The following is a 60,342-nucleotide window of genomic DNA, read 5'->3' on the forward strand; positions in this document are numbered from 1 at the left end:
ATACAGAGGTATCCCACTGAGGTCAGTGAGACGTGGAGTTGACAAGGGTCCCTGCAGTAATGGGCCATTGTTCATGTTTGATCCCCAAAGCAGGGAAGTCCATCAATGTAATGATTAGTCTACTCTGAGTATTAGCTGGGGCCATGTTAAAAACATGACCATAGTAAATGTTTGTAATAATGTGCCTAAAAGTAATGTGGAAAAAGTAATGGATAAACTAAAAAGTAGTTTATCTATTCTTCAGGACCACTTACGAGGTGAGATGGTTCTGATTTGGATGGGAGACTTCAATTGTACTATCTGTCCGTATGGTTCGTCTGACATGTGTGGTCTAGCCGAACATAAAGAGGACACTCCCACCCATTTTATTCATTCCAAATTTGGAAATGTTCTTAATAGTATGCTATTCCATTTTAATTTGTCTTATAAATGAATTATGTACCCCAATTATTCCGTTTTGTCCAACCTTTAACGGCAGGGGATGTAATTCAACGATTGATTTTACATTGCTAACAACTCCCCATGCGGCCTTGATTTCCTCATGGGAAACTCTTCCGCTTATTTTTAGTGACCACTACGCCATTTCTTTTTATTTAAAACTCAGAGGACAAAATAAGACTCTGAAAGAGAAATCTTTATACCAGCCGGTAATTAAACTGGCAACTAGTAACGGATATACGATTAAATGGGATAAGGTGAAGCCAGTTGATTTCCTCAAAAATTTGGAATCGGCCTGTCGCGAAGATTTACTTGTCTGTCTATCTCACAAAGAGGAGACATCTAAAGTTGTGAGCTCATTTATAAAAATTCAAAGTGAGATGAAGAAGTTATTAACCAAGGAACACCGACCAAACTCTAACAAACCATATGGCTGGTTTGATAAAAGCTGCACAAAAGCACATACTATCCTGAAAAGGGCTTTCACGCATCACCCAGATCCTCGCTTGTGACCCGGCAAGCCAGAAAACAATATAAAATGGCCGTTAAGACTAGGAAAAATCAGCTGAAAAAGGAGGCCTGGTCAGCTTAATGTGACGCTTCCAAAAGCAAGGATAATACCGCTTTTTGGAAAATTGTAAATACCCCTTATTTAACGAACAGAGACGCAGATATTATAGACCAAGCCATTGATGGAGAAACATGGGTTAATCACTTTACGCACCTTTACGATAAAGTGACCCCCTCAGACTATGTGAATCTTGGAACGCGGTTGCTGAATACACACTCTGATATCCTCCCACCTAGCGTATTTACGTTAGATATTATTTTTAACTGTGGGGAGGTCCTAAAGGCCATTAGCGATAGTCCTTCAGGTAAAGCTCCGGGCCCCGATGGAGTCCCAATAGACGTTTATAAAAACGAAATTGATCTGTGGGCTCCACTACTAACAAATGTTTTAAATAAAGCAAACCAACAGGGGCTTATACCCTCTTGGACGAAAGCTATAGTGGTCCCAATTTTTAAAAAAGGCAATCGCAATGACCCCACCTGCTACCGTCCAATTTCATTGCTTGATGCCCTAATGAAGGTAGCAGGTCGGATAGTTTTACACAGGATTCATTCATGGGCTGAGGAAAATGACATTATATCAAACTTACAATATGGATTCAGAACGGGGAAAGGAACAATAGAGCAGGGATTAAACCTTGCATTGACAATATCGAAATATACTCAGGCCAAGAAGGGAAACTTTGTTATTGCCTTTGTTGACCTAAGTTCTGCTTTCAATTGCGTTAACCACAATTTTTTTATGGGCAAAATTAACAGACTTGGGTTTGGACAGCCAAATTCTCCAGTTTATTAAAGAACTCTGTAGGGGAGCAGGCGCCAGGGTTCGTTATGGCAGACTGGGTGAGTGCTCAGGCAAGTTCCCCATCAATAGGTTCACCCTACTACAAAAGAACAAATAACAGTGCTGTAGTACTCAGATAGGACAGGAGCGACATCAGCAAAGAAGGCACAGATGCAGCTCAATCACTAAGCATATTGAAAAAGATCAAACAAGACTTTAATTACTTCTAACAAAATTGATTATATAACAAAAACCTTTATTGACAGCCACACATGTCTGAGGAGGGTCATCCGATAGCAACTTTAGATGTAAAAACTGTAATTGGTGACATTCTCGAAAGAAACAAAAGAAGAAAAAACACAAATCTATCTCCCTAACAAATACTTTTAATGAAACACATTTTGTTCCTGCTTAATGTGTGAGTATGACTGATATGGGAGTTGGTTGTATCCAGGGGTCATATTTCCTTGATGAATTTTGATCTTTTGATGATGTTTTCTTCTTTCTTTTTTCTCATTTTGTATTGTATATTTTATATGCTGAATTTTCTACTTGTGTAAATTATGATTCAACTGCTCAATGAAATGTAAAGCAATATAATTTCTTTGAATACAGACACAAGATAAAATGAATTATTTCGAAACAAAAGCATGAATCACTTATAAAAGTAAAAAAGGAAAAAAAGTTATTTTTATAAAAAAAGTAAATAAAAAGTTCATATCTTGTGTAAAGAATAAAAAATATAAATTAACATTTTGTGGTTATCGTTGATGTACTGTCTAAATGGATTATAAATAGGAAACAGAAGTATATCTTTGTGGAGCTATTACGGTCTTTTAGGGAAGCTAGTTCTTTCTGTGCTGGACCAAACTCATCATATAACATCAGTCTACTTGCCACACAAGCAAATACGATGGTGCATTCACAGTGTTGGTTCACCCTACTACAACAGAACAAATAGCAGTGCTGTAGTACACAGATAGGACAGGAGCGACATCAGCAAAGAGGGCACATATGCAGATCAATCACCAAGCATATTGAAGCAGCACAAATAAGACTTTAATTACTTCTAACAAAATTGATTATATAAAGAAAACCTATATTGTCAGCCAAACATGTCTAAGGAGGGCTATCCGATAGCAACTTTAGATGTAAAAACTGTGATTGGTGACATTCTAAAAAAAAAACAAAAGAAAAAAAAAACACAAAACTATCTCCCTAACAAATACTTTCAATGAAACAAATCTGCTTAGTAACCAGAAAGAAATGCTCTCTAGGTATTTTAGCAATCTCCATCTTGGGTGGAAATGCCTTAGGTTTTCTTCGAATGGTTTACCTATGAAATATATCAGGGCATTAATGAGGTAACTTACAACAACAATAAATGTCACAATGCTGCTAGAAGCCCTCAGCTGAGAAGAGCTTTTAGGATGTATTTACTCAAGAGGTGTGCATTACATCAGCTCACAAACTCAGATTTGCAGAAGGGCTCTCTCAGGAGCACACCAATCACAGTGAGGGTCATCAGTTTTTTTACCCTGTGGGCGGCTCAGGTAGCCTTGACCCCACCCCTTCTGCAGTATAAAAAGCCCTGTCCTCAGCAGTGGCTGTGTACAAGACAAGCTCAGCTGCTCCAGCCCACACTCTGCCACCCAACCTACTCCAGTGCACCATGAGGACTCTCCTCACAGCTGCGGTCCTGCTCTGCGCACTCATTGCTGGAGGTAAGAGGGCTCATTCATCCATTCATGTCCCCCACAGTCGCCCAGGAGCTCCACAGGGACAAAGTAATGATTCAGTGCTGTCTGAGAACCTCTTGAGACAGCCAGAAAGGTAGGGTTTCCCTCTCTCCCCTTTAGGAACCTTTAAACTTGTATCTCTCATTTATACCCTACTTCAAGGTAATGGTGAGTCCTGTCTTTGGCATCCAAAAGGCTCTTTTCAACCATAAAGCCCCATCCTTTATATTATGTGAGGGGAGATTCTTTACTCTTGATATGTGCTATGGATGAGCTCCCACTGAGTCAAACTAGTCTAGCTGCTAGAAGTGAACTGACTTCAGTGAAGCGTCCCAGCTCACTCTTGTTACTCTGGATTTATCAAGCCCCCTAGGATCACACACGTTGGCCATGCATGGCTTGATAAATCACATTTCAAGGGTTGAAAAAGCAACACATCCCTTGATAAATATGTGCCCTGACTCTTAATTCCAGGATACCGTCTCTGGAGACCCCCCAGCACTGCATTGACTTGCATGTCCCTTCCTTGTCCACCAGGGAGGGTCATTCCTGGATGGCACCTCTGACGGATCTGATTCTGGGTCAGTGGTGTCTAGTTAACATTCAGTTTCCCGCTTGGAGTAGTTCCCCCTTCATGTGCGCGCCTCAGAAGTTGCCTGACATGCAGGTGTTGTAGTTTGTTTTTGTTGGTGATTTATAGTTGGTAGAAGCTCAGTTCAACTGTTAAAAGTTAATAGTCAGAAAATCTTAGTGTAGGATCTATTAGGACTCTCTGACTTATGCTAGGTGACCGGTTATGTATATTGTTCGATACCCTTCGGTAGCATCTGTGGACTGCTGACCAGATGTTCACCCATCACCCTCTTTTCTCTTCCACTCAGACACAATATTTACCCCCTGCCTCTTTGCTATCTATTCCATGCTGCCCAATTCCATTCTCACTTGTGAGGTTTGGTGGGTAGAATCAATATTTAAAGTGTAAACATCTGCATGCTTTGAAATCTTTTCAGACTTCTCTTCCCCATATATATTTGGACAGGCCTAACCTGCCAGAATCTATCTGGGGAAATAGTGCGGGTGCAGTAATTATCGCACAATTCGTTATTCAAGATAAAAATGTACAACCTCGTTTGTAATTAGTGCCACAGGCAGTGTGCTATTTATCTCTGCTTAAATAATTCAGGGCTGCAGGGGTCTAATGTACAGCACCTTCAAAAATCTGTTCCTAACAATGGGCAAAAAAATGCAGAATTCGATGCATTAAGCACCAAAATCCCTATATCCGGGTATTTCTCATTCATTTTCCACCTGTCATATTTCGGCAGGTTTGCGGTGCTGAATTACAGTGGAGTGAGTGGGGTTTGAAAGTCAGGGCCAGCTCTAGGACGGTGCGACTGATGCAACCGCACCTGTCGCTGATTTCAGGTGGAGGCAATGTGGGCAACATTTACTAATTATTGGCATAGAGCAGCGATGCAAGCCTTCCTGCTCCGCTGCCCTACGTCTAAAGAAAAGGGCAGGAATGCACTGTATCTATTAGAAATGGCGTATTTGTGTCCTCTTTTTCTCCGCAGATGGATAAATGGCTGTCTAGCAACAACGGAGGCACCCTGGCACAATGGTGCCAGGGTGCCCGCATTGAAATCAGGTTGATTTTATGCGGAAGGGACACCATCCTTCACAAAGACAATGATCCCAAACTCATGATGGGGCGACCAGGGCTGACCAAGCTCGGAGCTTTTTTCATTCTAATAGGTCTGGCCTCTTTCGATAATTTTAAAGAATGGTTTGAGCTGGATCAGAGGGATTTTTACAAATACCTCCAAATAAGAGATTTTTTATATAAGAAAGGTGGGGCCAATCGGATTTGCTAATAATGATATAATTAATAAATTGAGAAGGAATAGAGTCCTATCTATACAGGTAGTTTATCATCTTTTTAACTCACGAATTAAAGATGATATGGGGGAGTCGAAACTGGAGTCTCAGAAAATCTATTTTTCCGCTCAGTCGAATTAGCACAGAATATTTTATTCCCGGTCGGACTCCAGGCTCAATACTACAAAACATGCTTCTCGCTTACATACACCCCTAAAAGAATTGCCAAATGGGGGACGGGGAGAGGAACCTTTCTCCGGTGTGCCTTATTTCAGGCAGATCTGATTCCCATCTTTGCCTCCTGCGATGCCCTTAGTAAACTCAAATAAGAGATTACCACTTTTTTTAAGGTGTCGAATGCGTCCTCTCTCCAACCTTGATAGGACTTGGGGTAGCCCAGAACACTCAGGGAAAGCTTGGAGAAGAACTGGTGTTCATCGGCATGGCAATCCTCCATTTATGTCTCGCATAACCCGGGTTCCAGCAATGTCTCTATCTTTTATTAGCAAACTATAATCTGGAAAAAGCCAAGAAGGGGATTATGCTCCCTAATAAAGGGCGATATGTACGTAAATACAATTTACCAATTCTAAAATACTGAATTTGACCGATTGGGTATTTCAGAATCGGTAAATGGTATGTAGGTATTGATTCAGTAATTTTTACCGAATCGGTAAAATTCGGTAAATACCGATTCGGTATTTACCGATTCAGTATTCCCCATTCATTCCTATGGGCCTGCAGGCCCATAGGAATGAATGGGAATTACTGATTCGGTAAATACCGAATTGGTAATAGGGGGAATACCTTCAAGGGTGGCAGGGTGTATAATTGACACCTTGTTGCACCCCTGAATAGTGCATGGGTTCACATGTGGCACACATACATGCCATAAGGGCATGTATGTCTGCCACACGGCACTTTTGGAAAAGCAAAATGTGCTTTTTCATAGGTTTTTGATATTTACCACCAACTTGTAGTTGGTGGTAAATAATGAATCCTTAAATGACAAATGCACTCACTTGAGAGCTCCCTCCATTACGGATTTGGTAATTTACCGAACCGGTATTTAAGAATCCTGTAATTTACAGATTCCTTAAATTACCGATTCTGTAAATTACAGAATCCTTAAATTAGGCCTACATCTCAAATGCCTAATACCGGTCGGTAACCCCCCAAATTCGGTAAATTCGGCCATTACCGACCGATGTTGGGCTACCTACATATGGCCCAAGGGGCCTAAACATCTGGGCACCATTGACCAGACAGATTGAGAAGAATGGGTCAATTATTACATGGAAAACAAGCAAGGATCCAAACTAAGAATAACAGATCGAGGCCAACTCCCTCTGGGGTTTTTTGGTGAGGGAGGGCTCAATCAGAAAGGGTTACAAGTGGGGGGGAAATAATGCATAATTATGATTTTCCTTGTGCTTTTTCTTTTCGGCTTCCCTCTGACTATGAATCTTAATTGTTCTGTATATTATCATTTACATTTCATTCTTAAAAAATAAAATAAATAAGAAATCTAGAAAATAAGGACTATTTTTCATTTCAGTGAATTGCCTACTTTGTGAGAAGTGTTTCTCTGTAGGCACTGCCACCTGCTCCGGTGTTTACAGTCCTTGCCCCGCTGATGTCACTCACTGCGTTCAAGGTCTCGAGAACTCTACAATAGGTAAGTGTCAAGAGCCAAAGAGTGGGTTTGTGAAATGTAGATGCTGGGGCACCCTTAATGCCGTGCACGGCTCTGCCGCAAGCTCCGGTGTGATCTTCAGCATGCTCTGCTGCTTATCCACGTCACCCCTGATGGTGATTGGTTAATATGCACTCTGTGGTTGAAATCTCTCCTTTACAGCCCACAGTTCTCGCATTACCTCAGGGTGAGGTATTTACCGCACATGGTAAATCTCTCCTATGCCTGGTTTTCAAGAAAAAAAGAAGGCATACCATCAGTAGTCCTCAACAAGCCACCATCCCTGTGATGGCTGCCATTCCTAATAGGTCTTGAATTGTGACCTACCACATTAATATTCATGCAAAAGGTCTCTTTGTGACCCATTAGATATCACTAATTAAAAAATACATGGTTCATACATTAGGAATCGCGATTACCCAATATCCATTTGGAAAAAAAAAACACCATTTGGAAAATATTGTTCTTAATGTTCCTGCATCTGGCCCTTAAGAGTCTTTCCTTGCTGCAGTTCCACTACTCCTCCACCAGGACAGATGCAGCTCTGTCAATGCATCTCATCCCTTCCTTACAGCACCTGCTCTATTCCACCACAGGGACACACACAGCTCTGTCAACGCATCTCATCCCTTCCCTACAGCTACAGCTCTGCTACTCCTCCACCAGGACACACGCAGCTCTGTCCATGCATCTCATCCCTTCCTTACAGCACCTGCTCTATTCCACCACTGGGACACACACAGCTCTGTCAACGCATCTCATCCCTTCCCTACAGCAGCAGCTCTGCTACTCCTCCGCCAGGACACACGCAGCTCTGTTCATGCATCTCATCCCTTCCCTACTGCAGCAGCTCTGCTGCTCCTCCACGGGACACACGCAGCTCTGTCCATGCATCTCCTCCCTGCATTGCAGCTGCTGCTCTGCTGCTCCATCACTGGGACACACGCAGCTCTGTCAACGCATCTAATCCCTTCCCTACAGCAGCAGCTCTACTGCTTCACTACTGGGACACACACAGCTCTGTCAACGCATCACATCCCTTCCTTACAGCACCTGCGCTATTCCACCAATGGGACACATGCAGCTCTGTCGAAGCATCTCGCCCCTTCCTTACAACACCTCTGCTATTCTACCACTGGGACACACGCAGCTCAGTCAATGCATCTCATCCCTTCCTTACAGCACATGTTCTATTCCATCACTCGGACGCACACAGCTCTGTCAATGCATCTCATCCCTTCCCTATAGCTGCAGCTCTGTTACTCCACTACTGGGACACACGTAGCTATATCCATGAATCTCATCCCTTCCTTGCAGCACCTGTGGTATTCCACCACTGGGACACACACAGCTCTGCCAATGCATCTCATCCCTTTCCAAAAGCTGCAGCTCTGCTGCTCCTCCGCCAGGACACACGCAGCTCTGTCCATGCATCTCATCCCCTCCCCACATCTGCAGCTCTGCTACTCCTCCACTGGGATACACGCAGCTCTATCAATGCATCTCATCCCTTCCCCACAGCTGCAGCTCTGCTACTCCTCCACTGGGATACACGCAGCTCTATCAATGCATATCATCCCTGCCCTAGCAACTGCAGCTCTGCTCCTCCACCACTGGGACAACACAGCTCTGTGGATGCATCTCATCAATTCCCCACAGCTGCAGCACTGCTACTCTTCCACTGAGACACACATAGCTCTGCCAATACATCTCATCCCTGCCTTGCAGCTGCAGCTCTGCTACTCTTCCACCGGGACACACACAGGTCTGCCAATGCATCTCCTCCCTGCTTTGCAGCTATGCTAATCCACCACTGGGACACATACAGCTCACTCCATGCATCTCCTCCCTGACATGCAGCTGCAGCTGTGCTGCTCCAACACCAGGACACACACAGCTCTGTCCATGCATCTCCTCCCTGCCTTGCAGCTGCAGCTCTGCTGCTCCATCACTCGGACACACGCAGATCTGCTGATGCATATCACTGCAGTGCCCCAACTGGAACACACTCTCCTTGTGCCCAATGACACCAGAATCATAACTTGCACTGTCCCTATTATTCCAAGGATGGGAAACATGCAGGTCCCCTCTTCCAGAGCATCTGACCCCTTTGCTGCCTGGAACTCCTCCTATCCCAGAAGTGGGGCATCTGAACACACTGAGCTATTGGGGCACATATTGGGCACTATTTCAGGAAAGACTCAGTGTTGGACCCGGCCTCATGGCGTGGTCCTACCCCTCCCGCATGGCGGGCCCAGGACGACATCAGCCCTCCTCCGGACCTCGGGCGGCCCCTTCTGCCCGACCCTGCACGCCCCAACACCACAGGTCCGGATACCATCCCGGATCCCCATCATCGGCCTGACCCCAGCGTAGGCCCATCACGACCGAAGCACGAGGCCGTGCCCGACTCCATCTTGGGCCCACCACGTCACGACCACGTGGCCTCGGCCCCAGCCTCGGCCCCAGCCTCGGCCCCAGCGAAGCCCAGACATCGAGGCACCAAGCTCCACCCAGGTGGTCGAGTGGCCACTCGACAGATCCCGGAGGGAGAGGAGTTTCGATGGCCCTCCAGCCGTCCTCGGACGCCTGGTATCGATCGCCCTCCGGCCTCCCTGGGCGCTGGCTCCACCCCCCTGCTGGGTGTCTGGACACCATCATCCCGGCCCCTCTGGCCCCCAGGCGCGAGGGTCCAGACATCAAAGGACCTCCGTCCTATATCTGGGCCAGCCCCGGAGTAGGACGCCAGTTGTATCCTGGACTGGAAGCCCTGCTGATGCTGTCACGGCCGACACCAGACGAACTCATCCTTCCTGTAACCTGAAGCCATCTGAGAGCCTGCTGGCGCTGCCGCGGCCTACCTTACTGAACCATCCGAGAGCCTGCTGGCGCTGCCGCGGCCTACCTTGCTGAACCATCCGAGAGCCTGCTGGCGCTGCCGCGGCCTACCTTGCTGAACCATCCGAGAGCCTGCTGGCGCTGCCGCGGCCTACCTTGCTGAACCATCTGAGAGCCTGCTGGCGCTGCCGCGGCCTACCTTGCTGAACCATCTGAGAGCCTGCTGGCGCTGCCGCGGCCTACCTTGCTGAACCATCTGAGAGCCTGCTGGCGCTGCCGCGGCCTACCTTGCTGAACTACCTTGCAAGCCTGCTGGTGCCGCCGCGGCTCGAACCTCTCGGAACCCCCCAGCTCGAGGATTGAGAGCTGTGCGTAGGGTATCCCTTCCTCCGCCCAGAGTAAGACTGTCCCGCTACCTTACCCTCCTTGTCCGAGACTTTACGGATCCCTCGATCCAGCTGTATATACTGCCAAGAACCCGCAACCGTTATTACTTATAAAAGCTTGAGAACTTGACCTCCTGTGTGGTGTCCGTTTGTAGTGCTGTGATTACTCTGCTGTACGATCCTAGGAGAGGGCCCTCATTCAGGAGGCCTCTCGATAACGCTCGGCTACTTCTCAACGGAGGGGTGGACCTAGGGGTGGTCAGTCAGACATCTTCTGCCTCCCCCGGGGTCGCCTTTCTAACACTCAGGGGTTCTGTATGCTAGCCCCCTTAGTAACCCAGGAATAGGCAGATTAGGTTGTCGGGTGCACAGTGGTCCTGAGTCCTCAAGATGAGTCTGGGCATGAACTGTTGCTGCAGGGTAAGCGAAATCCATTTCAAAGAGTCAGTTTAAAGCATTGCAATATAATGTTTATGAGGGTCGTTTGATCCATTTTGAAATTGAAATTTGTCCAATTATTAAGAGGTTGTTTGTCATGAGTGTAGTTACCCCTCATCTCTATCTTCTTCTCCCAATCATAACCTCACCAGGCAGCTGTGACTCCTGACATGGACATTTTCCTCCCTTAAGGTGTTTTCTTTAAATCCTACAAAGGTTTCCAGTCGGTTACCAGCCTGTGTGCTGGAGTGGGGCGGGGCGTGTTATCAGGTCAATCTAGAGCTGCCTTTCTGTGTCGGCATCTGGGATTGGTCCCAATGCGCATCGATAGATATGTGGAGCAGGGGGCAGCTGGGTAAATGTTGTGTCCAAGATCCCATGTATAGCGAGGTCAAGTCTCTTAGCAACATTTATAAGCAGGAACTATGCTGCTTTAGTGCTTCTGCTAGCTGAGTTTCTACTGTGGACTGTCCTAGGGCCACACAGAAGCAGCATAATCAGTCTGAGCTGTGGAAAGTGAGGAGCTCCTGAACATCTCAAGGCCTGATTGGAAAATCCTGGACTTGGAGACTGTAGACTCTGTGTTGTCAGAGCCTAGACACAAGTACCTGAAAGAGGCAGAGGATGAACCTGAGAGAGTTCAAAGGGGGAAATATGTCCAGGGGTCACAGTTCCATGACCATATCAGAGACTCCCTTGGTTTTGAGCATATAAGCCAGCAAGAAGAGGGATTTTGTTCCCAATATTGTTAATATTTTTAAATGCAGATGAGGTTCCCCACATTCCAATTATCAAAACATATTACTGAAAGAATGGGAAGATCCGGATTCATCAACCATTCCTCATTTTCTCAACAAGAGGTGCCTCTTCCCAGAATTTGATTTGAAATGTCCTCATACTCCAAAGTTTAATACCATCCTACCTTCTGTGACATCTACCTCAAACCTTGCATCTGAAGAGGCAATACTTTACGGATGTAGCAGATAACAAAGTTAAATCCTTCTTTAAGAGGTCATCTGATGTGTCTCAATTGTGATTTGAGAAAATGCATGTGCTGCTTAACCACGCTAGTCATTCTGAAGTATTTCCAACTCTTGTGATTGTAGTCAAAATGTTGGCAAATATGGAAGGGAAACATCCTTTACAACGCAACTTTTACCACGCAGTGCTTTTACATCGCAACTTTTACAACGCAAACCATTACAACGCATTGCGCTCGGGGCGCTCTAGGATAGGGAATAGATTTAATTTACTATCCAACACCTTCCCTAGTGTCCACGGGGACTGGAGTTGGAATAGTAAATTAAACGATTCACTATCCAGCACCCCAAAGCGCTATGCGTTGTAAAGGTTTGCGTTGTAATACTTGCGTTGTAACAGCATGCGTGGTAAAAGCATGCGTTGTAACGTCATACATCCATATGGAATTGTGTCTAAATTCCTTTTAGATGTCTCTTTCGATAGTCTCTGGGTTTCAAAAGGTTCAGCAGGAGCTGCATTTTCAAGGACATCCACTCCTGTTGTTTCATTTCCTCATTTATCTGGTGTCTCTCGTTTGCCTTATCTTGGTGACTGGTTGATGCCTGCTTCCTTTTTCGATAAGGCTCGGGAGGATGTCCTACTGTTTTTGATGGTCCTTCAAAAACAAGACTTATTGGTGAATTCCCAAAAGACCAAGCTTCAACCAACACAAGAGAACAACTTAATCAGAGCCTACTTCAATACCCAACTTGCTTCTGCTTTTTTACCTCCATAGAGGATTGTTGTTCCTCAGGACTTACTCAAGAACCTCCTTTCTCAGCCGATGGTTTCAGCAAGAACATGGCTCAGAGTGCACAAAGTGCAAGGACTGATGGCGGCACCAATGGCAGTGGTTCTTTGGGCATGTTTCCACCTCAAACTGGTGATGAATCATGTCCACAATTGTTGATTCCCTAACACATGCAATTGAAAGATGTTGAAATAGGTCACTCTTCAAATTTGCAGACCCTACAAAGGGGGCTAGTGTGGGTCTATTTGGAAAGGGTGTATGTTGGGTCCTGATTGTAGCATACTTTGTAGGATCCTGCTATCTGAATGGAATAGAATGTGGTTGCAGGATATGGTATAAAAGGAAAAGGCAGTTGCTTGCCGGTAACACATACATAAAAATAAAAATTATGATGGACGGAATTCTGAAATTGTCAAACACTCACCCACAGTCACAGATCTGGGTTAAATCCATTGTTTGTTTTGCTCCCCATCCCACTGCTGTTTGGACCCAGGCGTGTGCAATTCAGTCTTGACTCTGCTCCCCATGAGTACAGTCCAGCCAGACAGCCAGGCCAGGTTCATCTAGACCGGAAACAAGCATCCTGGGACTGGTATCAAGGGTGTCACCCTTCATCAACTAGGTTAATTTAAATCAAGTGGCATAGAGAAGATGGAATCCATGTCTGGACATACCCTTCCCACCCAGGGTGATTATAGAAACACAAGAATATAATAGATAGAATTTTGAACATTGTCAAACATTCACCCCAAGGCACAGATCTGGGTTAAACCCAGCCATATGCAAATCATTCTTGACACTGCTGCCCGTGGAAATAGCATAGACCAAACTGCCATGCCTGGTCTTCCCTGGACCTGAAACAAGCTTCCTGGAACTGATTTTGGGGTACCACCCCATATCTGCCAGTATAGCTTGAATCCAATGAACATGAGACCACGGTTGGCAAATCTTTCCCACTTAGGGCATCTATAGCAACACAAACAACACAAACAATACAGCCCTGCCAGTAGTACCTAGAACATCAGGAATTACCAAGATTGGCTTTCCTGTGATCTTTCCAGACTTTTCATTTGTGACGAGCTGGGCTACAGTCCCATTGTGGCTTTGATCTGCAGTAGCAGGTAGGGGAGGCTAATACCAGCTGGTCAGTTCCTGCCCACAGAATGACAAGAGCTTCTTCTCTAGGCACTGCAACCTCGAGTACAAATCAGGATCCTCCACAGGAATTTCCAGATATGTGCATAGAGCAAGCGAGTCCCGGTGCCAGTGCTTTCCCTATAAAATGTGATGTGAGGAGATTAACACCACACTGCAGGCAGCGCCATCTTGGATTGGGAGCTGACATGTTTCAAAGTCAGTGCACAATGGGCCAATTTGCATCACACGCAGTTGAGCGGACGCCGAGCACAGTTGTGCGCCATCTGGATCAGGCATTCTGCTCTATAAGGACGAAAGTTTAGAGCTCCTTCTTTGATTGGGTGCTCACCGTCATCAAGAGCCATCTTTTATTGGGTTTCCACTTTATACATCTGGACATCAGGTGCCACTATTGGGCGTCGGGGCGCGCGTAGCACTGTTTTGAGGGAGCATTGATACATTAGGCCACTGTGAGCACATCCTTTGGTGATCTGGGCAATCATCTCGTCACGGCTCAGAAATGGACACAATGACAAAGCTTTGAGGTGACAAATATCTCTTTGGGTGAGTCTGATGAACTTCACTGGAAGTGAGAACTCTACATCACCGGTGGTTTACACACCTAAGGTGAACTCTACTACAACAGTGAAGACCTGGGGTTTCTTGTGAGTCACAGATACAAGCAGTGGTGTGGCACCCATTTGCTTACATACTGTTTTGAGTCTTCCCCTGGGAGGACATTTACACTTTCACCATGTGTTGGTAGCAATCTGTTAGGCTAATTTCCTTTGTACTTTGCCATTGTGGTATTTGCACATCTAGTAGGAGTATGTGTATTCCAGTTTAACCCTCTTATTGGAAATGTAGTAGTGCCAAACAAGATGCAATTCAGTTTAGTTTCTCCTCCTATTTCCTTGTCCTCCCCCTATAATCCCCTTGTAGAATGGGAACCCTGGTTTGAAGGATTTGAAGCATATCTAGAAGCCATTGAACAAGTATTTACACAGAAATGAAGCTCGCTTTATTGCGCCATTCCTTGGGTACTGAAGAGAGGAAAGTAGAAAAACATTTACCATTACAAAAGTGATGGGTGAAGGTGATGCAGTAAGTGAATATGCCTCTGCCATTAGGATGACGGACAGGCGGTTTAGGAGAACATGGAATGTCATAATAGAGAGGCATAAGATTTACATAGGAAAACATTTACCTCGTGTACTGGTGGAGAGTTTCATAAGTGATCTCAGGGTGCTAGTTGCAATGTGATCAAAAAATGCGTGAGGATGAGATGATACTGAATCAATTGGAGAAAAAAGAAAAATAATTGGAAAATTCAGGAGAAATTGTTAACTATTGATATTTTACCTTTTGAGAAAGCTGTGGAAATAGCCAGGAGTGAAGAGACAACAGCAGTATACAGGAAACAAATAGCCTTAGAAGCACAAGTGCATGCTGTGGTGATTGAGAATGTGTTGAAAAAAAATGGTGTGGAAGGATTTCAAGAGGTGATTAGAGAGAAACTTGGTAGGGTAAATGGCTTTTCCTGATGTTTTGTCTGGAATTTTGATGCATGTGTGGTTGTGCATAAACCTAGACGTGTACTCCTCCTTATCAAGCCCATCGACGGTTCGTAATGGCCATTGCCTGTGATGTTAACTAGGAAAAGCAATGAGATTCTGAGGAATGAGAGAATATGGGTGGATAGACAATCCCTGCCCAATATCACTGAGATGTTGAGTTCCTTGAAGGGAGCTAGGATTTTTGCGTTAAATTTGTCTTCGGCATATCCCCAGATTACATAGTGAGAGTCCCCATTTGACGTCCTTTGTTACCCGTGGTGGAGCAGATAGATGTAAAAATTTGGTTTGACATCTGCGATTTTCCAGAGAGCTGTTGAGCTGATGATCAAGAGTGTTTCCCACGTAAAGTGTTTTTAGCACTATACTTTGTTCTTTTGAAGAGTTGAAGAGTTACGTGACAAAACGTTGGGAGTAGTTTTGACCATTTTGAAAAAGAGTGGTTACTCTGAGGGCTAGTAAGTGTAGGTAACCAAAGTAATCAGTGGATTATCTTGGTTATAAGCGGTCGACCTAAGGTATGGAACCAAAGGAGAATTATGTTAAAGCAATTAGGGAGTTTCCTGTACCAGAGACCCAAGATTAATTGCATTTGATATTTAGAATGCTATAATTCTATGCATATTTCATTCCCAACTGTAGTGAGATAAACATCTTATGAGGTCTTGTTGACTGAGAACTTAAATTTGGAATTTGATTCCATCAAAAAGGAGTTGGTGAATACGATTCCCCTTAAACAGTTTGAAACACATGAACTGTCAGGTGTGTTGACCAATACCAGTTAGCATGGTTTGGAGGTAGTTTTCTTGCAGGTAAGGAAAGAAAGAGAACTGGGGTTAGCTTTTGCTTTGTGTGCCATCTGAGGTTATGAGTCAACCTACTCTGTAGTAGAACGTGAGATATTGGCTAGCTGGCGGGGCTTGGAACACTTTTGAAAGTACTTGCAAGGAACAGATTTTACCTTTCGCATGGTTCATAAACAGTTGATTTGCTAGTTTACAATTGAGGGGGCCAGCAAAGCAACTTCGTGCATTGCCAAAAGGCATTATAGGCGGCAAGAATTTCAGTTCCATTTGGAATACATACAAGATGTGAAGAATATTTTCATAGGTTGTCAATTAAGGAGGAAGGGGAGGTGAAGGATATGCTGCCACTTCACCCATCACACATACAGGAGTCGCAGAGAGCAATGATATTGAAGAAATTTCCTCAAAACATTTTTTTATCCATATGCATGGATTTGCGGATCCACTGCGGCGCTCATCACAGCTCCCTTGTGATTTGGCAATGGATTTTCAAATCCTGCCTTAATGAAAAAAACACCCAGTCACACACCCAGACACAGTACTGCCAGTGGACAATATCCTGCGCCAGGACTTGCCCTCCCGCCACCTGACAGTACACTGCTAGGATATCCTGGGCCAGGACCCCGGACATTGAAACAGTTATATCTCCTCCTCGCCACGATCCACCAAAGGACTATTCACCTGCCGATACTGCCACTTCTCCTGAGACAAATAACCCTCCGGCCCACAAGACCAAGACTACCCTGTATCCTGCTCAACTCCCGCTCACCATCACCACTCGCTCCATGGTTGTTGACTTCATCACTGAAACACAGCTCAACCCCTCCTCGAAACCTGACATCACCACCGCCACTCCCGAAGGCTACAGGATGATACACCATGACTGCACCAACAAAAGAGGCAGAGTCATCCCCGTCATCTTCAAGAAAACCATCAGATGCACCATCACCAATAATGTCTCCACACATCTCATGGAACACCTCAACTTCCTACTACCAACTGACATGAAGATCACGATAAGAGGCACACTATCCTACAGACCCCAAGAACTAAGAGCACTTTCTGCTACGCCATCCCAAATCTCATCACCTCCCCTCCAAGCAATTGACTTACATCACCAACTCCTACTCGGCAACTCAACTTCCACATTGACGAACCCAACAGCGCCAACTCCATCGCCCGCCTGGAGAACCTGAACAGCATCTGCCTCAACCAACGGGTCACTGAACCCATGCACAAAGCTGAACACACACTCAACACTGTCTTCACGTCCAGCAACAGATTTGAATTAAGCCACACGACAGAACTCACCTGAACTGTCCACACCTTTGTACACCTCACCCTCCCGGACGCCTAATCGCCTGTAAACCTGGGGCCTCAACAGTCTTTGACCAGGCTGTGCAGAACTTTGCCCCCTGGATCATCGACTGTACCGACAGAGTCACCCAGCTGAAACCTACAAAAACAAATAAAAGCCCAAAACATGCCAGCTAGTTCATTTCAAATCTCAGGACCTCGCTGACAGAGCTGCACACTAAACAATCCCCCAGCAACTATCACGGGCACATCAATGAAGCCACGAAAGCAGCCATCACCACCCACATCAACTCTTCTTGCAACCATACAAAGAAACTCTTCAAAATAGTCAAATATTTCTCCAACCTGACAGCCATGGAAAATGACACCCTCTCATACTACTTCCACAGCAAGATCACCAACATTTACAACAATTTCAACATCCAACCCGCCACCATCAACCTAGATGAGCTCATCTAACCAGCAAAGACCAGCCAAACCATCACCAACTTGTCAACGTTCACCGCACTGACGACTTCCGCCATCATGTTTTTACACCCACTCCGGGATGACCACCAACCCCTGCACCCACCACCTCTACAACCTCACAATAAACCGAATCAGCGCAAAACTTACCAGCATCCTAAACACCTCCATCTCTACAGCAACCTCCCTGGTCAGATGGAAGCATGCAGACGTCAGATCCCTCTGAAGGAAATCCTCCAGTTATCCCAACAATCTCAAAAATGATCTTCCAATCTCCCTGCTCCCCTTCCTGGCCAAAGTTTTTGAGAAAGTCATCAACCAGCACCTCACCAAATTCCTGGAACAAAACCACTTACTAGACGCCTCTAAATCAGGATATTGTGATAACCACAGCAGTAAGAATGAACTGATTGCTGCCTCAGATGACAGCAGAACACTCCTCAGCGGAAGAGCAATGGTGGACCTGATCCTCATTGACCTCTTTGCTGCATTTTACATAGTCTCTCCCAGCATCATCAACGACAAATTCCAAAATATAGGCATACACCAAGACTCCCTCAAGTGGATCACCTTCTTCTTTCCATGACGCACACTGATTACCTGACTGCCTCCCTTCACCTCCGCATTCAAAGACATCATATGTGGCATACCACAAGGATCATCCCACAGCCCCACCCCAACATCTACAGGACCACCTTGCCGATCTCGTCAGATCCCACAGACTCAAAATAATCTCCTACGCAGACAACACTCAACTGATCCTCTCGCCCACCAAAGATGCCATCAATACCAAAACCAACTTACGCAAAACGCCAAGACCAACAAAGCCTAATGGATGAGAGCCAAGTGCCTCCAACTTAACTCAGACAAAACTGAAGTTCTGATCTTCAGGAAGGACACTTCTACATGGGACTACAGCCAGTGGAGTGCAGAACTTGGACCCACACCGATGACTACGCATGCAACCTCTGCATCATCCACAACAGCCAACTGACTATGAAATGACAAGTTAGTGTGCAGTTGGATCCTCCTGCTACCACGCTCTTAGCATGCTCTGCAAAAGCTCCAAATGGAACCCAACCAACACCAAAAAGACTGTCACTCATGCCTTGTAACCAGCCATACTGGCTTCGGCAATACCCTCTACAATGGCATCTCTTTCAAACTCCTCAGAAAACATCAGACCATACAGGCCACAGTGACCAGAGTTATCCAGGACCTCCCCAAACTAGCTCACATTGTCCCCCACTTGAGAGACCTCCACTTGCTCCCCACCTAGAAAATATGCTAGTTTAAGATCCACATGCACACCTACAAAGCCCTCCATGACATTGGACCAGCCATCGATGAAACTTGCAGCAACCTACCAGACGCCTACGCTTCTCTACAATCACCCTCACAGTCACACAACCTCTCCATCTGCCACATCCACAGTGATGGCTGTTTCTTCTCCTACATCACAGCCAAGACCGTGAACAATCTTCCCCTCCAGCTCCGTATGCTCCCCTTTGCTGACAGAATTCAGACCTGGCTCTTCGACTGAGGTACAGAGCCGAGATACCACTAGGGTGACAGTGTTGCGCTTTAACAATGCTGACTGATTGAATGTTTTATTTATTTTGATTCTATGTGTAGCATAAAGTTTGTGTGCTTTAAAGTGCTTTTGAAGAAATAACTTTAAACATAAAAACAATGAGTAGATAAATATGTATTGAGTTATATTCTGTGTATTATTGATTTTTGAGTTTCCGACCCATGTCACCTTCTAGAACGAGCCTTGGACTGTTCTCAGAGTGAGGAAGGGCAGTGCTTGCTTTTTGATTTGGGGCAAAAATAGCACAAGGAACTCTCCAAGGACGTCTTGAAGCCACTGGATTAATATCCCCAGGCCAAAGAGATACTCCCCATGGTCAAGTAACATTCTGAGAGAATAAACAAATGTTATACCCTAAAAATTAGATTAATTGAAAATCTTAATAATGTGCATCAGTGTTTGTACTTTGAAAATAAGCATATAAGAAACCTGCATGAAATTCTAAAATACTGGTAACATCAGATCAGCCATGCATGTCCAGATCGCATCCGGCAGATTACATCTTTTTGCTAATTGAAAAATATATGCTTTCTTACAGGGAGCAAGAGCACTCTAACTGCATTTAAGGATTGTGGTACTCCCTCCAGCAGAACTGCCTGTGGTAAAACCCTCTCCTTCAGGACATCCATGACTGGTGTTCGGATAAGTAGAACATGCTGTGACTCTGACTACTGCAACCGTGGAGATATACAGGGTACGTACAGGCTGAGGCTTCGACTACCATAACACTGCAAATATACAGGGTACGTATAGGCTGAGACTCCGATTATCAATATGCTGCAGACATACAGGGTATGTACAGGCTGAGGCTCCTATTACTATAACATTGCAAATATACAGGGTACATACAAACTGAGACTCCGACTATCATAATACTGCAGACATACAGGGTACCTGCAGTCTTAGACTCTACCTACCATAATGCTGCATACATCATGGTACGTACAGGCCGAGACTCCAACTAACATAACACTGTGCACATACAGGGTATGTACAGGCTGATATGCTGAATGGTTTGGATCAGTAGACCATGCTACAACTCTGACTAATCTAATGGTGGATATAAATACGGTACGTACAGGCTAAGACTCTGACTACCATAGCGCTGCAGACATACATGGTACATACAGGCTGAGACTTTGACAACCATAACACTGCAGATATACAGGGTACATACAGGCTGAGACTCTGTCTACCATAAAACTGTGGACATACAAGCTATGTACCGACTGAGAATCTGAATACCATAATACTGTGGACACACAGGGTATGTAGAGGCTGAGACTCACACTACTATAATATTGTAGACATTCAAGGTACGCACAGTATAAGAATCTGAGTGCCATAATGCTGGTGACATACAGGGTATGTACCGGCTGTGACTGCGAGCACCATAACTCTGCAGATGTACAGGGTGCATACAGGCTGAGACTCTGGCTACCATAACACTGCAGACATGCAGACTATGTTCAGTGAATCCTACAAAACCCAACAAGAGCTCCAAACATGCAACCTGGTATACCCCAGAACGCAGGACCATAAAGTGCAACTGCCATCAATTGGCGAAACGATGGCGTGGCGCCAAGAGCCCTGTTGACAGAGTAGCTCACAAAACAGTACTCGGCAACTATCACCAGCACATCAAAGAAGCCAAGACAGCAGCCATCACCACCTGCATCAACTCCGCTGCCAACCACACAAAGAAACTGTTCAAAATAGCCATAGAGAACACCTTCCTCCCCTCCCAAAAACTCTGCAACATCCTCTCAAACTGCTCCCAAAGCAAGGTCAACAACATCTCCAATATTTTCAACATTCAACTCACCACACTCAACCCAGATGACCACAATTAACCAGTGAACACCAGCCAAACCATCACCGCATGGTCACCACACTCCGCCCTTACCATCACAGCCAATATGTCTACCATTAACTCCAGAGCTCCCACCGACCACTGCCCCCACCACCTCTACAACCTTGCAATGACCCTAATCAGCACCCAACTCACCAGCATACTAAATACCTTCACCTCCACAGCAACCTATCTGAACAGATGGAAACACGCAGATGTCAGAACCCTCCTAAAGAAAGCCTCCGCTGACCCCAACAACATCAAACATTATTGTCCGATCTCCCTGTGCCCTTACCCATCCAAAGGTCTCAAAAAGCCATTAACCAGTCATCAACCAGCAGTTCACTAAAATCCTGGACTAACCCACCAACTGAATGCCATTTTATCAAGATTCCATGCCAACCACAGCACTGAGACCAAGTTGAATGCCTCCACAGATAACGTCAGAACACTCCTCGACCATGGAGAAACTGTGGACCTGAATCTAATCAGCCTCTCCATGGCATTCAACACAGTCTCCCACAACACACTCATCAACAGACTCTACAACGTGGGCATACAGCAAAACTCCCTCAAGTGGATCCCCACCTTCCTTACAGAACGTACACAGAGCATCTGACTGCTCTCCTTTATCTCCACACCCAAAGACATAATTTGTGTCATACTGTAAGGATCATCCCTCTGCCCCACCCTGTTCAACATCTACATGACCCCTGGACTCAACATAATCTCCTACGCAGACAACATTCAATTGAGTGTCTCACTCACTGAGGACTCCTCCAAAGCCAAAACCAACTTCTACAACATCAAGATCAATGTAAACACATGGATGAGAGACAACTGCCTCCAAATAAACTCTGACAAAACTGAAGTAATGATTATCAGGAAGAACACCTCCACATGGGACCACAGCTGATGGCATTCAGAACTCGGACCTGCGGCCACACTGACCGACCATCCATGCAGCCTCAGCATCATCCTCGACAGCCAACTGATCATCAAATGACAAGTCAATGCAGTTGTCTCCTCCTGCTTCCACACACTACGTTTGCTCCACAGAATTCTCAGATGAATCCCAACCAAAATCAGAGAGCTCATCACTCTGACCCTCATCAACAGACACCTCGACTACAGCTATGCCCTCTACGCAGGCATCTCCACCCAGCTCCTCACAAGACTCAAGACCATACAGAACGTTGCAGCCAGACTCATCCGGAACCTCCCCAAGTGAACTTGCATCTCCTCCCACCTGTGAGACCTTCACAGGCCCTCATCTATAAAAAGGACAATTTCAATATCCTCACACACACCTACAATGCCCTCAATGACCTAGGACCGGCCCACCTCAACCATTGACTGAACTTCCAACAAACCGATAGACACCTGCGCTCCTCTTCGCATACACATTCATGCCTCCCGCATCCATCGCAGCCGCAGCGTTGACTGCTTCTTCTACATTGTTGCCAAGAGTTGTAACAGCCTCCCCTTCCCCCAGCTCCATACAGCCCCCTTACTGGCAGACTTCAAAATGAGACCCAATACCTGGCTCTTTGACAGAAACACAAAGCCCAAATTCCACAAATGCGCTCTACAAATTAAGTTTAGCTGATTGATTGACTTTATAGATTTTTAAGAGGTATAACCTGCACAGTGCTTGTCTTCTCATTTGTTCCACTCTCTGTTGTTTTAGCACCCGCTGTCGATGAACGCCCCAATGGATATAAATGTAGAGAGTGTTTCAATTATCATTCTGCAGATGCCTGCACAACCGAAAAGGAGATTCTGTGCACTGGGCAGGAGAAGGCATGTGGCTTCTTCTCTGGAAAAGCGGCCTTGCCAGGTGACTTATACCGTTTTCTTGCAATTTTGAGTTTTTCAAAGCCACTAAATGTCCAAACTAAGTAACATTTTGTACAATTGAAAGTCTTCTCCAATTCTCACAATTATGGATAGTAGCTGGTTTTCAAGAAGAATATATTCCTTCTGGATGTCTGGATAAAGCCAGCTAGGTTATTTGTTCTCATAAATACTGGTTGAACATTGCAAAATAAGTAGGGATGGGCCCAACTTGTGTATTTCAATGTATCGTAATAATGCAGAAAATACCACATAATCAATTACTGTTGAGAAGAGTAATTCTCTGATTGGCGCTATTTCTTAGCACAAATATGCCCCCTCGCATCCAAAATGGGTGTGAGAAATAACGCTTAGGGACCGATTCCGAGTCTGTCCGCCATCGGTTGAAAACTGGAAGTCAATGATCTCTTGTCATCAGTTCCATCCCAGCAAGTAGGATGCAAAAAAAATGTCTATACTTTACAATGGGAGCATGCATTCCAGATGGAATGCCTGCTCTCAATGTAAAGAGCAGGGGTGCAGTTCATCCCTGCACCCCGTGTCAGGTACCTCTTGGTGCCTGCCACCGGGGGCAGGGATCAACCGGAGGGCACCATAAGTGCTTTCTAGTCTACCATTCAGCGCCTTGCAACCAAGGGGGCCTTGCTGGAGGCTCCCAAAGACAGATTCCCAAAGCCTTTCTGTGTCAGAAAGGATTTGCTTGTTTTTATTGTGTAAATACTTTTCTGCTAAGTTTGAGTGTGTGTAAAATATTTATAATTTATTAATAATTTGCTTTTAAGATACATTTTAGGTGCAGGTTGTCAGTTTTGTGGGTAGTAACTAAATTAAATTCATGTAAGAATTCTTTTTTATATAACTCATTTCGAAATTAAAATATTTATTTGTACGAAAATTATGTTTGTATTTTATTTAAAATAATATGTTTAGTTAATTGTGATACGTATTTAACATTGTAATATGTTTTTAATTTTTTAATATTAAAATATTAAATATATTTGTAATTTTTTGTTCATATTTATATTTTTCTTTATTTTTATATAATTGTAGGTAAGTGGTTTTTAATGCTGCTCTGAATAGTAAATGTTACCCCTCCGCAATAAAACACTTCCTTTACAGTTGTAATGACTGGAGTGGGAATAGCAAATGTTACCCCTCCCCTATCCAACACTTTCCCTCCTATTGCACTGACTGGAGTGGGAATAGTAAATCTTACCCCTCAACTATCTGAAACTTTCTCTACTGGTCCTTTTAATGGAGGGAGATTTGTACATTTTCCCCAGTTTTAATATTTTTGTGTTGCATGAAGTAGGAATAGTAAATATTTTTTATATTTACAATATTCATTTTTAGTTGTTTTGCATACATTGTAGTGGGAACCATATATGTATTAAATTGTATATTTTATAATTGATTAGATATTGTTATTAATTATATTATCATATTTTTGTTTATTTGAAATTAATATATGTATAATTATTAATGGTTTTAAGGTGTAAACAATATCATTAAATTTAAAGTTGTTAACTTTTTTTATTTAACTAGCATGTTTTGTTTTTGAAAGATTTTATTTTATTGGGATATATATCTATACATTTTATTCGTTAAAAATGTTGAAATTATAATAGAAATTATAATTATTCATTTAATAATTGTTTTTTTCAGTATAGATACGTAACTATATATATTCATTAATATATATGTGTGTTTAATTTTTTTAATTAGGTGTATTATTTATAGTAGTTATAATATATATTAAATCTATTGTATTTTTTTTAATTAATGTTACAATTTAATATATTTAAAATGTGTTTTTTCATTTTATATACATTAAAAAAAAGATATTTAATACCATGATATTAACGACATCAGTATTTTTTTCCAATATTTTTGTCCTTGCCATTATAAGTATAGGATGACGATATTTTTGACATTAATATTTTGGTCACAAATATTTGGTATGGGGATATTTTGGGGTCGATATTCTGTCAGAGAAACGGGTCTCAATCTAGTTTCAAATGTGTGAAGTATGATCCTTAAGGCGACCGCAGACTGTGGCTCTGAATCTGAGTATCTAGAATCAGGAATACAAACAAGCAGGCATGTTCTGACTCATATTTAGGAGAGGAGATGTATTTAGGGGAGTAAATGTGGCAAAGTGGCCACAGCTGCCAAACTTGGAACTGGGAAACTAGGTTTGTGTCCAGGGGTCGGCTCCACATCCGGTAACTCTACACAAATACTTAGGACCTGATTTAGATCTTGGCGGATGGGTTACTCCATCACAATGGTGTCAGATATCCCGTCTACTGAAATATAAATCCCAAAGTATATAATGGGATTCATATTTCTGCGGATGGAATCTACGCCACTCTTGTGATGGAGTAGCCCAACTGCCAAGATCTAAATAAAGCCCTTAATCCTCCAGTGATGGAGTTACTAACTTTTTACACCAGGTTTGTGTCAGGAAAGTGACAAAAACAGTTCAAAATGTTAATTTTTAATGTTCTTGATTAAGCAAAGTTTGTTTGGTTCTGGAAAGGTACCGGAGAGTAACACAAAGCAGCACTTTGCAATATCTTGCATCAGTTTGGATCAAGGGCAATCCACGAGTGGTGCATGAGAGTTCGCAATTCCAGATAGACAAATAGTTAAAACAGGCACCAGCATATGTGCCCCATTCCTTTTAGGGGCCCACGACAACAGATCAAAATAATATTGACTTGATCTTGAGAAACAATTACAATCAAGCTTTCTTAAATATTGTTTCCAAAAGGTAGAAACAAATTAATCAAGTCAAAGAAACACAAACTTTACATTTACAGTCTCTATAGATGAAATACTGTATTGATCTAATGTACCTATTAACAATTTAAAGTACATACACCAGAGGCAGCAGATTCACATAACAGGTGTCTGTTGAATACTCATCTTCTTGCAGCTGTCAGTTTGTAAACAAATCTGGTGCACTGGGTATTAGGAGATCATTTGTGAGGGGGGGGGGGGGGCAAAATGTTGACCTCCTAGCAGCCTCCACTATGTTTAACCCGGCACAGAGAGTTCCCAAGCAACGACCCATGGTTTCTGACATAAAGACCTAGGTCTTAACAATAGTTGACAAGGCTTTGTGCTCAAAAGTACACTTCTATGAAGCTGCCATTAAAAAGAAGAAATGCTTTTATTTCCTCTAACGTTTCCTACTTTGCATGTGTGTTCTACAGTACAGCAGTGGAAGCATTATATTTTATACTGAAATGGTACCTTTCCTGCACAAAACCAATTCTAGACATTAACTAGATACTTTTGCACCATGCTGTAAAGGTTTGTTCACGGTGCTAGGGAAAGGTTTGTGTATCAGTGCTACTGAGAGAGCAGGACAGTGTCATATCCTAGGAAACATCGTGCTTTCCTGCTTGCTCCCTCTAGAGCAACTCATTGACCAAACTTTTTATGCTGCAGTGCGTTCCAAGATATTTCATCTGGAGCTCTCTAATGCCCTTTGGTCAAGTTATTAAGAGATCTGGGTGACCCAATAAACCCTTGTAGGCTTGGGCAGTCAATAATGTAAAGTAAAGGTTGTCTACAAGGGATTTTGTTTGTTAATCAATTTTGTAATTATTTTGGTCTGAATCAAGGTGTTTGTCATGTGATCAAACAGCAAAGTGTCCACAGGACTACAGCAATACATGTAAATGATGGGTCCAAGTAATAGAAAGAATAAGCACACTGAAAATCCTATTTATATGAAAATATAAGTTTGTTGCCTGGTCTATGCTATCCATAAAATTAATAAAATGATCTAAAAGGTGCTGGAGACTCTATGCCGTGAATGCAATTAAAACTGTGTTATCTGCGTCTAGAAAAGCAGAGAGGTGTCACCCACCTCCAGGACATCTCACCCATGCTCACATAAAACCTGTTCCAAACGATTAATATAAACAAAAAGAAAAAGAGTCAGGATACAGCCTTAGTGCACAGCTCTATTTAATTTCAAACTGCTATGTGCATTCTTCAGAGGGTACATACCTTACGTATGTTAATAGACAAGCGTGTAGATCTCTCAGAAGACCAAGAAGTTCACCATGTTTGACCTTACTTCCAGGAGAAGGTCACAACTCCTGCCTTGAGAGATCCTTTGTGTTCTTTCCTGAGAATCGTTCACATCTTCCCCAGTAGAGCAGAAGGCTATCTGGAGGCCAGCTTGTGTGCAACCTTAAAAGGCCACTGGAAAACTTTAGGCATTTGTACAAAAGTTGCATTAAGGCGAAGGATTTTGAGATAGGATTGGATATAGTACAACAAGCGAGGCTTGTCAGCTGAGGAACCAGCTCCATCTACCCCACGCACCCCGGAGACCTTTTCCAAATGACATCGGAGTCTTGAGTGGCAATGGGCAGACCGAGGGGATTATGTCAGTGAAGAGCCGGAGAGCATCAGGAGCCTGCACTGATAGGAGCTGGCTGGGCCGCTCTACCGACAAGTGCTTGGAGTCCAGCCGCTACAGCTTGTTGGATACTGGGGGGCCTGATGAGATGACTCTCTTTCACAAGAGATGTCGGGACTGCCCAAGGGCGACACTGACTGGAGAGGGCCCCCTGAGTTGCCCGCATCAGAGGTAGGCCACAATCTCACCGGGGCCATGTGTGTATTCTCTTACTATTGTTGGAGTTGCTCTAGAGCAACAAGAGGGTAACATCAGCATTTTCCATTTTGTGGGGGACACTCTGTCCCATAGTTCACATTTCTTGCTCTGGCCAGGAGATGGGGCCAACACCACAATCCATTTGAAAGCACTTGCTAAGACCCAAGGCATGCGCGAGGACTGCCAGAAGGAGGCTGGGCTGGGTCACTCCCTTTGGCCCTACATTGCATCTTAAGAAGTTCGGTGATTCTCAAATACCCTATGCTGCCTTTGTTGTGCATTTGCTAACACTACTGAATGCCAAAAATACATGCCATTGAGAAATCAACTTTGAAACAACTTGTGTGTCTTGTTCCACCCTGAAGTGGCTTCCCATTAGAGAGCGTAGTAGATGGGAAGCTTAGAAGTAGGAGGTTCATTAGAGATAAAGCTGACACCCCACTACCGGCGTGATTAATCCTTCAATTCACATCACTCTGAATATGGAAGATGCAATTGAAGAGTGTAGCATTCCCATGTTATGCTGTAATGTTCCCTTTCACCTTGTTCCTAGCTGCTCAGCCAGTGTGAGTGTTCCTTGTAGAATGTTGGTGTGATTGACATATGTAGAATGTGTGGGTGCCTGGTGTGAGTGTTGTCAGTTGGAAGATGGGCTGAGCAGCTAGCAGGCTTAACCTGGATGGGCTTGCTGTAAATACTTCTTAAGGACTTAATAAACTACATGAAATACATCTTGGCTATGCCTACTATGTCTCCTGAACATGTGGTTCTGGAAAAACTCCTACAACCACTGCAGTAAGTTGGTGAGCGCGAATGAGAAAATCGAATGCTAGACCACCTCCTGCCGATATTTCTCCAATTAGACGATTGTCGCAGGTTGCTACCACTCACAGTTATAACGTTGCAGCTCGCATTGAGAATGCCACTCAAGTAGATGAAATACTCGAGTGACAGAAGGAAGCAGCACCCTCTGGCGCACTGTGTGGTATCAATTGCACTGATTTTACCGTGGGAGAGAAGCTTCCTGCACTAAAAAGCAGCACAAGCAGCATGTTGTACAAAACCTCTGCCGCTCGCGGAACTCCACAAAACCTCTCAGAGTTTTTGGTTAATTCCACAGTACACCTCAGAGAGAAACTCTGCAAGGGTAACCCACCCCTACAAAGAAGCTAACAACAGATGCTTGTATCCGGTGAGTCTAGTGATCTCAGGTCTTGATTCTGGGATGAAGAGGTGTTTAGGGTTTGTTCCAGGTAGCTCAGAGAGTGTATGAGGAGCTTAGGGTTTCCAGCCAGAGTGCCCGAGGACGTCAGAGCTTGCATATGGTGAGTTTAGTGATTTTAGGTCTCCCTAGACTAACCATATACAAGCTCTCTGGCCCTCAGGCTGGAAATCCTAAACTTCTCAGACACTGCATTTCAGCAACAATGTCCCTGTTCTGTCATTGCCCAAAGAAGACTCTCTCAGCTTCCCAGGCTCCACATATAAGCCAAGAACTCCCCATGAAAATGAAGAACATGTTGGTTCACCCCAAAAGAACCCCTCAGCTCCTAAGTCATCTCAGAAAGACACTTGGGCCTCCAGTTGTCCTAGGAGAGGGTTTGCATATCTAGGTGCAGTGTTTTTAAAATTTATACTGTAGTTCCACAAGTTTGGTCGCTGTAGGAATCTCTAATATTTAAAGTATAATGCTTTTCTTGGAAGAAAGTATAATCTTGCTGATGTATTACAGCTTACATCAACAGTTTAATACATTGAGTGTACATGTCATGTAAAGAGCAACATCCTTGTCCATTCTTTATGTGTTCATCTTTATCGCAGCATTAGCAATCACTAGATACATAAACATACTTATGAATTGAATATGCTTTTCAGGATGTTTCTTTGTTTTGTTAAACTCATGAGCAAAGAGGGGATGTGGGAGTCAAAATCTGGGCTTAAAAACAATAATTCTGCTCTCCGTCACATGTTGCTTCTCTCTATTGGCTCTTGCAGTGATTACCTCTTCTCTGGTTATGTTATGTGTATTTGTAAAGCACATTCTCATTTGCGAGGGTTATACTGGCGCTGAGCATGCATGTGTGCCTAGTTCTGCCAATGGTTTACACACAATCTTCCCCATTTCTCCTGGTTCTGAGATTTTCCATTCCTTCCTTCAAGTTTATGAACCCGTTGTATAAGAGATATTATAATACATGGGATCCCTTTATAAATGCCAGTCTCTAATTTATTGATAATCATCAACTTGTGACGCACCCAGGTGCCGATTTTAAAGGAAAGCTGTCAGAACTCATCTGTATTACAGTTGAGTTCTGACGTCACAATGCCTGCTGCCAGAGCCAGCAGCCAAGGTGAAAGGCAGGTCAGGTGACAAAGCAGCTGTTTAAAGCAATGAAAATGAAATGTTGCTTTTCTTTCTTCTGCTATATTTTTCACTCAATCAATCAATCATTTGTAAAGCACACTACATACCCGCGAGAGTCTCAATGCGCTGGGGGGGGGCACTACTGATCGAACAGCCAGGTCTTGAGTATCCTCCTGAAGGTCAGCAGGTCTTGGGTCTGTCGTAGGCTCAGTGGGAGGGTGTTCCATGTTAGGGCGGCAAGATGGGAGAAGGACTTACCGCCGGAGGTTGTTCTTCGGATGCGCGGGACGGTGGCGAGTGACAGGTCAGTAGAGCGTAGCTGGTGGTTGGGGATGTAGAAGGAGAGCCGTCTGTTGAGGTAGGCTCGGCCGGTCTTGTGGAGGGCTTTGTGTTCATGGATGAGGAGCTTGAAGGATATCCTCTTGTTGACGGGGAGCCAGTGCAGGTTTCTCAAGTGGGGGGTGATATGACCATGTCAAGGTACTGCGAGGATCAGTAGTGCTGAGGCATTTTGGAAGCATTGTAGTCGTTTGATGAGCTTGGTCGGGGCTCCCGCATAGAGGGCGTTTCTGTAGTCGAGTTTTCTGCTGACGAGGGCCTGGGTCACTATCTTTCTTGTATCTGTCGGGATCCATCTGTAGATCTTGCGGAGCATGCAGAGGAGACGGCGTTGACTTGCTTGGTCATTGAGAGCGTTGAGTCAAGGATGATTCCCAGGTTGTGTGCACAGTCGGTGGGTGTCGGGAATGCTCTCAGTGCCGTCGGCCACCAGGAGTCATCCTAAGCTGAAGGGTTGGAGCCGAGGATGAGGCCCTACGTCTTGTCCGAGTTCAGCTTCAGACGGCTGATCTTCATCCAGTCGGCGATGGCCTTCATTCTGTCATGGTGGTTGGCTTTGGCGATGATGGGGTCCTTGGAGAGGGAGTGGATCATTTGAGTGTCGTCGGAGTAGGAGATTATATTGAGGTCTTGCTGTAGGGCGAGGTGTGCGAGCGGGCCACGTAAATGCTGAACAGTGTCGGGCTGAGGGAGGATCCCTGGGGTACGCCACAGATGATCTCGGAGGCTTTGGAACGGAATGATTGGAGGTGGATGCTCTGAGTTCTGTCGGAGTGGAAGGAGGTGGTCTATTCCAGAGCCTTGTCTCAGATCCCTGCGTCGTGGAGGCATACAGTGGCAGACGGTATCGAAGGCGGCGGGGATGTCTAGGAGGATGACAGTGACAAGCAGAAAGAACATATTTTTTTGTTGCACTCCCGGGATAATTATAGTAAAGTTAGAATCTTGCTGCATGTTTTTACACATTCCAAGCTATTGCAGATTTCTTTTTTAACTGACCTGTATTGCACTAATATATATTTGCAACAAATATTTAATAATTTTTTGATGTGTTTAATTTTGCACTAGAGGCACTATTTTTATTCTTCATGTTTGCAACCATTTTACTCTCTTTCATAAGAAATAGCCATCCACCAAGGTAAATGGTTTGTGGAAAAGATGATGGTGAGCCCATGTATAATATGGAATAAAGTAGCCCCTTGTGTATGTGATACGAATTGTGTGAGTCACCTCGGAGTTCCAGAACCTTATAAAGGAACTCCACCTTCAGCCTCTTTTCTCTATATGGGTATGGAACTCTTTGGTGATTTGCAGTTTCCCTATAATGTGTGGCAGGGGGTAAGATATCCCTTATATTGCAGCATTTGTCAAAAAGGCAGATGTTCTGCCCACCCTCCCCTGAAATATATTTCCTTATCTGAGGGTTGAAGATGGTAATACCAGCTCTGCCATTGGTTACTCCTTTGTGGTAGATTGAGCATAACCGTCACCAGTGTTCCTGCTGTGCAAGGCTGCCACAATTGCCATGTAGAACTCAACAAAGGAAACAGGAAACTCCGTCCATGAGGTGGGTTGAATGTGGGTTCGGGAAACTTAACCAGAGTTTAGGGGAGCATGCCCTGGACCAGCATTTGTGATAGCATTTCATCCATGCTACTAAGGCCTGTGCTGCTGACTTTTCCCCTAAAGTTTGTCCGCCATGTACCAGACTAGCAACATATTGCAGATTTGTCAGCCTGTTCATTGCATGTCTGGTGGAGGGGAGGCCACCACCACACAGGCATATTAGAGTGACCCCTCAAATGTTACATTCATCAGCCCCTCCAACCCTCTGGCAGTTTTCTGCTTGTGTCCCATCCCTCTTCTCATCATTGCTCATCTCTTTTTCTGTCCAAACTTACCCTCTTCTTCCTACATCTGGTGTTCACTTACCTCTTTCTTGTCTCAAGCTATCACCATCTCACTCAAGTTCTTCTTCATTCTCAGAGTCATAGCGATGGCCCAATTCAGGCCACTCCTGCCCTCTCTAATCCATTGAAGCCCCGCCTCTTTCCATTATTCCTTCATCCTGTGTTCACTTATCTCTTTCTACATTCCATCTTGTCTCAAGCTATCCCAATCTCCCTCAAGATCTTCTCCATTCTCTGAGGCACTGCAGTGGGCCCATTCAAGCCCCATCTGCCATGTCTACTCCATTGATTCCCTGACACCTTTCCATTCTTCATTCCTCTTCTTTGCACCCCCCCCCCAGCGGACTTCAAATGCAACCCCATTTGATGATGTTACTTTCATGGACTGCTCATTTACCACTCCCCCATGTGCTCGCCCACATATGTTATCAGACTCCCTCCTATTCACGGCCACTGGTGACTCCATCACCCACTTCCAGGTGCCCCTCCTTTTGTCCTTGGCACCAGACATGATTGTGTAGAGGAGAAGGCGCTTCTATATGTCTATACCCCAAGGGTTCCCTTGTACCCCAAAAACCTCCTCACTCGTTGGAATCAGGAGCCTCTTTTAAAGGTAGTTATTAACCATGGAAAACCAGATGTCCAGGATGAGCAGACCGAGGGCTGGACCAGGTTCTGCCCAGGTTCCGCCTTCTAGCATTATGGATTATCCTGCATAATAATTAGCTGGGTCCCAAAAAGGGGCATGAGGGATGGCAACATATACCTCAATTATGAAACACCTGTATCCAACAGTGCTGTTCACTTCTGACTGTGTCTTATCTTTTCTTCTGCAGGTGAAACTGTGAAAGAGTACAGCGCATCAGGATGCATGACCAGAAATTTCTGCAGAAAAGACGCTTTCAACCTTCGAGGTATACAGTCGCTGAAATATGATTTTAAGTGTTCACCTGCCGTCAAAGTTTGAGACTACCTTTTGCACCATCAACATGCCCATGTGTCAGCCGAGTGTGTTCTATTACATCCGGTACATATGTATATGTATGTGCATGGCCAAGTACCATGCCACTGCATGCTTAGACACTAGCTGATTCTAGTGCTACAGACCCCCTTTAGCAATGTCACTGCCCTTGTCTCCTCTGTGTCTTCTCAGAGCAGCTCATACTGATCCAGGTCAGTTCCAGAACCATCTGAGTTGTGTCAGGGCCTTAGTAGCAAGCTGTCCTTGATATAACACTAAAATGACATGACATGATCTGGTTCCTACTCACATCCCACAGGGCATGACGTCATCTGCTGCCTCCTCCCATCCCACAGGAATGGCCATTCAGTGACTGCTCCCAGTGGTCCCTGTTGTTTCTCAGGTGACCTCCAAGCTGCTTCTGTGAGTTAGTCCTTACCAGACTCTACTGGTTCCCACCGACTCCATCAGGAGTCGTCCACCACACTTGTTTTGACAAAATCCAGTAGTGAGCTGGCATTTTCTGTCACAAATACTTTAAATGACAATGTGTAGATTTGCATGACACTGTAAATGAATCAAAATTAATAAATATTCATTTGAACTAATGGAACTTCGACTCGGTATTTGTAATAACAACATTTTAAAAGGGTAATCCAGTTAAAAATAAATAACTTAGACCAGTGGTTGCTTATTGCCTGAAGATGGTGATGTCTAAGATACAACATCGAAAGAGTGGCCGCCCTACTGTTGAGCGCAACATGAAGGCTGCAAGTTTGTGAATGAACTACTCTTTGTGACGTACATAAGTCCCAGGGATGTGATCAGTGGAGGCTCCTCCACTATGGTGGAGGAGCATCGCCCCGCTGCTTTGCCAGGAGTAGTTAAAAGAAAACTAAAATGATAACATGAACAGCCGACGCGTTTTGTTCAAACAACATGACTTCTTCACCACCACTGTTGATCTTATCCATCATGGACACTCTGACATTATATGTTAGGAGGGCTTCATCGATGCCCTGTAGAAGTCCTTTTATTTGGACGAAACGCGTTAGCTGTTCAAGTCAACTTGACCGTTTTTAAACTTTTTGAATAAATGAAGAATTTGAAGAAACAACTCTGAACAGAGAACTGATAATTTGATGTGTGTTTACTTACCTTTTAGTGGTGCACCTTTTTTTGTCAGAAGTTGTTAATTCCAGTATTGGATTGCACCTTGACAGTGGGTGCGCTAACTGCGTGCACACACTACCTTGGGTACTTCCCAATATATGCATAATAAATAGGGATAGCAGGTCAGGTGCTAGTTCTGTGTAGGGTTCCAATGTCTAAGGTTGTATTCTTCAGTATTGTGTACTGTGTAGGAACTGTTACACAATGCTGTGCATGAACAGTACAGAATCCTGCACAAGAACAGTACAGAGTGCAGGAATAGTAGATTGCTGTGCAGGAACCGTACAGAGTGCTGTGCAGGAACAATACAGAGTGCTGTGTAGGAACAGCATAGAGTGCTGGAACAGTAGAGAGTTCTCTGCAGGAATGGTAAAGAGTACTGGACAGTATTGAGTATTCTGCAGGAACTGTACAGAGTGCAGTGCAAGAACAGTTCAGAGTGCTTGGAACAGTATAGAGTGTTGCACAGGAACAGAACAGAGTACCGTGCAGGAACAGTACAAAGTGCTAGAATAGTATTGAGTACTGTGTAGGAACTGTACAGTGTTGTGTAGAAAGAGTGCAGTGCAGTAACAAAATATAGAATGCTGAGCAGGAACAATACAGAGTGCTGTGAAGAAACAGTATACAGAGTGCTACACTCCTTCCACATGGCCTGCATGTAGGCCGACATGAAGTTTGTGCCCCTATCTGACACCACGACCTTGGGGAATCCCACTCTGGTAAATATCCCGATCAGGGCCCGCGCCACCACAGGTGCAGTGACGATCCTCAGAGGAATAGCCTCTGGTTACCGAGTGGCGTGGTCCACTAACACCAAGATGAACCGGTGTCCCGCAGAGGTCGGAGGGTCTAACGGCCCAACGATGTTGATACCGACCCGCTCAAAAGGGGTCCCGACCACCAGGAGCGGTTCCAAAGGGGGCTTCACTTTGGTCCCCGTCTTGCTACTTGCCTGGCAAGTCTTGCAGTTCTTGCAGTAGGTGTCAGAGGCAAATCTCATCCTGGGCCAAAAAAATGAGGGACTAGCCTCGCAAAGGTCTTGTCCTGGCCCAGGTGTCCAGCCAAAGGAATCTCATGCGCCAATTCCAATAAGAAGGCCCGGTAGCATTGGGGGACCACTAAGGCCCTCGAGGATCAATGCACCGGAACCTTAGGCTCACAGTAAAGGAGGCCATGCTCCCAGTTCACGTGAAAACTGCTGGTCTCCTGATGAATCGTTTGGGCTTCGGCCTGTCGCCGCATGCCTTCAAGCGTGGGGCACTGCCTTTGCGCCCGACAGAGACACTCCATTCTCCTCCGGACCGGCACTGGGTTGAGCCGTTGTCTCAGGCTCCAACCCGGGTTGAGTTTCTTGCCGGGCAGCCATGGACCTCGTGACCACGCAAGTCCACCCTGGTAACCCCAGCATCTCAGTGTGGGCCTTAAATTCCACTTCCTTCCAGGTGGTCTGTTCCAGGTCATTTCCTAACAGACAGTCCACAGGCAAGGCAGGGCTTATCCAACTCTCAACGGGCCTTGAACTCCTCCCCACTCAAAGGGAACCAGTAGCTCAGACTGCCGTCAGCCAACACGGCCGGATGGAAAACATCAGGTACTACCTGCTCAGGGGAAACCAGCCGCCTCACTACAGTGGTCATGCTGGCACCTGTGTCCCTCAGAGCCTCCACCTCCTCCCCGTTATTCTTCACCCTCTGCTGGTACTTAGCAGTGTTCGATGGTAAGGACGTCACTGGGACCAACTCTCTGTCCCCAAGTGAAACCAGGGTCAGGTCTGTCCACTCCCCTTCCCTATCTAGGGGCAGCTCCATCCCAAGCGCTACACTAGCCACCCTGGGACTCTTGCTACCTGTGGGGGCTGGGGGTCGTTTGCGACACTGGGCATCTCCCTTGTAGTGTCCAACCTCCCCGCATTCATAGCACCGGACAACTTTTGGCTGCTGACACTTGACAGGGTAAGTGAGCTTTGGGGAACTGGACTGAGGTGGGGGGTACCTACTTCTCTCCCAAACTGTCTAGTTTGTGGGCCTCGTGAGAACTCCTTCTTTTTATCTACCCCCTTTTACTTCTGGGGCCGCCCTGTCCACCTTTCGGGCCATCTCCCCCAGGGGCCTTGTGACACCCAGGTGCTGACCCAAGTATCCGCCTCCTCCGCAAGCTCACGGGGATCAGTCAGCTTGCGGTCCACCAGATGTTGGCGCAGCTCCGGAAAACATTTATCTCAAAAAAAGATTGTACAGGCCCTCATAATCATGCACCTCGCTGCCACACACCCAACCATCCAGAGCCTTACAGGCATAGTCAAAGAAATCCACCCAATTCTGCGTGGACAGCTTATGGCTGCCACGGAACTTCTGGCGGTACCTTTCGAGGTTGAGGCCAAACTTTTTAATGAGAGCCTCCTTCATGGGGGAATACATGAACTGGTCTGCCTTATCCAAGTACAGGAGGGTGTCCCTGATGTTGGGAGGTATATAACGATACAGGCCACCTCCCCAGTGTTTCTCTGGCACCCCATGGGTGGTCAAGGCCACTTCATACGCCTCCAACCACCTAGCAATGTGTGTAGCTCGCTATCATCTCCTTGGGTAACCAAAATCTGGGCTCCTGTTGAGCCCCTTGTATGCTGCCACCATTGGGACTTCCTGGCGCACCAAATTGCATTTCTTTAAGCTGGAGCTCGTGCGCCAACTTCTTTTCTTCCATAGCTAACTTTTTTTCCTCCAAAGCAAGCTTCTTATCTTCCCTTTCTCTCTCCCTCTCGTGCTCTAGCTTGGCAAGCTCCCACTTCAATCGCCTCTCCTCCCTCCTGTCCTCATACTCCTGCGACGACGCACTCCCCCCTGATACACTACTCCCTGCCCCGGAACGTCTTCCTGGCAACACATTGTCGGACATATCAATGTTGAGCAGGCCTGGGTCTTCTGGAGTGGCCGCCTCCCCTTGTGTGACCTGTCCCTCCTGTTCCCCATCCCCTCTCTCCTCTGGGTGGGCACTTACCCATGCCTCAAGGCGGTACGGAGTTCTTCCTTTGCTGCTCTCCGCCCAACCGGCACCCGCCATCCCTTGACAAAATTCCCTAAGCTGCACCACTGTGTACTCCTCCAGATCGGATAGCTGGAACTCCATTTTGCCAGGTGGGGACCCAGGTAAAATCAAGGAAAGATGCTAGGACGTGGGTACAATACTGGGTCAACACAGGTCTCTACACACTCTACAGGCTAGACAGTGGAGGGGGTCAATTGAGCAAGCTTGTAGGCACAATAGGTGTCCAGTCTAATTGCAGCGCACTCTGTCCCACTGGAGGGTGCTGTATAGTCACAGGTCCTGGATCCCACCGCTCGACACCAAATGTGGGAACTGGGGTCACCAGTTCCCCGGGGGTAGCCTGGCATGAGCAGTTAGGCACCCGAAGACTCAGGTATTAAGTGACTACACAGCACACGCATCCACTGAGACAATAACTGCACACGCAATGACTGAGACCACACCAGTATGCTGGATTCAAATCAATAAGTTATTTATATAAGATTAGCATCAGGGTGATCAAAAATTCACAGGAGTATAACTTATTAGCTTCTCTTAAAAACACACCGGCTTCATCACTCAGTAATAAATACTAAAAGGGCTTGGTCACGATGCAAGTGATGATGAGGAGGAGGAGGATGATATCCGGAGTCAGCTCATACGCAACTTCTTCTCATAATTGTGAGTCACTGTGAATGAGTTAGCAAGCTTGTAGCAATGAGTGGCATGTATTGCTATGTGTGTGTCCAGCTGACTGTATGCAAAGAGACTTGATGTGTGTTCTGATGTGTCACGCAAGTGCTGATGTCATGCCATACAGTATTGCGCTATGACTTTCCTTGAAACTTTTTTGGAAATGGATTGCTGAGCGCCTAATCTCCAGCCCAAATCACTGCAGGTCCACTGCCACCTTTTTACAAATTAAAGACATTGTGGCCTTTGAACCTTATTTGGACTTGATTACTCTCCCGTTTGATCGTGCCCTTTATTTTAAATTTAGAGTTGGTTCCCTCCCGTTGGGTGCCCTGGTGTCGAAATGGTCAACAGCGGATCGCACTTCTCCCAACTGTGCATGTTGCCCGACTAAGATTGAGTCTATTGTGCACGTTTTATTTGTGTGCCCGGATTACGCAAGGCCTAGGAGCTCTTGGCTGAAACCACTCTGCCGTAACATGGGCACACGCAGTTATTTAGTAGCCTTGCGTATCCTAAGCACGGACACTTCCCCCCCAATAGTCTGTGGAATAGCTAAATTTTTAAAGCAGTTTTGGCATATTCGATGTAAGAGACTGTCAGTAGCTGTTTAATTCTTGTTTTAGCTAATTTATTAACGGATTTATATCCTTTTATCACTCTTAAACATTCTAAATATTTTTTACTGACTTCTTATGGCATAAACTTTTTTGTATACTGTATTGATTGTATTATGTATGTGCTTATAAGATATCTCTGAGTATCGAATAAAAGCTTATGACTGACTGACTTGAAACTTGTATGTGTCCTACATAGTTCCTGTTTTGTAACTGCCCATGTCTTTTGCAAAGATTTTTACTGGTGAACTCTTGCGTGTCGATCATTCCCAGGTTGCTGTGCCTGTTGTCTGTTCATGTCATCTTTGTCCTCCTGCTATTCTTCATGATGATTGCAACGTGGGCTGAATCAGCATTCCATGCACGGACATGGGTAAATGCCAGTTTGGGTAAGAGATCCAAACAGGCTTTTTTGTGTTGGTATGGTTTGGGAATGTGTGGGTACTGTTTCTGTGCATGTTGTAGTACCATGCACATATGTCTCATCACCATGGATCAAATTACATGTTGCACCTCTCCCATGACATGACAGTCACCCTTCTTGACAGTCATCTGTAGTGAAGTGTGGACTCTGGTGAAGGCATCAATGTGTGTAGACCTTGCCCCGGACACATTGCGGATACCACGTGTTGACATTGTGTGGGACATCACAATAACTGGCCCTATGGGGAATTACAGCCTCGCTGTGTGCAGCAGGATGTGTTTGGCTCATCCACCTAATCTTGTGTGCAGGTACATTTTGATTTCCTACAAACATGTTGTGAAGGTGTGGGCCAGCGTATGTACAACATGTTCTGTCAATTGTCCTGTGAGTCTGTTCATATGGATGCATTGCCCTTTGTGCCAATATGTCATGTCACTGTCACGTCGCTTCCTCAGGGCCGGTGGAGAACACTGCTTGGCAAGCCTTCTCGGTAAGTTGATAAGAAATTTTTATTCCCATGAAGCCAAGAACGTTGCGCTGATGACGTCACTACTTTCAGCTGTAGCAAATGTAAACACTTCCGTGGCACCAGTCGGGTGCCGTAAATTCCAGGATTCTCCTGTGGTGTGCAGAATATCCTGGTGATGGTAGGGGTGCTTTTGTGCCATTGCTTCTCAATACTCTCTCTGTTGAGTTCCGGCCCAGCAGCTTGTTCTGTTAGGCATTTGAAAGCCCAGTTGGACGAGCCGATGACTGACTCTTGCGGGGCTTCTTTGTGTTTACCTAATTCCCTCCCTCATTAGACGAGCTTCTTAAGGCTCTTACGGGGGATGCGTAATTTCTATTCTTGACCCGCACTGATTTCCTGGGGTAACTACGGATTGATGGCTTTGTGTGAGTCACGCTGCAGCGCTTTTGAATTTCTGTTTATTGGACCTTATTCATACACTGTGATTGTCAGGATTACCGCATGGGTTAACTTTCCTTGAAGCAGCCTGCAGAGCGTGATACCCCCTTCATATCGCTGCAATACTCTGCTACATTTTATGTGTTTTCTGTGATCCCTGCGCTACTTGCAAAGTCATTGGAATATGATCATAATATTGGCCATTTCATTTGCAACTCGTACAACATGATCTTTGGTGTGTTATGGTGTTTCATCACCTTTCCATGTGTTGTGAATTCATGTGCATTGTTCATCTTTGTTTTCACAGCAGGGGCTTGTAGAGCTCATCCAGAAGTAAGCTAAAATTTCCCAGTTATGTGACTGTTAAGACTTTTTGGGGTACGTTGATAACTGCTGGATAAATACATGTAAACCTGTGAAAAGTAAGACGATAAATATGAACATTGTCGGCGCCATCTTGTGTACGAAGGCCCCTCCGAGCGCGTAAGCGGCAACCAATTTAGTGTCTGCAACCATGTTCCACGTTACTGGTCACCTGTGCATCACCCCGGCCACCCTCAACCCGAGCACACATACCGAGGCCGTAAAACCATGTCAGCATGACAATACCCTAGAGCCACTTCCCACACCAAACCCACTTGTCCTTTCATCCTCTGCGTGCAATCAGGCCCCTTTGATAACCTCCTTCCCTGCACCTGGCCACTCAATCTGGTCCCAGGCACTAACCGACCCCTGTGGACATAGTTTAATACCCACATATGACAGAACTTGCTTCACCAACAAAGGGGCTGGAATTTAATCAGTGACCCGACCCCTTTGATCTGACCGATCCCACGTGTTTTACGTCCTGTCGGAATGTCCAGCTGCCAGATATCGATCATCTGTAAAATCCGGGTGGGGGAACATTTGTTACTGGAGTTGTGTGGGAACTAGCTTAAGGCGGGGATTCCAAGGATGTTTCACTATGTAATAAAGTAATGCCAGCAATGTTTGACCATGCAATAAAGTGACGACAGAAACATATAAAAGGCCAGGCCTCAGAGTTACAGTTAGAGCACCTCCTGACGATAGCCCCGGTGTCTGCTGCGATGTGCTCTCCTCTAGAGCAATAAACTTGTTCTTCGCCTTCCAACTCCCAGCGCCTGCCTCGTTATTTTGATTGCTATTCTTAAGGTGAATTAGAGGTGGTTTGCACCAAGCAGCATCGAAAGTCTTGGGAGTCTCGCTGCTTTTCATCAATTGGCGCACCAACGTCGGGGCCCATCAGCGACACGTGGGTCCAGAGAGAGAGGTCCTAACGACGGAGTGAACATCTAAACGATCGGGATGTGCACCTGCCTGAAAGAGACCCTCGTCTGGCAGCCGATCAACTGAACTTCACCGGTTCCGAACGGATCTCTCTGGAGTGACCTGCAGTCCTGACTGGGACCTTACGGGAACGCCGCATTGTTGGAGTGAGAGGACAAACGGGCGCTGGAAGGGGACGACGAAGAAACTGTCCATAACGGTCCGGGTAAGTTCGTGATATACGACAAAACTGATTGTTTGATTGCATTGAAATTGTTCGCCCAACTACTAGTATTCTATTCTTTGAAGTTATTGGTAGTAATTGAGGTATTCCCTGCTTGCAAACAAGCGTAGACTAGGAATATTCCCTCTTTGCAGGCAGCGAAGGACAGGTAGTGCGCACCTTTGTCCATGACCTATTGAGATATTCATATTGACCATTTGTACGTCATGCCTGTCTTCTCAAAATTGTTTGATTGTTTTGGACCGGACCGTTTGTTAGAGGTCAATCATCCAGCACCATCGGAAGGCACCCCTAACAAGGACATGTATGTCAAATATGGAGTTGCCACTGTTGCTTACAGCAAACTATGGCACAAATATACTAGAAAGGACCAGGTAAATCAGTGGCCACTGACGGGATCTTTCGATTTGCTAAATAGAAATCTTAGAAACAGCGCTCTTTAAAAAGAAAACCACGCAAGCCATGCTCGACAACTTCGGCCTCTGGCGAAAGGAAGCAATGCAACAAAAGAAAAGAGATGAAGCCAGGCAGGATAAAGAAACACGAAAGTCTGCTTACCAGAACTATAAAAAGTTAGAAGAGGATATCAAAGAAAGAGAGAACGATAAAAGAGAACAAGAAGCAAAATTATCGGGCCAGTGCCCTGTTAGAACGCCTTCAACTCTGTACCCAGAGTTACCGGCTAAACAAAGAATAAACAATGACCTCTTATTGGGTCCCCCGTTTATCCCCATGCCACCTCCTTATGCCCCTAACCACCCCATAGTACAGCAACAAGAACAGCAATATATCAGCGAATACGCCACGATCATTTCCTCTCCAGTCGAGCCACTTGCACCAAGTGCCTCATCCACGAACGCATTAGTGGTAGTAGGACCAGTAGAAAAAGGGTTACCCAGTATTCCGCGATTAAGTACACACGAGCGGGCAAATATTGATAAGATAGTCAAAACTCTTGTAAATAGAAGAGAAACAGAAGAATATGCGACAGACATATGCAATTCTTATGACACGAGCAACAAACGATTCTTCATTGCGCGCTTCTGCTACTATGCGCTCACTGCCTATGAAGAGAAATACCAAGATGTAGGACCAGCGAGGCTAATGGCACTTTATAGAAAAGTGGACATAGGAGATGAGAATGACAGCGAGGTAGAAAAACTCTTCTTGTCCACGTTAGAAGTATTCCGCTACCTCGTAGAACAAGGGCGGATAGATACAGACAGAGCATCGAAGCCAGTGACTCCCCCAATGGAGAAACTGGATAACATGATGCAGATAAAAGAGGCTGCACCGTATTGGGTCCCCCCTAGAGGACAAGGGACTCATGACGACATAAATCATCAGGACGCTAAAGAGAGGGTAGTGTACGATTGGGTGTATCAGCCATGGGACAGACAGGACATCCTGACATTCCGTAAATGTCTTCCAGATTTACGGAAGAATCCCACCGCCTTTTACACCGAACTAGTTACCGCTTTGGGGTCCACGATAATCACACTTGCCGACATTGACTTGTTCTTCGGGTTATGTTTGCCGGACGATGTGTGGAAGCAGATCAGTAAGAAAAACCACACAGAATTGTTCGGTCATACCTGGGAACAACTAGACACATTAGACAAGCAACGTAATCCTGGCCAAAAAACAGTTAAAGCTATATTGGACCTCCCCGATAAAATAGTGCAGAAAGTAAAAACATTGATACCAGAGAAAAAGATACACTGGTCTATAGTGACAGCGTGCCGCCAGAAACCTCAAGAGGATGTCTCTGAGTATTTCTCGAGATTCGAAACAGTGTTCTCCGACTACAGTGGACAGGACATGTCCACTGCGACCGGACACCACTTATTCGTGCAGAATTACGTTAAAGGACTACTACCGGAGGTATCCCAGAAATTACAGACTAGCGAAAGTAGTTGGGCAGCCTCTAAGCCAGCGGCTTTTCTCCAAATGGCTCAGTATTATGAGCATCAGAAAAACGAGAATGACAGAGCCACAGAAAAGAACAAGCATTTACAATGCAATAGGTCTCGCAATGACATTGTTTTGAGCTATTGTCATTGAAAATGTTATTGTTTTTTTTTCCCTTCGTGAAGCATTAATCAAGTAATGGCGTTGTACATGACAATGTCTTTTACCCCCTGCCGCCTGCCACCATGGCCTGATTACATGCGATTGCATTGGCTACTGTGTATATTTATATCAATGTTTGCCCCAAACCTATCGCACTGTTCTTTTGGTGAAGGTGTTGCTAGTGTACTTGCCGGCTTGTAAAATGTTCTCATTTTTGCACGAGTCAGTGTGTGCAAAAGTGGCTGCAAAGTTACATTAATCCCATTGAAACTCGACGCAACAAGGAAAAGTTGGTTCAAACTTGCACATGTGAAATCGCACGTATTCAGACTCCTGCCTCATATTCTACAGAATACCAGCTACGAAGCTGTATGTAATCACACAAGATGGCGTCCACCTATTGCGTGGTGACTATTTAACGGACAGTGTTTGTTAGAGAAATGACACCTTCTTTAATCAACACAGCCCAGAATAACAGCAACCTAACACACACCACACAAACCTCCAGCCTCTAGTATTCGGCAGCGCCTAATTTGTAGGCGGTGCTCTTAGGTGCTGGACAACGGCAGTAATTTCTGGGGACCAAGAGTTAATTCTTTAATCATTATACTCTGACCCTGGGAAAAGAAAGACAAATGGAGAAAGGGAGAGGACGAAGGGGAGAAAGACAATGAAAGGCAATATAGAGAGAGAGAAGGCCACAACAGCGAAGTAAAGGCACAGAAAGTGGCGGTGGAAAAATGGGGCATCAGGTGGAATTGGGTAATGGTACTAGGAAATCACAGCATCCGCAGTGAATGAGAACTCTGCACCCTCACACTTTTTTCCCTCACACATTAAGCTCTGTGGACATCTGGGCGCGGGTGCTCTTTCTGGTCCCCATGCCTGCCTGTGCTTTTAAAATGAACTGAAACAGTTACCTACAGCAACTGACCTGCGCTGCATCATGTTTACCCCTGGGACACTACCCTTCACCCACGGAAGGCGCGCAGAGGATGCGCATTAGCACACGGAGCCGCTGTGGGTGTGGTGCGTGGGTGGAATGTCCACTAAATATGAGCCTTTGGTAGCACACTTCATACCCAGCACAACTTCTTCTTAATAATTGTTTATGTTAATAGCGCCGGCCTATGAAGCTTTGGGAGCGAACGCAGCACCAACCACGCATACACACAGACCCGCTACCTTCTAAACAGCGCGCGCTCACTTTCAACACGGTTCCCATTCTATACAGTGCATACAAACCATGCACATCACGCCAGCACACACACACACGTGCACACTGCAGGGCTGCCGCAGGCCGACGCAGGAGGCCCTCCTAAGAAGGCGGCCCCACTTAGTGCCACAGGATGGCACACTACGAGTCAGCCTCCCAGTGTTTGGGATCCTCGAGGGTCCCCTAGGCCGATGTCACCTCCGGGCAGGAGAGGGGGGGAGAGGTACTTATACCTCTCCCGCCCACTGAGCACCCTCTTTCTCTTGCTGCCATGACGCTGTTTGCTGCTGCTGTATTAAAGTTGCTTGACCACAAGGTTAGTCAATGCGGGCCTTGTTTGTCCCCCCCCTCCTCTTCCCCGACCTAAATAGGGGTCTCTCTACATGCAGGCATTTCCCGTGGGGGGCCCCGTCCCTGCTCAGGCACCGGCCTTGCGCATTTTAGCAAGTATTAAAGGCCGTGTGTGTTCAGGGGTAGCGGAGGGTGACGTTGGAAGGGTTGGGACCCGCAGGAAGCAGCTGTCTCTGGGCTAGATTGAACATGACAACTCTGGACAAAGTCGCGGCCTCACCTTCTGGTAGGGCCCGATGTTAAAGCGCCTACTTCAAACCAGGGGCCTTGCCGTGGCGCTTTCTGGGGGCTAGGCTTCCTCCCCCCGCGTCTCGGCGTACGGCAGGCCCTTACACCCTTGGGGGTGCAATCGGGTCTCGAGGGGGCAAGTAAACTGAGACAAACACCCCCCCCCCCCATAGCGGGTGAAACAGTCGGGGGCCTACGGGGGCATTAGCACAGGACCAGATGCGGTAAGGTTTAACGGCCATTAACAGGCCTCGGGACCAGCTCCCATGTGTCTGGGGTGGATGTGCTCTCCCGGCCTAGGCCACCTGGGGGCAACCGTCACGCGACTTTCGGCAGCAGCACCTACCCACACGACATGTCGCGGAACTCGTTGAGGGGTTAAGGCTGTCTTCAGCGCTTTGAGGCAGTCAGGCTAACCCTTTACAATATATTAAGATAGCGCTGTTCAATTAAGGTCATTCCACCAAGGCGCCATGTCACGGCTCTTCCTAATGGGTTAGGCCTCTTGCTACAGCGCTTTGAGGCCCGTTAAGGGAGCGCTTTTCAATTGCGTAAGGGTAGCGCTTGTTTTTGTTGACTATGTATGGCCTCATCCCCACAGCGGGAACCCGGGCGATTAGATCACGACCTTCGCAGGGGGGCTAGGCCTTTTTCTGGCAGCACTGTGAGGCCCGTAAGGATAGCAAATGTATTCTTAATATGTAGCGCGGGTCTTTAATGTCTGTAGGGTGGCCGTCTCTGTGGAGGGCTAGGCCTGTTTTGCAGCGATTTGAGGGCCAAAAGGGCAGCGCATTTACATTGGTAAAGGTAGCGCTTGTCTGAGTAGGTCTGTCTTATGGCCTCCTCACCGCAGTGCTGCGAGGCTCGTTCAGCGCTTTAAGGCTCAGTTACTCAGTGTCAGAGGGAAGTTGTGCCGGAACGTGTATCATTACGGTGCTGTGGGCCACTTTCCAGCGCCAGTTTCTCATAGTATATCCAGTCCCGGCTCCTGCACCATGCTGCCTGGTCACTCTGCCACCAGTGCATCACAGCACCGCACTGGTTCGAATGAACAAGTACGAGTAGATGAGGAGGAAGAAGAGTTCGCGCTACCGACTTTGGGGGTTCATGCCTCAGGGTCGCGTTCACTTACAGTGATTTTGGACAAATCACTTAACTCTCGCACGTGCATTAAATGGGTAATGATAAACCTTTTCATGTAAGTGCTCCATACTTTTGGGTTGCGTTCGCGTTGAAGACCTAGTGGTTTCAATCCTCAGGGGCGCATTCACATACAATGATTTTGGACAAATCACTTAAATTGCATGTGCCTTGAATGGGTAATGAAATAATTGCTCATTTAAGCGCTCCATACCTCTGGGCCGAGTTCTGGGCCGAGTTCGCACTGCCGACTTTGCAAAGCACATAACTCTCACGGTGTAATGTATAAACGGTGTTCATGTAAGCGCTTCATCCTTTCGGGTTGAGTTCGTGCTGACGACTTTGGTGCTTTAACCAGAATTCGTGCCTTGGGGTCGCGTTCACATCCGATGATTCTGGGCAAACCACGCTCCCGTGCTTGAATGTGCAGGTAATAAATGGGGCTCATGAATTCACTCAATACTTTTGGTTCGAGTTCGCGCTGCCGACTTTGGTGCGGGAACCAGGGTTCGAGCCTTGGGGTCGCGTTCACATTCGGTGATTCTGGGCAAATCACTTACCCTCCTGTGCCTGAAAGTGTAATGTTAAATCGGTGCTCTTAAAGCGCTCCATACCTTCGGGCAAGTTTGTGCATTAATGTTCTTTCAGTAGAGCTGATCACTCTGACCCGAACGTTCATTCGGCATGACTGGTCAGCAGCGCCTGGAAGCCTGCTGCTCGGCAGCGCGCCTGGAAGCTGTCAGCACGGCCCCGGAGCTTCTACAGCTCTTGACAGCACCCGCTTTGCGCCGTGGCCCGCGCCTGGGGGTTGGGGGCTGGGCATGACGGAGATCTTTGGCCCCACCTGACCTGGCATTCCGCTGCGGCTATATGAATACAGTGCGGGGGTACAGCGAGATAGTGATGGACGGAACAGTTCCATAAAAAAACGAGTGAGAACTGGATTTAGAGGCACTTACTTGGAGTTAAATCTCCTCGAAAGAGCAAGCATTTCTGCAAAACGCCGTGTGCTGCAACGAAGTCCCGTAGTGATGACTCCTACTTAAATGCGTGTTTATTTTGGTCACGTGACCCGGAAGTTTCATGAAATTTATTACACAAACTTAACCAATTTTAAAAGTATTTACTACAAAGGTGGTATAATGGTCGATGAGCTTTGACATGTTGAATGTGGAAAGTGTTACTTTTCAAGGGGAAACTCATTACAGCAAAAAAAAAACGGAAGTCAGGCACTTTTGCCTGAGACGGGGGCGGGGCCTGCAATCCGGCAGGAAGTCCCGCCCGCCGCCGAGGAAGAAGTGGAGCCGGCCGACTGATGGCCTCTCCGCAGCCCGGGGCTCCCAGGTGCTGGAGGGAGCCCCGGAAGTGAAGTCCTGCCCCCTGGTACCAGCGCTGCCGTAGATTAGACACTGAACACGCCGAAAGAGCCCGGTAAGTGGTGGGGGTGGGGGGGTGGTGGACGCGCGTGTGTCTGTTCGAATGTGTTTGTGCGTGTGTCTGTGTGTGTGCGTGTGTGTATGCAGTGTGTGTATGCAGTGTGTGTATGCAGTGTGTGTGTGCAGTGTGTGTGTGCATGTGTATGCCTGTGTATGTGCGCATGCGTGAGTGTAGAGTGTTTGCGCAAAGGAATGAGGCAGGAGAGGGGCAGGGCGCCGTGCGCGCTCACGAGGTCAAAACTGAGCAGATCTGCGCTCGTGCACCCTCTCCTGTCCACATTCCTAAAAACGGGCAGCAATAGATGTCGAAGCAGACTCTGCTATCAATGCTTACGCATTGAAGCAGGTCGTGCTTCGACCTAAAAAGAAGGACTTAAAGGAAAGAGTAATGATAGCCCAACTTCAAGGGGTGAATACAGGACGGGAACCATATAAAGGAGGACACCAACAGAATGTCCCTAGAATGCAGCCTCCTAGAAATGACTCAGTGACACCATATGTACGACGCCAGGACTTAGGACAAGACCAATGTGCATTCTCCAAGGAATAGGGACACTGGAAATCTCAGTGCCCAGCCTTATCAGGAGCTAGTAGAGGCAGAGGGATGAGAGAAATACCATATGAACAGGGAGGAAGAGGACGTGGAAGAGGGTATGCTAGCGAAGCTAGCGAAGGGAGGCCAGGAAGAGTGAACACATTTGACCGCCCTAGACAGTACCAGTGCCAACAGACAGATTACGACAATATGTATGACTTTGCATAGGAAAGCCAGGGGCAAGGGAGGGATCCAGTCGAGCTCTATGTTGACCAGCAAGGCCTTTATGTCACCGCAAAGGTCCTGGGCACAGAATCACCATTTTTGGTAGACACAGGAGCAACACATAGTGCACTATCCAAACGACTGATTCCACGGGCACCCTTGTCTGGCTCACACATAACCTCTATAGGATTTGACGGTATGCCCTCCACCAACCCTTTATCCAGACCAATCCCCTTCAAACTGAAAAACAATGTTATTGACACAACGTTCCTTCTCTCCTCCAACACCCCAGACGCCATTATGGGTCTTGACCTACTAAAACATTTCCGTATGACTATCAGGTGTTCGCCGGACGGAGTACGAGTCATCTTATATGAAAATCACCAGCTCTCGAGAGACAACCCCTCCCAAGACATGTACCCCATCTCTGAAGCAGACACATCCCTACTAGATACTTTACACTCTCATCTATGGGCTAAGGCTGATTCCGACGTAGGACGAATGATGATCGACTCAGTACATGTGACTATACAGCCCGACGCAACCTTACTGAAAATACCCCAGTACAAGATATCGCCAGAGGGCGAGAAAGCCTTGACCGAAATCATACAGTCACTGCTAGAGGCGGGAGTGGTGGAAGAGGTAGTGAGCAATGTTTGTAATAGTCCCATTCTACCAATCATAAAGACACAGGGAGAGGGAGATGGAAAGGCCTACTGCTTTATCATCAACCTACGGGAAGTAAACAAAATAGTAGTACCACAGTATCCAGTAGTTTCTGACATCACCACCATCCTAACCCTGATTCCGTCAACTGCTACCACTTTCACTGTTATTGATCATAAAAATGCTTTCTTCTCCATACCCATTCATCAAGACAGTCGCTATCTCTTCGGATTAACTCTAAGATCCCGCTCATATAGATTTTGTCGAGCACCCCGGGGTACACAGAGAGCCCGAGCATCTATAGCCAGGCGCTCAAGAGACAGTTAGATGCAGTTCAATTGCCGGACGGAGTGGTGTTGATACAGTATGTGGACGATATCCTTCTAGCAGCAGACACCACTCCACTAGCTGTCAGAGCGGGAAGCATCACTTACAACGCAACTTTTACCACGCAGTGCCTTTACATCACAACTTTTACAACGCAAACCATTACAACGCATTGCGCTGGGGGGCGCTCTAGGATAGGGAATAGGTTAATTTACTATCCAATAACCTTCCCTAGTGTCCACGGGGACTGAAGTTGGAATAGTAAATTAAACTATTCACTATCCAGCGCCCCAAAGCACTATCCGTTGTAATGGTATGCGTTGTCAAACCGCGTTGTAAAAGCATGCGATGTAAAAGCATGCGTTGTAATGTCGTGCATCCGTCAGAGCCACCATCCAACTCCTACACTTCCTTGCGGACAATGGCCACAGAGTTTCTCGAAAGAAATTGCAGTATTGCCAGCCACAAGTGACCTATTTAGGTCACCTCTTATCGAAATAAGGAAGAAGACTCACGCCCGACAGAATCCAGACAATCCTAGACACTCCCATTCCCAAGAATCAGAAGCAGATCCGCTCTCTGATAGGCCTCACCTCATTCTGCCCACAGTGGTTACCAAACTTTAGTCTCACTGTGAAACCCCTTCTCTCCCTCCTAGCCAAAGACACCCCCTCACCTTTCCCCTGAACACCCGAATGTCAGTCAGCATTCAAAGAATTGTGAGATGCCCTCTGTTCAGCTCCTGTTCTAGGTACCCCAGACTACTCCAAACCATTCTTCCTCTACACTCATGAAAGGGAGGGATGTGCATTGTCCTTCTTAACACAGTCGATTGGTCACAAACATCGCCCATGTGCTTACTTCTCTCCCACCGTCGATCCGGTAGCTAGGGCGCTGCCAGCATGCTTACGCGCTGTGGCGGCTGCGGCTGCATCCATACGCCAAAGTGAGGGAATAGTGCTCTCCAACCCCATCACAGTGTTAGTACACCATGCAGTCGACTCACTACTGAACCAGACCAAGACCCAACATCTGACTAGCGCCCGATTGACAGGCTACGAGATAACCTTGCTAGCACCACACATCACACTGAAACGATGCACTACTCTCAATCCTGCGACATTGTTACCACTACCTGAGACTGACCCTGGTGTGACTCCACTGCACGATTGCGTAACACTCACTGATGAACAGACGAAGAGTAGAGTAGAGTAGATCTCCGAGACACTGCCTTCCCAGAACCAGACGGGGAACTATGGGTGGACAGGTCGTGCCTCAAACTTCCCGATGACACCACCTCAGCAGCATATGCCGTAACCACAGCCCGAACCATCCTAGAGACAGCCCGCATTACCCAGCGATCCGCCCAAGCAGCAGAACTCATTGCCCTTACACGAGCGTGTATTTTAGCGGCTGTCATGACAGTCAACATATACACTGATAGCCAGTATGCCTTTGGGGTGGTTCATCATTTTGGGCTCCTTTGGAGAGAAAGAGGGTTCCTGACGTCACACGGCACACCCATTCTACACGGAGATCTAGTCTCAGCATTGACGGAAGCAGTCCTCCTCCCCAAGCAGCTAGCAGTGATTAAATGCCAAGCACATAGGAAAGTGACTGACCTCATTGGCCAGGGGAACGCACTAGCTGACATTACTGCCCGAACCACAGCCCAAGACAGAACCACGACACGGATGTACGTGACCAGGTCACAAGCAGAACAATGGACTGACGCTAGGGCGACTGTTAGGGACATACAAACGGCAGGCACACAAGACGAACTGACTGAATGGGCTCGGGTGGGACTAAAAGATGAGGAAGACTGCTGGAGAACGAGTGATGGGGACAAATGGCTATTACCAAATGCCTACCTAATCCCTATATTGACCATGGCACATTTACCAGCACACATAGGATCTGCCCCCATGACCGAATTGATCACCAGAGTATGGCATAACAGCAAGATATCAGAATCAGCAAAACTCCTAGTGCAACAATGCCTAGTATGTCTGCAACACAATCCAGGGAAGGGGACTATAATACCACGGGGAGGGTTTGGAGTCCCCGACCATCCCTTTGAAGTCCTCCAAATGGACTACATCCAACTAGAAAGGTGCCGCGGTCTTAAATATGTATTGGTGATCGTGTGCGCTTTTAGCAAATGGGTGGAGGCTTACCTGACCAGCGACAATCCCGCCTTAGCCACAGCGAAGGTGGTACTAAAGGAATTCTTCCCCGATATGGCCTTTGCAGAGTTTTATGGAGCGACAATGGCCCCCACTTCGTAGCCGAAGTGATACAAAACATATTGAAGGGGTTGGGGGTAAAACAAAGGTTCCACGCTGTTTTCCACCCCCAATCAGCGGGCTTGGTAGAGAGACACAACGCCACACTCAAACTAAAGCTAGGAAAAATAGTCGCCACAACTGGGTTAAAATGGTAAATTATGGGACAGAGTGTCCCCCACAAAATGGAAAATGGAGAATTCACCCCTCTTGTTGCTCCGGAACAACTTCAAGAAAAGTAAAAGAATGCACACATGGTCCCAGCGAGATCATGGCCTACCTCTGATGTGGCAGCTCTGGGGCCCTCTCCAGTCAGCGTCACCCTAGGGGCAGTCCCCCAGCCAGTAGACATCTCTTGTGAAATAAGGTCATCTCGGTAGACCCCTGAGTATCCAACGAGCTATGGCGACCTGACTTTCTGCACTTGCTGGTGGAGCGGCCCAGGCAGCTCCTCTCAGTGCAGGTTCCCATTGCTCACCTGCACTTCACTGACGTAATCCCCTCGGTCTGTCCCTCGCCACTCAAGACTCCTACGGCAAGGGTCTCCAGGGTACCTGGTGCAGGTAGAGATGGCTCTCCAGCTGCAGAGCCTCACTTGTTGTACTATATCTGATCCAATTCTCAATCCCTCCTCATAACGTATGGAGTTCTGGCTTGCAGTTTCAAGGGGGGCCACAATACAGCGGTTGTCTCAGGCTGATGAGAGGCACATTGGACTTTGCGCCTGCTGCCCTGTTGGCTGGTGGATGGGCATCTGAGTTCCTTCGCCTTAATGTAACTTTTATTCAAATGGCAACTTTAGAAGGTTGTTACCCAAAGTTGTTTTAGTGACCTTTTATGGTTGCACACAAACTGTCCTCCAGACAGCCTTCTGCTCTACTGGGGAAGGTGTGAACGATTCTCAGGAAGGAACACAAAGGATCTGCTAAGGTAAGTGTGACCTTCTCAAGAAGGAAGGCCAAACAGGGTGTGAGCCATAAAAAGGGGGTTCAAAGATGAAGCTGATCTCTTGTTTTAGCAGAAAGCCTGGAATCTCAGACTGAGGGGGAGAATCCATTGCCAAGCTGTTTATGTGGTGGGCCTGTAGCCCCCAGGTAGCACGCCTCTGGGAAGGGATAGGGAGCTCCATCCACCAATAGAGAAGGTCTGTGATGTTGAGACCGATCAGAATGGTCCATTCAGGAAAAGCCAGATGACACACGTCACTGGACACCATCACTAAGAATAAGGGGACCTAGTAGCCCATTAGCTAGTAGTTGTGACATCCCTCAAGGGGAAGAAACAGGCATACAATTGGCACCCAGAGCTCAGATCACATATGTACTGGAGAGAGGACCGAACAAGGACTTGCCTTGGACACCCAGCATTGTGTAAGGACGACCTGTCCCTTTAACCTTTTCATTTGGAGGTGCTCAACAAAATTACTGCTAGTGGTGATGGGGAGGAGAGCAACCCCATGGTGCTTGTAGCGCCACACCAAACCTCAAAGTTCGGGCCTAAATTCCACTCATCATCGCTTCGAAGAGGCTGAGCTGGGCCACCTCCCTTAGATTTGCCTTTTCTGGTCACTGCGACATTGTCAAGGCTTGTCTCTGAGTGTCCCGGCGTGGATTGATTTATTGTTTACTTTCTCCTGAGGGGCCATTGAAGTTATCTGGTCTGTTATCCTGCTTTGTCCAGCACACACCCCTGCTTAAATATGCTCCAACTCTATGGGAAAGAGGAAAGTGGAATCCTTAAATGTGGTAGATAAGTGCCCCATTGCCAGTAAAACTATTTTATCATTTGTGAACAACATTGCGAGTGTATTTACTGAGGAGCAACTGTTGCAACTCAGATTTTTCCAATGCCGGTAGTCCCACTGTTGGGTTGGGCCGCGGCAGCGCCAGCAGGCTCCAAAGATGGTTTCAGCGAGGTTGGGCCACGGCAGCGCCAGCAGGACTCCAAAGATGGTTTCAGCGAGGTTGGGCCGCGGCAGCGCCAGCAGGACTCCAAAGATGGTTTCAGCGAGGTTGGGCCGCGGCAGCGCCAGCAGGACTCCAAAGATGGTTTCAGCGAGGTTGGGCCGCGGTAGTTGCTCCAGGGCTATTTTTTTCTCGGCTAGTTTTAGTTCTCCGTCCAGGCGGAGTCGGGCGAGCTCCAGTTCGTGGAGCCGGCTCCTTTCTCGCTCTCGGGCGTCTTCGTTGGAGAGGCCTGTGTCTCCGTTGGCATTTCTTTCCTCCCCTGCGCTTGTGAGGTTTTCCGGGTGTACATCTGGGACCCTATTTTCTTCGTCTTGCCAGCCATGTTTGTAGGGCCAGCTTGAGATCTTCCTTGGTGCTTAGTCCAGTAGTAGCGATGCCCAGGTCTTGGCAGAATTGTTTTAATTCTTTATGATTATAGTCCTCTAATCGTTCCTTCTGGAACTCCGCAGTCGGTCCGGTTTCTTTGGTCGTCATGGTCGCGGTGTGTTTCTGTCAGTAGTGGGTGAGTCACTCTCTGTACGATTTGCGTCGGCTCGGATCGCACCGCTTGCCACCAATTTTAGAAAGGCGATCCCTGGGGAGGCAGAGGATGTCTGACTGACCACCCCGAGACCCACCTCTCCGTATGGAGTTGGCCGAGCGCCGTCGAGAGGCCTCCTGGGTGAGGCTCCTCTCCTAGATTCGTACCAGCAGAGCAATCACACCACTACAAAGGGACACCACACAAGAGGATAGCTTCTTAGGCTCTTTATCATCAATAACGCTTGGTTCTCTCGGCAATATGTACAAACGGATCGGGGGATCCTTAAAGTCTCTGTAACTGGGGGAAAGGGGGTAGCGGGACAGTCTTAGGATCAGCAAGTTCGGGCTGCGGCAGCGCCAGCAGGCTTCAAAGATGGTTTCAGCGAGGTTGGGCTGCGGCAGCGCCAACAGGCTCCAAAGATGGTTTCAGCGAGGTTGGGCCGCGGCAGCGTCAGCAGGACTCCAAAGATGGTTTCAGCGAGGTTGGGCCGCGGCAGCGCCAGCAGGACTCCAAAGGTTCAGGGTTTAGAATAGCGAGTTCTTCTCGGGGTCAGCCGCAACAGCGTCAGCAGGGCTCTCGACTCCAGGATACAACTGCCGACCCATTCCAGAGCGGCCCCAGATATAGGTCTGGAGTCCTTTGCTGTCCGGACCCTCGCGCCTGGGGGCCAGAGGGGCCGGGATGAGAGTGTCCAGACACCCAGCAGGGGGGTGGAGCCAGCGCCCAGGGAGTCCGGAGGGCGATCGAAACCAGGCGTCCGGGGACGGCTGGAGGGCCATCGAAACTCCCCTCCTCCTTGATCCGTCAAGTGGCTGCTTTACCACCTGGTCGGATCTTGGTGCCTCGATGTCGGGGCTTTGCTGGGGCCGCGGCTGAGGTCGGGCCGAGGCCACGTGGTCAGGACGTGGAGGGTCCAAGATGGAGTCGGGGCCTGAGATGGCGGCCCGGTTAGGGTCTGGGCCCGTAGAGTGGGGCGAACAGGGGTCGCCGTGTTCCGGAGGGGGAGAGCTGGGGGTTGCCAGGCGTGGTGGCTCTCGTGAAGGGTAGTTCCGTTGGGGAGGACAGGGGTCATGGCTGTCCCGGGCCCGCCATGCGGGGAGGAGCGGGACCGCGCCACGAGGCCAGGTCCAACACCCACGCCTAGTTTAGACATTCAAGGTTTATAGGGCAATGGTAACTACTCTGTTGCAGGGCCAGATTGTTCCTCTGACATGGAATGGTGAGGTTGGGGTGGGGGTAAGGCCCAAAGGTAAAAAAATGTCAGGCTAACAAATCTAGCAAGGCAAATAAAGGGAAATAATGGGGTGAGGCTGTGGTGTCCATGGTGGACAGTACACAGCAGGATGTTTTCTATACCCTGGATTCCAAAATTTCAAATGTGCTTGAAGCTCCTAATGCAAGAATTACAGGGCTGAAGGAAATTTTAACCCAAATGGGTGAAACAGTGTGGTCTATTCGGGGTTGTATGGCTAATATTGTCCCTGTTGACCCAACTTCCCCATGGCACTTCAAACAGTCAATCCCAGGGGATGGGTCATCTTAGCCCTCTTTCAGTATCCATAGTGGTGCATGACAAAGGGGCGAAAGTCTCTGGGCACACTGCTACACATCCTATTATTACTACCACCTCAATATATGTATCTCAACTGCCTGTGGTGATAGCCCCTGGCTTTCCCCTCACCACCAATGTGAGTATCTGCCCAGATAAGTCTTATTCTGGGCAAGTCACTTGTCCTGTTGGTAAGCCTACACTGGGGTTGTCCCCTTTTGATGTGACCATACAACTCTCTTCCACATCCGCGCCATACATTGTGGTTTTGGCTAAGGTTTCCCTCCAACCCAGCATGAAGCAGAAAGTCATCAGTTAAAAAACAAGGTTGTACACTGGGTGTTAAGGAGGCTTAACCTAACATCTAACAGTCCCTGTTTGATGTGATCATTCTAACAAAAAGAGTGGGGTGGATCAAGAATTCTCCCAAAAACATGCAAATGGGACATATGTAATCCTGGTAGGCTGGGCTCAATATCGAATGATTTCATGGCGAATTGTAGTATACCCAGCAGAATATTGCATATCCCCTACGGTTTTACTACAAACACTTGAACTGGAGGGAGAAGGTGGAAGTTTATTCAGGCCAGATGTCAGGACCTGGGGAGGAGAACCTCTGTGGGAATTCATTTAAACTTGCCTTGAGCAATCGTTTTTATACCTTGAGTGGCCTTAGTGATCTAGACTAATTGACACCTAATATTGGCCCCCAAATCCAAGGGGACCTACTTGCCCTGATAAAAAAATGTATGGTACTAAGTTGGAATATGGCAGGTGACAATGGGAAAATATGTGACAGTGACTGGATTGCCATGCTAAACTGTTTTAATATTATCAGCCTCCAGGAGACGTGGGACACCGAGGGGTTGATTCATTTGGATGGGAAGGCCATTGCTTTCTCCATGAGAAGAGCCAGAGGGGGTCTTGTTACCTTGGTGAAACTGGACCTGAAATGTGATCTGTAAAGGGTTGCATCAACTTCACCTTTTCATTTTGGTGTTCGTTTGACTTTCGAAAACAAGCTCAGGAAGGTGAATATTAATATGTATGATACTATCTTTGGAAGGGAATCAGATGAGGTGATTAGAGAACCCACAAGTTCTTACATGATCATCACTTGTCCAGTCCCTCACCGTACATCCTGATGAGAGATGTCAACATACACCCATGCCTGGACCTTTATTTATTTATTTTTATTTTGAGTTTTATATAGCGCTGGCTAGACCCGGAGGTATCAGAGCGCTTTACATAAGGTTCCACAGAAGTTATAAAGATGCTAGAATATATAGAAGATGCAATGAATGGAGCTTAGAAGGATAAGCGGGTGGGGTAAAAGGGGAGGAGGTAGATAGGATGGAGAGACAAAGGAGAGTCTGCCCAAAGTCTGGCTGGGTAGGTGACGGCCCAGGGGGAAGTCCACAGCCCATCTCCTCTTTAGCTATCATGAATCTCCACCGGGCATCAGCCAAATAGCTAGGTCTCAACTGGAAAGCAATTAAAGAGCAAAGAGGAGGGATAAATGGAGCGTAAAGGTGAAAGGGGGTGGAGTAAAGGGGTAGGAGGGAGAATATAACGGAGAAGTACGTTTTTTCCAAAGACCAGCTGGGTAGATGACGGCTGAAGTGGTAGTCTACAGCCTATCTCCTCTTTAGCTATCAGGTAGCTCCACCTGGCATCGTTCAAAAATCTAGGTATCCACGGTCAAAGGTAGGTTTACTGATTCCGTATCCTGATGGGTAGGGGGGGTGTGTTTGAGGACTAGCCAATTACTGTTTTTTCTAAGAGTAGTTGCGCGACATGGGAGGGACTGCTGTTGCTGGGCCCCTCTTATCACTGGGGGTCCCCTCTTTGTGTTACAGGGAAAGGACGCATCCTTAGAGAGTTGTCTAAGATATGTGTCCAGGTCCTTCTAAACCCCTGAAATGGTAGGTCTCCTCGAGAGGGTTCATTGTGGCCATCTTAGGGTCAGGCATGTGCTGAGTGTTTCCGTGTCTCACAGTGCTTGGGTCATCCGTACCTCGTCTTGAGCCTTGTCAAGGTGCCTCAACGACTCTTTCCTGTCTCTTCCTGGGGGTGCTACCTGCTTGATCTCCCGTCAGGGGGATCCAGGGCACCATTATAAAATCAGCAAAAAACAGAAGCTGGAGGGGAGGGATCAATTTACCAAATAAAGTATAGAGACTATAAATTCTCCCTACAGTGCGAACCTAATTCCTAATCTTATTTTATCATTATTCTTATATAATGAACACATGCCATCAAGTCATCCTGATCACCTATTTTATTTTTGGCAAACTGAACTTCAAAAAATGTTATTCTCTTTTTTATGCAAAATAAATCATCATACAAAATACACATATATTCACATCGTTGTTAAATAAATGAACAAGACTTCTAGAAACAAACATGATTCTAAAATAGACTAGTACAGATTATTTTCCAATTTTCACCCAAATAATCACACATAATCAACAGAGTGTCCAACTATAAAGTCAGGTGGAACACTAAAAGAGGGAGTCGTGTATTCACACAATCAGTTAACCAATTTTTAACCAACAACTTTTAAGGATTGTGTTTAACCAAGCGAATAATTCTGGCCAAATGTATCACATGGACTCCTCTTTTCAAAAATGGTATGTCTATAAAGTCAGGCAGGCTGAGACAGGAGTTTTTACCCCCTCCTGGTGGTAGCCCTCCCTGCCCCCTTTCACTTGACTGGCAGGAGTCCACAGCTGATGTGACCCGAGGAGCCACAACAATCCACTCACCACCCCAGGCTGCCCTCCCATGTGTACGGTAGGCCCTCCGGTGGTCACATCTCTCACAGCACCTCTCGCCACTTCACCCCTGACAGTGTCGGCGAGCAATCACACTCGGTGCAGTTGTGATATCCCTGCAGCTCCGCACTGCTTTAGGCGCCCATCAAAAGCCACACTCTGGTGAGGATCAGTCCAGTTTGCCGGTGAGCGAGGGCAGCGCAAGCCCCCAGACACCAGGCAGAGTGGGGCAAACCTTCCCTCCCCACGGCTCCCCCTTCTACCTTGCTCAGATGCTGATATTCTTTCTGCGACTGCCGTTTATATGACCTGTCTGACAATGATATTGCCTTTAGTGACCAGGTACACTTTAGGCTTATTGAACAATGTATCCTTCAATTTTAATCTTGGTCATTTATTGAATAGAAATTAGGCCAATGCCGGTAAGGCTGTACCCACATTTAATGGTGGGAGGGGCCGGAAACGTTATTAATTACATCCTTGTATCAGCTGGTGTATTTATCTCTTCACTCCTCAGCTTCGGAGTCCACTGGAACATAAGTGACCATAACCCCATCATGGCTAAAGTTTGTTGGGATGTGAAGTCTATGGACAATGGGCCCCTTGTAGATCCATCACAGGCCTTGAATGATCACTTTTTAGCTTTATATGACTGTGACCATGGGTAGTCCTCAGTGAATTGTGTTTCCAGGGGCCATAAGGCCAGTGATACTCTGGGAGTAAGTTGAGTAAGCAATTATTTCCCTACCAGTGGGCAAGGTCCAAAAGGGGTGCTGGGGATCTGTTTCGGTCCGTGATGCATCTGTGGGCGCCTATTCTAACCCAACACCTTAAATCTGCTATGCGTAAGCACCAGTCACTGATTGAGTCCGGGGACAGAGCGGATCCTTCTTGTTACAAACCAATCTCTCTAGTAGACGCAGAGGTTACAATTCTGGGGAGGGTGATTCTTGAGAGACTCACTGATAGAGCACCTCAATGAGCACAACATTTTCTTGGACATCCCCTATAGGTTCACGCCGGGCAGGGGCATGGTGGAGAAGACCCTGAATTTACATCTGTTAGATAATAAATACACTACGGCCAAGTGAGGCGTGATGTATGTGGCCTTCATGGATCTCAGTTCAGCTTTTGACAGGGCGAAAATATCTAAGGTCTGGGATGAACTTGGCTCCATGGGCTTATTAGCATCTGTAAGATACAGACCCTCTGGAGAATGCACCCAGCACTTTGACATTAAATAGAGGTGCCTATCAATCATTTGGAACAAGTTTTATATGAGCATGGGTGAGATGTCCTGAAGGTGGGTGGCAGATTG

The 60,342-nt window shown here is 46.6% G+C and overlaps 1 protein-coding gene across 1 annotated transcript; it reads left to right on the forward strand.

The window, feature by feature from the left end:
* Window positions 1–3,323: 3,323 nt before the first annotated feature.
* LOC144826904 (uncharacterized) lies at window positions 3,324–33,363 on the forward strand. The gene is made up of 5 exons (XM_078685365.1): window positions 3,324–3,516; window positions 6,968–7,087; window positions 19,970–20,125; window positions 22,974–23,123; window positions 33,233–33,363. Exons 1-5 carry the CDS (start codon window positions 3,465–3,467, stop codon window positions 33,361–33,363), a joined length of 609 nt encoding a protein of 202 aa, XP_078541491.1. The 5' UTR covers window positions 3,324–3,464.
* The last annotated feature ends 26,979 nt before the right edge of the window (window positions 33,364–60,342 follow it).

The sequence above is a fragment of the Lissotriton helveticus genome, chromosome 4_1 (genome assembly GCF_964261635.1).
Source record: "Lissotriton helveticus chromosome 4_1, aLisHel1.1, whole genome shotgun sequence".
Lineage (NCBI taxonomy): Eukaryota > Metazoa > Chordata > Amphibia > Caudata > Salamandridae > Lissotriton > Lissotriton helveticus.

What these genes read in the sequence shown, in the direction of transcription:
- LOC144826904 (XM_078685365.1), top strand. Translation starts at nt 3,465, where the DNA reads ATGAGGACTCTCCTCACAGCTGCGGTCCTGCTCTGCGCACTCATTGCT. An exon ending in CAACCGTGGAGATATACAGG is followed by an intron (nt 20,126 to 22,973) that starts GTACGTACAGGC and finishes CTGTTGTTTTAG; the next exon opens with CACCCGCTGTCGATGAACGC. An exon ending in TGGAAAAGCGGCCTTGCCAG is followed by an intron (nt 23,124 to 33,232) that starts GTGACTTATACC and finishes TTTCTTCTGCAG; the next exon opens with GTGAAACTGTGAAAGAGTAC.